We start from the raw sequence: 72,089 nt of genomic DNA, 5'->3' as shown, positions 1-72,089 counted from the left end.
TTTCCAAACTGTCTTCCAAAAAGGCTGTGCCAATTTAAATTACTACCAATAGTGTCCCATTCTAATTTACATTTCCCTATTGGTGCACTGAAGCATCTTTTCACGTTTAATTATTCAGTTTTCATTTCTTATTTGTAAATTGCTCATATCCTTTTTCACTGAGTTACTTATTATTTTATTATTGAGTTACAGCTCTTTAAAATTCTATGTGAAAGAATAACGCAATCCCTACAGTTGTCAGATGGGGCTAGCCTGGAACTAATATCTAGGCCAAGGGGTTCTCTACTTAACAAACGATTTCAGAGAACACCACATCACACAGGGTTATTCTGTGACAGAGCAAGGCAAAAACATGACCCCTCTGTATTCGTGTGTGAGCACAGATTCAAAACAAGAACATTGTGCAAATCACAAAATGACCAAGCATCCCCCTGTCCCAAAGAACAAAAGGGCCTGCTACAGTTTTAATAATTATACCTGTAGCCACCATTCTATTCCTCCAACCCCCTGGATAATAAAGATAGCCTAACATAAAATTGCCCCTCTTTCCAACAATTCTCTCCCCAAAACACCTAAGGCAAACCCAAATCACAAAACAATCCCCTGCAACCTCTTCTTAATAAAATGGCCCACAGAGTTCCCCATGGTGTACAGTCTCCCTGGTTGTATGGTTGTAACAATAGATCCGACTTTACCTAGAGCTATGTTCCTGGTGGTCATTGGCTGGCGAGCACCAACATCTGGATGTTAATCCTTTGCTCTCATGCATGATAGTTATTTTTTTTAATTTCTTTTGCCTCCTCATAACCTTGTTTTGGTGTCAACTGTTATTGATAAATTCCTAATTTTATGTTGTTGATTTTGTCAGTCTTCTTTTCTTAGCTCTTATCATAAAATTCCTTGCTGCAGATAATAAAAAATATTATACTATATTTTCTTCCAACACTTTGGCTAATTTTTCTTTTTTTTTTTTGTTTAGCTCTTTAATCCATCTTGACTTTTTGTTTGTGGATTATGAGAGCTGACGTTTTTTTCCAAATCTAGGACATTTCAGAATTTAAGTCACATTCATCACTTTCTCTGGGCGGGTTTTCCTTCACTCTCTCCACCTCCACCTCAATTTAACCTGGGTTAGGCGTCCTTGCATTTATCACACATCACAACCATCATTCTTAAAAGTACCTTGCCTGAGAGCAAGGGCAGTGTTTTATGTATTAGTGTACCTCTGTGTCTAGCGTGTGGCCTACACAGTAGAGTTTAGTAAATAATTATTGATTGAGTGCCCTCCTTACTACGTTTCCTGCAGCGCAAGGGCCATATCTTATTCGGTGCACCTCTACCAGTGTTTGTTGATTTGAAACTGAAAGAAACCAGGGCTTTAGTCCACGGTCGTTGCCATGGTAATGGGGCGGGCTTTTCAGGCCGATAACATCAATTGTGCGCTACGATTGGCTGAAAAAAAATTGACTGCTAATCTCATGCTCCTTCGAAACCTTCTCCCCGCCTATAAAAAACTAAAATTATGTAAACTGCACGAATAATTTCCGTGCAGTTTCGCCAAAGCGCCTTCCCTGAACTCCGGCCCCTTCTTCCTGCCCTCAGGCTGCGGGGACGCACGCAGCGGACTTCTTTCCGGAAGGGACCACGGACAAGCGGCAGAGGGACGGTGCAGAGCCCCGGAGCCGGCCGCCAGGGTGCTGGAGGAGGGCTGGGCCCCTGGAATGGGTAAAAGTCTGACGTTACCGCCTTGTTGCACACCCGTCTCTCGGGCCCCAAAGGCTGAGTGAGTTTGGCGCGTCCTGTACCCCAGTTCCACGGACCGAGCTTTCCCATCTTGCGCTAACGGTGGAAAGAAGTTCTGGGATCGGAAGCGGCGCGGTAACTTATGGGAAATGTAGTCTCAGGGCCTCCGAGTCCCGCGTCTGAATTGGGGCCTGAGGGGCGACTTCCCAAAAAATGCAATCTCAGTCTTTTACTTCTGAAAGAAAAGGGTGTTGTGCCCATTTTCAATGACACATGGAAGAATGAGAAGTGGGAGGGAGGCGATAGACAATCTGGGGTATAATTCAGTAGCCTCTTTCATTATTTTCACCCTCCTGAAGAACTAACCCGACCTTCCATCTCTCCTTTAGCCTCATGAAACTGCTGCGGATTCCAGAATCTGGTTGAGGCTTTTGTTTTGCTCACCTAAACATTTGGGGAAAGGGAGGACCTTTTTGGGTTTTTTGTTTTCTTTCTTTTTGTTTGTTTCCCTGAAAGTGCTAACTGGAAGGCCCAAATAGGTGATGGCACTCACCACAGTGCTTGGCACAAAGAGACCAGTAGGTTTTTGATGTTTGTTGAATCTAATATGGTAAAGGGATCTTGGAGTAAAAGTGATTATCCACTGTGGGGGAGGGGCTTGTGAGGGAGGAATATTCAATGGGTCAGAGTATCTAAGTATCTAGCCTTGCTGGTTCCTCAACCCTTGCAGGAGATCTTGGCCAGCTCCCTACTTTTACAGAAGAGACACTTGAGATGAAGGATCCTGTCTAAAATCTCATTACTACGCAGCAGCAGCATTGAAACTAACACCCAGGGCTCTCCTGTGGTGTCTTAGTTTCCTAGGGCTGAATTTACCACAAACCGAGTGGTTTAAAACAACAGAAATTTATTGTCTCAGTTGTAGAGGTAAGCAGTGCAAAATCAAGGTGTTCACAGGGCCATGCTCCATGTGAAACCTGTGAATCCTTCCGTGTTCCATCTAGCTTCTGGTGTTTGCTGGCAGTCCTTGGTGATTCTTAGCTTGTAGATGAATCACTCCAATTTCTGCTTCCTCCATCTTCACATGGCCCTCTCTCCAGTGTCTGTCTCTGACTATGTATAAATTTCCGCTTCTGACACAGGCACCAGTCATATTAGAACAGGGCTCATACTAATCCAGTTTGGTCTCATCTGAATCCCATCTTCAAAGACCCTATTTCCAAATAAGGTCACATTCATGAAGCAGGGCTTAGGACCTGAGCATGCCCTTTAGGGGGAAACAGGTCAACCCATAGCATAGTTTACCTCCTGGCAAGCCAGTGAAGTGTACAGATAAACTTTGTACCTCTGAGGGTGAATAAAGGGTAGGGAGGCAGTGTCAGGGAAAGGTGTTGTCAGAATCTGGCCTTTCTGCCTGGATAGCTCCTTGGGAATCTGTCATATAGCTTGCCTATTCAGAGAGAGCTCTTCCTTCCTGCACAGCTCAGGAAGGAAGGGAAAACTGAATGTCCAATAACAATGAAGCCTGGGACCCATGAAATTGGTAAAATGGACATGTTTGGTTGTATCCTACAGTCCAGCCTAAACCATATTACCCGTTCCATTTCTCCTCCTCTGCTCCCACTTCCAACTCCTAATGATTATTATTGTTGGTACTAAACTAGCCCCTGGTATGGTAGAATTAAAGAATTTCATTCTTTCCTTCCTGAATCACTTTAAGGATTGGATTCCTAACTGAACAATGCTGAGCAGCATGGGAAATGGAAAGGGGAGAGGCCTTGGTCTTAGAAAGACCGGGATTCAAGTTCCAGCTCTATCATTGAGACTGACCTAAGCAGGTTACTTCTTTAAACTTTGTAATTACTCAAAATTAAATGTAGGGAACAATAATCCTTACTAATGAGGCTATGGTAGAGTACAAATGAGATACTGCAGTAAACCTCTCAACACATGGTAGAAGTGACATTTGATTCAAGGGTTTTGAACTTGACTTCTCTCAGATCCCCAAATTTCCCTGAATTGTAAGCAAAGAACTAGAAAAGAAAGAAGTATTTTGAGAAATTTCTGGGGGAAATCTTTTTCCCAGAGAATATAGTCAGCAGGAGTATGTAACAGAAATGTGGGATGCTGACATGTGGAGAGGATGATTTTTATTTTCCACAGAACTCCTATATGTACCAGGCTGGACTTCTGAAAGTCTGTATCTATTTTCTTAGAAGCTGGCCTCTCCCTGGCCTGCAGTTGCCGTCTGAACTAATTAATATCTCTGAATCCTACTCTAGAGCTAAATTCTGTTCAATGCCTGTAAAATGAAATTCACACTCCTTGTGGACCTACAGACCCTTCGTGACTACCTATATCTGGTACTACTCTCTACTTTGCTCTCCAGTCTAAAGTAGTGCAGCATTTATTATTTTCTGAATAATATACTGTTTATTTAGTGACTTGTTAATTGACTTCTTCCTCTCGAATCTATACACCATAAGAGAATGGGCTTGTCTGTGCTGTTCACTGCTAAATCCCCTTAATCTTAAAAAAAATACCTGGAACATAATAAATACAATGCTGAATGACAATTGTTTAAAGTTCTAGGAGAATCCAGTTGTCTAGATATCTACTTTTCACCACACCTGATCAATGGATAAAGGAGGTAGCCCACAAATATGACAGTGTGTGAGGACTCAGTCATGTCTTTCTTTCAGCAAGAGTGGAGGAGCAAAATATCTCTCTAAAGTAGAATTAAAAGGGCCTCCTGCAAGAGACCTGTGGAATTATTGTTTCACTGAATAATGATTTGGGTTGGATTTGTTCCTGAAGCAAGAGTTGACCATAATATGAAATTAATCAGAGTTAATAACCCATGAGTAGAAAAAGAATTACAGGAATTACTAGAAAAAACTGAAGAGTGATGCATTAATTAGGGGGAAGTCTGTGCCATTAGGAAGTTTCTGCTTCTGCCCACTCCTATCTTTCCTTGAGCATATTTGTTACCTTCCACTTGACTTCCAACTCTTTTGTTTGTTGCCTACTCTTTTCCTTTTAACTCAGTTCCCATCACTTCCATAAAACTCTTGGGTTATGAAGAAAGGTCAGTTTCTCTGTCAAACAGCATATGACTCAGGAAATACCACATTCCTGAAGTATTAAATCCCAAGTTTACTTACCTCTGTGTATTTTTAGATCTCTGTAGCTATTTGTCTTTTTATTATTTGAGAAAAATGAGGAATTTGTGAACAGGATATTACTAAGATTAGTGACTATCTCTTGTGGGAGAATCAGTGGTAAATTTTCCAGGATAGTTCCAATATTGGGACTTGTTTAATACTGATCTTTCTTCTGAAATTCCACTGGCCTATTCCTCACTGGCCTCATCCCAGCCCTAAAAGGGAGGAGAAGTGGCAGAATGAGGATTGTTAATAGTTGAGTCAGCATCTGAAAACTCCTAGGATATGGCTTTCTGGCAATTTCTGAGTTAGCAAATCTTTCTTAGGTTCAAGGCTTAAGTGAGGGTTCTCACTCCCCTCTGCTCCTTAATTCTAAGTTTTGGAACTTGCATTCACAGGGGTTCAGAAGGAAGGAGTTAGCTTGGCCCCAAGAGGACCCATGAGTCCACTTATCCAATCAGCAGATATATATACAAGAGGAAAATTCCCGATTGTTTCAATCAGGAAGAAAAGAAAAGTCCAAACTAGCAACAGCAATATTATTTTTTTCCTATAGCATTTTTGTATCAATAGCTATATGACAATGAAAGCTAAGCACCATTGAGCAAACAATATTTGATTATATCTTGTCTTCACTCAAGTGATGCCTTGCTTTCCCTTTAATATGTTTTATAAACATATCATGTTCTTATCATTTAAACAAATTATATGTGTCCCAAGACACAGCTTTATTTAAAGAATGTTCATTCCTTTTTATCATAACATTATAATTTTATTATGAAAACGCATCTATAAAATAAATGACGAGATTTCAATAACAGATGGAGGGGGTAGAATCCTACCTTATCCTTTGTGAAGTGCCATATACCAGCTGCATGATAATATGAATGACTCTATACCTTTCTCCAGAAAGGTATCCATAGAAATCCAAATATCATAGATTCCTTATTGTCTTGTGGGTTTCGTGAATATATTCTAATCGATGGTCAACTTTCATATCTGCCATTATCATCTTCTGATGCTGTCATTCTTTAATACTTCCTTAGTAGTCATTTTCAGTGCAGCTTTTAATTTCTTCAAGGTCTAAAAATTATATAATTTTATTCTAATTCTATTTCTGTATTCTAGTAGAGATCATGATATACATCTCCAGGTTTCGGATTTCTCAATTTAAAATGCCATACTGTCAAAATGAGACATTTAGCCTAATTCTCAGGGATGACCAAGATCTCAAACATTTCTCAATGACTTGCTATTGGAGTTAATGTTAGAAATATTTTAGTAATCAAAGAGACCATATAAAAGTCCACATTCTATAGATTTTGAAATAAGATTTTCCCATTCCTTCTAGTTATTAATTCTCCTTTTTTTTTTTTTTTTCTTTCAGAAAATAGCATCAGAATTAAAAGAAAAGTGATCTTCAGAAAAATTTTCAAGGGAAAGTGTTTTGGGCAAACTCAAGAGAACCTCCGCACCTTGTTTCAGAAGAGGTACCTCATTCAGAATTCTGCAGTGAGAATTAGGACTATGAGCCAAGAAGCTCTAAGAGGAAAAAAAGGTCCCTTTTGGTGTCCCTAGACCCCATCAAGGAGAATCAAGCAGGGGGAAATAAAGTTCTCTCAAAAGGAGATTCAGGGAATTCTTGCACCAACATTTACCTTACTCAGTTTTTTTTCATGAATCCCACCTGAGAGCTTTTCTGAGAACATCTTAAGTAACAATGATAAAAGCTTTTGAATGAAAATCAGAATTGAATCACTGACAGAAATCTCACATAGAAGAGATGAAAATCCCAGAACCACGTTAAATATCATTCACCAGTAGAGAGCCCAATCAGGAGAGAAAGCTTTTAATGTGATGCATGTGGAATAGGCACTAAGTATTAAAAGTGAAGAATATTTCAAGAGCTTCAAGCATCACTCAACATTAAGAAACTGTAGAATTTTAGCAAGGAGAGTGACCTCATAGGTATGTTGTGTATGAAATAGCATTCAATTGTTGCTTACCTTTTTTTATATACTGAAGAGCTCACACAGAAGAGAAACTTTGTACCTGTGATTTTTTTAGGAAAGGCCTTAGTAACCATTCATTATTATTGTACCACCAGGTAACACCTACTGGAAAAAAATACTACAAAAATGTGTTCTATATGAGAATGATAACTGCAATAAGTCAAAACTTAATTTGTATTGGGAGGAGATGCCTACAGCTCTGGTACTACTCGATGCCAGGTCCATGTGAGTAAATAGCTTCTTCTCATGCCTGAGACTAAGGAGGGAACTTTGTTGGGGCTTTTCCAAGACGCTTTTTCTTTAAAAGTGAGCAAAGACCTTCATTTTCTACACTGTTCCCATGTGGTTTATGCTTTACTTTCTCAGTTTTGGACCTGATGATGGGAACAAACGGTGACTGCTGACAACTCTATATATGAGAAAGACAAGTGGAGGCACTTGCTTGAACCCTTTGAATTTTCTGTCTTCCTCTCCATCTCCAAGGGTTGTGGCTTTGCTCAGCTACTGTTTTTCTGTTTGTGATGGAAACCCAGAGGAAGATAGTTGTCATCTGAGCTATTGACAATGCAGCTACTGGAGTTAGTGAATTTGAGATATGTAATTTTAGACTTCAACCAGGAAGAATGGACCCTGCTGGACATATCACAAAGAAAGCTATTTAGAGATGTGATGCTGGAGATTTCCAGTCATCCACTCTCAGTGGGATATCCAGTCTGAAAGTCAGTTGTATGTTCCCTATTGGAGCAAGGAGAGGAACTTTGGAGAGAAGGAATAACATTTCTCCAAAACTAGAGTTCAGGCAGGGAAAATGACCTTAAAAAATAAGAAAGAATAACCATATCATACATCTGCAGGACAAATACATCTATCATTATATCATTGGGAAGACAAAAGAAAGGTGACATTTCACCAGAGAAGAAGAAGCTGAACAGTACAGGACTTTGGGAGAAGAGCAAAGTGCTGCTTTCCTGTGGAACCTGCCTCAGAATCTAGTTGGCCACACTGTCTCCTACTTTGGTTCTGATTATATGTCTCCAGAAATTATCAATGGCACGAAAAGAGTTCACTTTCAAAGCAGTACTTTTGCTAGAGAAAGAAAGAGGCTCTGAGCTCTGAAGTACAGTGACAGCATCCTCAATAGAGACTTGGCATCATTTTCTTTCCCAATCTATATGGGTTCTGCATAGATTGCTTAGTGTTTGGACTGTTCAATAGTAAAACACCTGAAAAAGACTCTTGGCAGCAGAATATTAACAATGAAGCCACTGGAATCAGTGACCTTCAATGATGTGGCTATAGACTTCACCCAGGAAGAGTGGGCTTTACTGGACACAACCCAGAGAAAGCTGTTCAGAGATGTCATGTTGGAAAGTATCAATCATCTGGTGTCCGTAGAGTATCAGTTCTGCAAAGCAGATGTGATTTCCCAGTTGGAACAAGGAGAGGAACTGTGGAAAGAAGGATTAGGATATATCCAAGGCCAAAGTCCAGGCTGGGAAAATGACCATAAAAAACAGGAAATGATAACCATGCAACATATCTGCAAGAAGGACATATCCACCATACAGTCAAAGCAGATTTCTTACACTGGAGAGGATCCCTTTGAAAGTAATGATTTGGGAGATTTCACTCACAGCTCCACATTGACTCAGTATGTGCAAACTGACATGGGAAAGAAACTCTATATGAACAAACAATTTCAAAAAGCCCTCAATGACCAGTCATCCTTTAGTCAATATCAGCAAAGTCATATTAGAAGTAAATCATATGACTGTCACTTATGTGGAAAAGCCTTCAGAAGTAGTTCTGTCCTTAGACAACATGAGAAAACTCACACTGGAGAGAAACCATATGGCTGCCATCTATGTGGGAAAGACTTCACTAATTGTGCTAATTTTAGACGACATGAGAGAATTCACACTGGAGAGAAACCATATGTCTGCCATCTATGTGGGAAAGCCTTCAGTCAATCTTCCAACCTTAGGCAACATGAGAGAACTCACACAGGAGAGAAGCCATATGGTTGCCATTTATGTGGGAAAGACTTCAGTAACAGTGCTAACTTTAGGCGACATGAAAGAATTCACACTGGAGAGAAACCCTATGAATGTCATCTGTGTGGGAAAGCTTTTATTCAATGTTCTACCCTTAGGAAACATAAGAGAACTCACACTGGAGAGAAAACACATGAGTGTCATCTATGTGGGAAAGCCTTCAGTCAATATTATACACTTAGACAACATGAAAGAATTCATACTAGAGAGAAAATTTATGAATGCCATCTATGTGGGAAAGACTTCACTGATAGTTCTACCCTTAGACGACATGAGAGAATTCACACTGGAGAGAAACCATATGTCTGCCATCAATGTGGGAAATCCTTCAGTCAGTGTTGTACCCTTAGACGACATGAGAGAACTCACACTGGAGAGAAACCGTATGTTTGCCATCTATGTGGAAAAGCTTTTAGTCAATGTTTTCCCCTTAGGCAACATGAGAGGACTCACACTGGGGAGAAACCATATGAATGTCATCTCTGCGGGAAAGCCTTTAGACATTGTTCTGCTATTAGACGACATGAGAGAACTCACACTAAATATATTGTAAATATGGAAGAGGCTTCAGCCACTGCCCTAATCTTTAAAAAAATTAAAGAGCCCACACAGCAGTGCAATCCTATGTCAATGTAATCAATGCAAATGCCTTTATTTAAAATCTATCCTTAAACAACATGATTGTACTACCCTGGGAGAAACCCTGTGTCTCTAGTTACATATAGTTGATTTCATCTGAGCTCTGGCCCTGGTGTGCACAAAAATAGGTCAGGAGGAATAGCTCCTAAACCAGGAAACCAGAAAAAAAGTATTTATCAGAAGGAGGAAACTCTGGGAAACAACAGATAATTTTTGCTGGAGTTCTTAATGAAACAAATGTGGAAAATCTGTTACTTATAGAGAAAAGTTTGTAAAATATGTGAGGTTTCATATTGTATAAACCACTCTCTTTGTAAAGAATGAAGCAAAGTCTTCAGTGGTTTTGAATTCCTTCCTCATTGTTAAAGTTCTCATACTGAAGAAATGTTAACCATAAAATCAAAGTGAAAAAGCCTTCAACTGGAGCTCCCATCAGGAATATCAGATTGAGAAAAATATCTAATGAGACTGCTTTACCACACAATTCAACCATGAATTCAGAATTTTGCCCGATAACCCATTAATGAAAAAAATAAAAATGTATGATTGTGAAGTGAGCTGGAACTGTTGAATGCAAGTTTTTGTAATGGGTAGTTGGCAAGGATATTAAAGTTCTCTTCACTAGATTAGTACTTGCAAATATTTATGAAGTAAAAGCTGGTCTGAAAATTCTATTATGTTAGTCAACTTCTATTTTTTATACAACTCTAATAATTATGATGACTAGGTTGAATCAGAAAATAATTTTGAATATTAACTGAAAAATATACAACCCAAGACGAAGTGTCATAATTGTTAAGTAATGTTAACATGTATGTAAATAGCAATGACTAGAACATAGATAAATAAACAGATAACCTAAGAGTAGAAAAATAACACTATGTATCAAATATTTTGTAAATCTTATAAATTCCTCTATGAGAAAGGATATATTTGGGGTTTCAGTCTTAAATGCTCATATGAGTCCACTTTATAGTAGATAAAATTTTCATGAATGATTCATAGACTTCCCACAAAAATGTCTTCTTCCACACTACTCAAAACTCCATGGTGATTTTTCTCTTGGATCCCAGATGATCTAATCTGTTCTTTAAATGATTTCCCTGTAAGTATGTTCTTCTTTGCTAAATGTCCAAAGCAATATACCAGAAATTAGTTGGCTTTCACAAAGGCGATTTATTAACCTATGAGCTTACAGTTTTGAGACCATAAAAATATCCAAATCAAGGCATCATCAGAGATGATTTCTCCTCAAGCCACAGCTGCAGGCAGGCATATGGCAGCATCTGCTTGTCTCTCCCCTCTCCTCCAGATCTTGCTGCTTTCAGCTTCTGGCTAAAGTAACTTCCTCTTGGCTTCTGTGTTCCATTGGTTTTAGCTTCTGTCTTCCAGACCTTTTCTTTCAGATTCTGGGTTCCTCTCTCTTCACCTTTTTATGTGTCTGCAGCTTTCTATTCCTCCATTTATAAAGGACTCAACTAAGAGAATTAAGACCTACCCTGGGTCATGCAATCTAATCAGAGTCCCTTAACTGAAGTAATTTAACAAAAGGTCCCACCTCTAATAGATTTACATGCATAGGAAAGGGTTGGCCCTAAGGACATGAATTTATTGGGTTTACAAAAGCTCCAAATTAAAAGATCCAAGTTCAAACTTAAAAGAATTTAAGGCTATATTTGGGTAATGGGCCTTTCAAGAAAATATTTCATAATCATTTTGAGAGAGTTGAAATTTTCCTTCACTTTTCTGCCTTTGGTTTTATTATTTGACCCACTATTATTTACTTATAAGAATTTACCTTATCATTATTCTTGCACACATGTACCAAATGATATATGGACAAGGATATTCATTGCAGCATTGTAACAGTAAAATTTTGGGAAAAGCTCCAATATCTGTCAATAGAAGACTGGTTAAATATATTACAGCCATAGAAAGGAATACTCTTCAGCCATTAAGATAAATGGGCTAATATTTATGTAATCTAAAACTTTAAAAAATAAAATAGATACTTTTCTTAATTTATCTAATTTTATCTAATGAGGAAAGAGAATGGCACTATCATTGTTGATACTCTGTGATGGGTAAAAGTATATTAATTTTGTAGTCATTTTTACTTTTGTATATATTTAAAATTTTCCAAATAAAAAGTTAAAGACAAGATATTTGTAAAAGAGATACTGACAACTTGTATCCTTAATACATAAAGAATTCCTACAGATAAAAAAGATAAAGGCAGACAAGAAAAAAAGAGCAAAAGACTTGAATAGGGAAGTGAATGTGGCTCAAGCAATTGAGCTCCTACCTATCACACGGGAGGTCCCAGGCTCAGTTCCTGGTGCCTCCTGGAGAAGACAAGCAATAAAACGAGCTAGTGTGATGGACTGGTGCAGTGAGCTGACACAACAAGATGACACAACAAGGAAACACGGTAAGATATACAACAAAGCAGGGAGCAGAGGTAACTCAAGTGAATGAGTGTCTCTCCCACATGGGAGGTCCCAGGTTTGGTTCCCAGTGCCTCTGAAGAAGAAAACAAGCAGATACAGAGAGCAGACAGCGAGCTCAAATAATGGGGGGGGGGGGGAGGTGTATAAATAAAATAAATCTTTAAAAAAACAAAGACATTAGGCACTTCACTAAAGAAAATAAAATTTTCCAAAAATTATGATAAAGTGTTTATCTTCATTAGTCATAAAAGAAATGTAATAAATGCAAATTCCTGCACAAACCCACAGAATAGTTAAAATGCAAAAAGCAAAACAAATAATTCTTGGCAAAAAGGTAGAGCAACTGAAGCTGTCATACATAGCTGTTCAAAACTTAAAAGTTGAGCTTACACAGAACCCAGTGATTCCACTCCTAGATATATACCAAACAGAAATGCACACATGTTCAGTCAAAACTAAGAACAATCCAAATGATCATCGACAGTAGAATAAATTAATTACCGTATATTTTCACAATAAGATACTATACAGCAATGAAAATAGTCAAATCATAGCTACAAGCAACAGCATAGACAAATCACAAGGACTTAATTTTGAGTGAAAGAAGCAAGACATAAAAGGGTACATACTGATGATTTGATTCACATAAAGTTTAAAATGAATATATGGTGTTTGAAAGAAAAATTGTGGTTACCTTTTAGGGGTGAATAATTTGAAATGGACAGGAAGGGAATTCTGGAGTGCTGGTTATGTTCTTTTTCTTCTTGACCTTGGTGCTAGTTGTATAGGTGTTTCACTTAGTGAAAATTCTTAGAGCTGTACATTTATGATTTTTGCATTTTTATGTATGTGTTATATTTTAATAAAAGTTTACATTTTAAAAAGTGAAGAACAAATAGAATCCACTTAGTACTTAGATCTTAGTTTCTAATCCTATTCTCCAATTTTAAAAACAACAACAGAACTCTTAGGAGAAATGGCTGAACTAGGACTGGGGCAGGGAATACACAAGATAAGCCTCTAGTATCTTGTAATGCCAGAAAATAAGGTAGTGCTCAAACACACACACGCATACACACAGTGTAGGACATGTCACAGAACACAGAACTAACTGAAAGAGCTCCCAAAGGCCAAAGTTGAAACAATTTGAAGGAAAATGAAATACTGTTGGATTATATCCCAAAGTACAAAATATATATCCATGAGTCCATACTGACATTAATAAATGATTAAACAAATAAATGGGAAAATGATAGTTTATGTAGCTACTACACCCTAAAGGAGGTAAAGCATAACTACCTACTCTGTATGTGAGCCTCACATAGTCACTGCCTTCCAATGTGAACAGTATGGAACATGGGGCAGGGTGGGGGGAGCATCTTTACATGGAGAAACCTACCTCAGCCAGATGACCAAAGTCAATATCAACAGTAATAAGTCATGCTGATAGTTTGTACTCTTGATATATGATATGATAAAAATAGCACTTTATCTCTATGGTCCTCCTCTCAAAACCCATAACCCCAGTCTAGTTATGAGAGGGGAAAAAATCCCATTTGAGGGACATTCGACAAAACAGCTGACCAATATTTCTCAAAACTGATGGTTGTAAAAAAAAAATCAAACAAGCAGGAAAAGTCTGATAATATGCCACAACCAAAAGGAACCTAAGGAGACATGATAATTAAATGTAATGTGGTTTCTACATGGGATCTTGAAATAAGACATTAGGTCTTCCTGGGGAAATCTGAATAACATATGGACTTCAGTTAATAATAATGTATTGGTAATAATATTGGTTTATTAATTGTGACAAATGTACCATAATCATCAAAACTAAAAGTTTGTTCTTCAGAAATCTCAATAAAATCAAACTTTTAGGTAGACTGACACAAAAAAACATAACAGGACTCCAATTACTAAAATTAGAAATAAAAAGAGGTACATGGGTCAAATATATGATAAGCTGGAGGTAAGTATTTGTACAGGGAAGGGATAAAATGGGGGCATAGGGTTACCTTTGGGTGGACCTTTGCGGGCTTGAGGGGGTCTAGGGATGGGAGGATGGGTAATATTGCCCAAGAAATTGGGGGGAGGGGGGAGGAACATATGAACATAGGAGATTGTCAGGTATTTGGTTGAGACTATAATGCTGAAAAAACTTTTTCAAAAATATAACAAGGAAGGTTACCTGTTTAAGAAGCTTAAAGGGAATAATCTGATGCAGGACAGGCTTCTAGGGAGTGTGTGAGTGCTCATTTTGTCATAGTGAGTTATATTATTGGGTAGAGACCCATATAATGAGAGTGAAGGTATACCCACATCCTGGGGAGGACTGATGTTCTCAAATAGAGGGAATTGTATCTCTCAAGAGAAATGGTGGCTCCCAATGCATTAGGGCAGTCGAGCATATCAAGCCCTCAACATTGTTGCAAGTATCTCTGAACATGGCCCTTCAAGCAATGAAGATTGACTGTCACTGTGGGCCTGAGGGGAGGGGGAAAGAAGTACTGAATAGAAGGAATCAATGTAACAGTGTGGGCAATAGAAGTGTTCCATAAGATTATGCAAGGATGGATGTAAGACATGTAAAATTACACCAAAAATGTATAGGGGCCGATAGGCTAAAATGTAAATCATAATGTAAAACATAAGATAACTAAAAATTTAGAAAATTGTATAGTCTAAAATATAAACCACAATGTAAACCCAAATGTTACCTTGTTTGAAAGTTATTGTCTCAATATCTGTACATCAGTTGCAGTAAATATAGTATGAATATGTAAAAAGATTATTGCTGTGGAAGGGAAAAGGGTTTTATGTTGGATATGTGGGAGTACTGTATATTGTATACATGAATTACTGTGATCTAAAACTTTTGTGAAGACAAGCTTGATAATTACGGGAAAAAAAGAAAGGATGTAGACACTGAGGAAAAGATGAAAGAAGTTGCCTTGCCAATTAGCATATAGGGCAACACTCATTGCAGTGATGGAAGGCAAAACATCAAAAACAAAGCTTTTGCATCTTTCAATTTTTGATACCCCAATTCATTTTTACCTTAATTTTTCTAAATTAATATGTATTCTATATCTAACCTTTAAACTCATTACTATATTCCATTTTACTATTAATGGAACCTGGCAATATATTGGGCCTCACTTTTGAAGAAGTTTTGGATCACAGAGAGGTTCAACAATGGCAGTGGAGGAATACTGGTGTGGGATGTTATTGACAGGGGACACATGGTTGGCAGGGAGTTCTACAGGGCGTATATCCAGGGTACATAAAAATGTTTGGATATTTTCATATTGGTTACTATTAAAAACAACTGAGGGAGTGCTGAGTTCCTAGTCAGGGGAGCTTGATCACATTTCCTAAAGGAACAGCAACAATCCCCCAAGTGCAACGGCAAAGACCAAAAAAGAAGGAAGGTCCAATAATGAGCCCTTGATACTAATGACTATGCTTGTGAGCCTGTGCACCTGAAATAAGAACAAGGCCTAGAGCTGCAGGGTGTCTAAGAGTTACCTCCTGAGAGCCTCCGTGTTGCTCAAATGTGGCCAATCTCTAAACCAAACTCAGCATGTAAATGCGTTGCCTTCCCCCCAGCATGGGACACGACTCCCAGGGATGAGCCTCCCTGGTGCCAAGGGATTACTATCAAGTACCAGGTGATGATGTAACTAAAAGATGACCTTGAATAAAAGGGTCAACTCGGACCAGCAGACTCTCTCAGTCTACATATAATACCAGGAGTTAAAAATGCTTTTTGACCTGAATCAAAGGGGAAAATGGAAAGGACAAATGAGTTTATATGGCTATGAATCTCCAAAAAGAGCCAGAGGTTATCAGGGGGTTGCCCTTATGCACACTTGAGCAGAGTCCCAGAGACAGATAAAGTAGATACAATCCCAGGTATTGGTTCTTCTGAGGGCTACAGAGACCCGCAGGTTCTATGGTCATGGCAGATGGAGTTCAGTGCCGTGTCAGTTGGCCCTACTTTGGAGTTTGTGTTTCTATGTGATGGAGCTGGACTCAGATGTGATCTTTGTTCAAAAGCCTCTCCTGTTACTTTTACCAGATCTGTAGTTGGTGCTGGGGTTTAGTGTATACCTAGGGGACCTGAATCTCTGGACTGACCATGTGATAGCCAGGCCCCGAGCCTCAACAGACTTGCAACTCCTACACTCTAGTTTATTGGACTTACTCCACTCAGCTAACATGGAGGTGAAGAAGGTCACCACACCAGGGAGCCAAGAGTGCCTACAACTGTAAGCAGGAGAATTGCATCCAGCATCCATGTGGAATCTAAGCCCCCTCTTGTTACAGATGTGGAGTGGACACAACCATTCCAGGGTCCACAGGATGGAGGAATAGAGTACGGATTAGAGTGGATTTACTGATATTCTATTCATGAAATATTGTGATTAGTAATCAAAGAAAATGTGGCATTGGTGTGGAGAAAGTGGCCATGGTGGCTGCTGAGGGTAGGGAATGGGAGGAAGAGATGTGATGTGGGGGCATTTTCGGGACTTGGAGTTGTCCTCAGTGGTGCTGCATGGACAGTTACCGGACATTGTATGTCCTCCCATGGCCCACTGGGTGGACTGTGGGAGAGTGTGGGCTATGGTGTGGACCATTGACCCTGAGGTGCAGTGGTGCTCAGAGATGTATTCACCAAGTGCAATGAATGTCTCATGATGATGGAGGAGGTTGTTATTACGGGGGGAGGAGTTGGGTGAGGGGGGTGGGGGGGTATATGGGGACATCATATTTTTTTAATGTAACATTAAAAAAATAAAGACAAAAAAAAAAAAGAAATGAAAAGACGAGCCCTACTACCAATCCCACAGAGGACTATAAGAGGATACTATACACAACTGCACACCAACAAATTAGTCTCAATGAAACAGACAAATTCCTAGAAACACACAAGCTACCTACACTGACTCAAGAAAAAAATAGAAAATCTCAATAAGCCAACAACTAGTTAAAGAGATTAAATCAGTAATCGAAATCCTCCTAACAAAGAAAAGCTCAGTACCAGATGGCTTCACAGGGGAATTTTACCAAACGTTCCAAGAAGAGTTAACAGCAATCCAGATCAAACTCTTCCAAAAAATTGACGGTAGATCACTCCCTAACTCTTTCTATTAGGTTGACATCACCTTAATACCAAATCCATATAAAGATACACAAGAAAAGAAAATGATAAACCAATTTCTCTTATGAATATAGATGCAAAAATCCTCAAAAAACATTAGCAAACCCAACCCAACAGCACATTATAATTATACACAATGATCAAGTGGAATTTATCCCAGGTATGTAAGTGTGGCTCAACATAAGAAAATTAATAAGTGTAATACACCACAACAGAACAAATGAAAAAAAAACCACATGATCATCTCAATTGATGCAGAAAAAGCATTTAACAGAACACAATACCGCTTCTTAATATAAACACTAAGAAAACTGGGACTAAAAGGAAATGCCCTCAAAAAAATTAAGGGCATGGGAAACGGACTTTGGCCCAGTGGTTAGGGCGTCTGTCTACCACATGGGAGGCCCGAGCTTCAAGCCCCGGGCCTCCTTGACCCGCATGGAGCTGGCCCATGCGCAGTGCTGATGCGCGCAAGGAGTGCTGTGCCACACAGGGGTGTCCCCCGCGTACTGGAGCCCCACGCGCAAGGAGTGCACCCATAAGGAGAGCCGCCCAGCGCGAAGGAGGAAGCAGCCTGCCGAGGAATGGCGCCGCCCACACTTCCCGTGCCGCTGACGACAACAGAAGCGGACAAAGAAACAAGACGCAGCAAAAAGACACAGAAAAAAGACAACCGGGGGAGGGGAGGGGAATTAAATAAATAAAATAAATCTTAAAAAAAAAAAAAAAATTAAGGGCATATTTGAAAAACCCAGAGCTAACATCATACTTAGGTACTTCATGAAAGATGAAATGAAGATAGCAAGAATCTTGAGGTTACCTAAGTAGTGTAATTCTGCCTCAATTTCTGTGTCTATAAAATGAAGATATACTAGTCTCTATGTTCTAGGATCACTATGTGTCTTTGAATAAATTACTACATCTACTTGAATTCTTGTTTTTTCACCAGTAAAATGAAAATAGTAATGCCTACCTTCCTGAAAAAAGTAATAACTGTGTAACTTGCCTAGTTTATTGTCTGATATTAGCTAATAATAATAGTATCATACATTTATTGCATCCTTGCAATGTGCCAGGAATTGCTCACTTTGAACTCACTGATCTAATCCTTATGAGTTATATGACATAGGTACTATTAGTACTGCCATTTCACAGGTGAGAAAAGTGAGATAAAGAGAGATTAAATACTTGCCCAAGACCAGAGACTCTAATAAGCGTTAGGTACTCTACATATGGTAGCTAATATTTAAGATATCAGGAACACTACTATCTGTTAGAATTCTCTCAGTTGCATGTAATATAAATCCAACTTGAAGTGACAGAACAATGACGGCATTTGTTAAATCTTCTAACAAAGTCTGCAGAGTAGGGTTGATCTGAGAATTGGTTAATTCAGTAACTAAATAACCTCATCAAAACCCAGTTGTTTTTTAAACCTTTCTTCTCTGTGATTCTCACTTGGTATTGATTTGCCTTCTTAGTCGAGCTGCCTTCCTTCTTCCAAGATGACTGGCACAGTTTCAGGCCTCAAATGCAGAAAACAGCATCCAAAGAAGCAGGAAGTGTCCCTACTTTTGTATACTCTGGGAAGGATAACCTTCCCAGAAGTTTTCCAGATTAGCCTCACATATTTTTCACTGGAATTTTATAATACTCTTATGCTTTAAGTAACCCTTGGCAAGGGAACAGAATCACCATGATCGGTTTAGGCTGTTCAAGATTGACATCCTGGGGCTGGAGAGGGAACGAGCCACCCCTGATATATGTGGTCATTAGAAGGGGTGGAGGGGTTTAGAAATCTGTTAGAATGCATCTAGGCAGTGTTGTTCTCACTCTTGTGTAGTTCCCTCTCCTTGAGCATGGACTGGACCTACTGACTTGCTTTTAATCAATAGAATACAGCAAAAATGATAGCCTATTATTTCCATGATTAAGTCATCACACTGTGACTTCCATCTTGCTGGCATTCTCTCTCTCTCCTCTTCTTCTCCTTCTCCTTCACTTGCTCTGATGAAGCAAACTGAAGGAGCCCATCCAGCAAGGAGCTAAGGAAAGCCTCCAGCCCCACCAGCAAGAAACTGAGGCCTCAGTCCAAACATACACATATACGTGACACTGAATAAACATTCTATGTGCTGGATGGCTTCCTTTTGCCCTTGCACATCCATTCTCCACCCTTCTCCACTATCCTTAGTGCTCTCAGAGGCTGATCTGTATGTTCTACCTCAGTGGGCTCCTTTGCCCTCTGGCTTCCTTTTGGGTTCTAAAAGGGAGGCACTGGCTGGAGATCAAAGGGAGATAAGAGACTGAGGTCTGGGTATTTATTCCCCCAGCAACCACTCTGCCTAGTTGCTGTGGGTTGTCTGTTTATTATTTAATAAATATATCACACCTGCACTGACACATCCCAAGAATAATGTTGGGTTTTTGTTTTTGTTTTCAATTCAAGCTTATGAACACTTTGTTAAGAACCCTTCCTCTAAAAAGACACAATGCCAGTCTGGTAGCCCTCTCCCTAATGCTGCTCCTTCTCTCCCACTTTCTAACCTGGGAGTTTTCCCCAATGTTGCTTGCCCCATACTACTATTCCCAGGTTACACCATCCTTTGTTGCTTTTCCTAAACCTTGCTTTAATCTTTGTAAAAAGCCTTCAAAAAAAAACTCTGCTCAGTCACCCAAGTTTTGTGTGCCATCAGTTACTTTCAATGACCCAGGCTGACATTGAAAATAATTTAATTCAATTTATTTATTAAACATATTCTGTACCAGGAGCTGTGCCATGAAGATGACACAGACCCTGCTCTGGTATGCCCTCAGGACCCCTTAGTCTATTTGGGAAGACAGAAACAATACCCACCAAATCAGACATTTTTCTCAGATGTTAAGGCAGAAAATGATATACATCTCTTTGGTGAATGGCTCTATTATAATTTTTAAATGTTTTTTTTCTGGTGAAAATAGTAATACATGCAATTGGAACTACAGAAAAGTAAAAGAAGAATAACAAATTGGAAAACATGATCCATAAAATTGCCATGGTTATCATTTTTGTCTATTTCCATTCATTTTTTGCCTAAATGTGTTTTTATGTAAGCTTTTTCATATGATAAATAGAATTTTATATCTTGCTTTTACACTTAAAATTATAGGTAAATATGTGCTCATGGTATAACCAACTCATCATAAATATTTTGCAGACTGTGCAGAATGCCATTATATAGGTGTTCCATATTTTATTTAATAGTTTATCTATTGTTGACTAATTGGACTGTTTTCAGTTTCTCATTATTAGAAACAGTCTGTGATATAGGGTACAATGAGATGAAAGCCTAGCTTCCAGAAGGGATTTAACCTGACTATTGGTGTTGGGATAGATAAGAGAAGTGCATGCTAACAGGGGCATCCCAAAGTCAAGGACCAGCCTCTCCTGGCTAAGCCAGAAGTGACTGCCAAGGGAAGATATAGGGGGCCTCTCAAGAAGAGTCTTTAAGTTATACAGCAGGTAGAGTTGGTCTAGAGTTGCCAGGTTTCTCAAGATGCTCAGAACAAGATCTGCAGAGCCAGCCCTTGGACACTTGCCCTTTGCTTGCTTTCTTAATAAACCCCAGCTGCTCCTGATCCTCTGTGGACTGCCACTTGGGGAGTTACTTAGGCAGGCATCTTCCTAAGCAACTTCCTGATACTGAATAAGTAAAGGGAAAACTTGAGCTGGGCTTAATTAATCTGAACTAAAGCTGCCTATGGAGACTTCCACACTTGGAACCTCTGAGGATCTCTAAGTAGCAAATACTAATGAGGCCCTGAGGATCTCCACTTTACTGTACCTTCACTCCCCTTGGGCCTATTCCCACCGGCCCCACAGAAGGAGGCAGGACGAAAGCTCAACCTGGACAGAGACTGGCTGGGGCCCAGGTGCTTCCTTACAGTGTGCTCAACACTATTATTGGGCTTCCCTAGGGAGAAAAGTTTGGAAAGTCAAAGTCATTCTCTTGGCCTAACTGGGACGTGCTGAGCAATGCTCTGAATTACAACTCACTGTGGGGAATGGCAGGCTCTTACTTGAGATCATTAAATCTGGAAGAAGTTCAATCCATTTTTGAATCTTTCTCTGATCAATTCTAAAAGGTAAAGTATGGCAAGCTCCTGCCCTTTGCAATGGGGTTAGAATATGTCTTTCAAACGGGTTGGGCCCCTCCCCAAGAGCCAGGGTCCCAGGAAAGTTACCCAGGAACCTATTCTACAGAGATTCCTTCCTCTCATCCTAGATCTGGAATGTGTTCAAATCATTCCTTCATTCTTTCACTCAAAAAATATATATTCAGTCACTATGGCCCAAGCCGGGTGCTTAGTACTGTGGGAGACAGGTGAATAAAATGCCATCTTTGCCTTAAGATAGGTAAAAGTCATTCACAACAATCACCGTAAGAAGCAGAACATGTTAAGTACCCCAATTAAGACACAAACAGAAATGAGAAAATGTTCAATGGTGAGAGTATAGACTCGATTTCTGACTTGTAAGATAAGAAGAGGTCTCAGAGAGGACTGGACATGTACACTGGGTCTTAAAATTTTCTGTCCCCATGGTCACTTCTCTGGATCAGGCACTAGTTATCCCATTTTTTCATTTACTCATTCAACAAAGATTTTTGAGAACCTTCTAAAGTACCAAAGCCAGGGCCAGATGTGGTGATACAACTGTGAAAACCACAGGTGTGGCCCTTGCCCTCCTTAGCTTGTAATCTAGTTGGAGGAGATAAGCAACAGACAAGAGTTAGGAAAGAATGAAAGCAGTATAGAATAGCAGGCAGACTAACTTTAGAGAGGAGGGCCAAGATAGGCATTTCTGAGAAAATGACATTAACTGAGGCTTAAGGGATGAGCATGAGCATGAGCATGAGCTAGGGGAGAAGGAGTCTAGACAGAAGGAACTGCATATATAAAGACAATGAAAAAGGAGTTTTGATAAGTGCAAGCATCTGAAATAAGACTCTTAAGGCTGGAATATAGTCAGTAAAGGGGAAAACAGAAAAAGATGAGGCTGATGAGATAGAGAGGATAATGGATGGTCTTCAGTGCTCTTATTGGGGGTTTAAATTTTATTCTAAGTACAATAGAAAGTCATTATTTTAAATAAACAAACAATGCAAACTGATTTGCTTTATAAGATCACTCTTGCTACAGTGAAGTAAACTGATAGGAGGAGGGCAAAAGTAGAAATTAAAAGAACAATTACAAGGCTTTTGGAGTGGTCCATGCAAGAGGTAATGGTGGGAAGAGTGGATGTGACTCAAGCAATTGGGCATTCACCTCCCATATGGGAGGTGCTGGGTTTGGTTCCTGGTGTTCCCTAGGGAAGATGAGCAGGCACAATGAGCAGATGCAATGAGCAGGGGCAATAAGCTGACACAATGAGCAGGGAGCAGATATGGCTCAAGCTGTTGAGCACCTGCTTCCCACATGGGAGGTCTTTTTTTTTTTTTTTCTTTATTTTTTTAATATTACATTCAAAAAATATGAGGTCCCCATATACCCTCCACCTCCCTCTCCCCACTCCTCTCCCCAGAGCAACAATCTCTTCCATCATCATGAGACATTCATTGCATTTGGTGAATACATCTCTGAGCACTAATGCACATCATGGTCAATGGTCCACATCATAGCCCACATTCTCCCATGTTCCACCCAATGGGTCATGGGAGGACATACAATGTCTGGTAACTGTCCCTGCAGCACCACCCAGGACAACTCCAAGTTCCAAAAACACCTCCACATCTCATTTCTTCTTCCCATTCCCCACCCCCAGCAACAACCATGGCCACTTTCTCCACACCAATGCCACATTTTCTTCAATTACTAATCACAATAGTTCATGAATAGAATATCAGTAAGTTCACTCTAATCCATATTCTATTCCTCCATCCCACATGGGAGGTCTTGGGTTCAGTTCCCAGTGCCTCCAAAAGAAGATGAGCAAATGAGTGGATACAACGAGCAGACACAACAAGCAGAGACAACGAGTAGACCAGTAGATCGATGGGGGAGCCATCTGGGGGAGATCAAATTTGCTATTTAAAAAAAAGAGGTAATGGGACAACCAGCAAGATGGTGGCAGGGTAAGGAGATCCTAGAGTCAGTTCCTGCTACAGAGCAGTTAGCAAACACCCAGAGCTATCTGAGCTAGCTGAAGCACCTGTTTGGGGACTCCAAGAGGCCAGGAGAGCATCCTGCCACATCCTTGAAGGAATGGAAGGAGGAGACTGCCTATCTGCAGAGAAGACTCGTAAGTAGAGGCTCCACGTCCTAGAGGCCAGTGCCCATCCTCCTCGCCACCTTGGGAGCTGTTCCAAGGCTGGAACAGAAATCTCCACTTCCCAAAAAGAGGGGAGGAAGAGAGGTTGGGCACCAACTTCAGCTACTGATAAGTAAATTCAGCAGGCTAAAGTATAATCCTGAGAACAGCTAAAGTTTGAGCGTATCCAAGTCAGAAAGAGGCCAGTAGCTGCCATCTTAACTCTACGCCTGGCATGAGGGGAAGCTGGGTGGACTGAAAATCCCAGTGCTGGGTCGGGACTGGCTTCTTTCTGTCCAGATCAGATTGCAGCTCTAGCCTAGGCCCCAGTGCCACCTCCAGCAGGGAGGAAGCTGCAGGGACCTGTGCCAGCCTCTCCAGGAAATTACCAGCCAAGCCATGGAGGCCAATGATTGTCCTACTCTGGTGGCATGAACCGCCCCAGAAGCTATTCTGTGGCTGGAACTGGAAGCTCCATTTACCAAAAACAGGGAAGGAAGAGATTGGCCGATTTCAGCTACTGATTGGCAGACTTGGCTGGCTAAGAGATAACCCTGGAAACAGCTGGGGTGTGAATCTGTCCAAGTCCAAAAGAGGCCCACCGCCACCATTTTGACTCCGCCCCCAGCCTGAGGTGAAGCCAGGACTGAAAATCACAGTGATGGTAGGAACCAGTTTCTTTCACCCAGATCGGCCTGCAACACTAGCCTAGGCTTCAGCCCCACCTCTGGCAGGAAGGAAGCTGAGGAGTCCTGCACCAGCCTATCCAGGTAATGACCGAAAATCGGAAGTCTACTGGGGCAACTACGGTCATCTTGGACCTGTACCAGACCTACAGGTTCATTCCCACCCCAAGCAGGGAAGAAAGGGGCATAAAGCTTCATCAGTCTCTCTGGGCAACTACAGTCTAGGTCTGCATGACTTGGATGATTCCACACAGCTGTGACTCTGTCCTGACTCCTGCCAAAGGTGAAAGTTGGAAGAAGCTTCATTGGTCCATGGGACAATGAGGGCAGCTTGAGCCTCTACATCTTATAGCACCAATTGCAACCTTGGCTCCTACTGCACAACCAGCAAGGGAGAAAGTGCAGGAAGCCCTAAACTAAAGAGAAAAACTCCACCCAGAATAAATACTCTAGTAATCCAGATGCCAAGACACCAACAAAAAATTACAATCCACACCAAGAAACAGGAAGCTATGGCCCAGTTAAAGGAACAAGATAACCCTGCAGATGACATAGAGGAATTGAGACAACTAATCACAGATGTTCACACAAATGTCCTTAATAAATTCAATGAGATGGCAAAAGAGATTAAGGATATTAAGACACAGGATGGGCACGAAGAAGAATTTGAAAGCACACATAGAAAAATAGCAAATCTTATGGGAATGAAAGGTGCAATCAATGAAATTAAAAAGACATCGGGATCATAGAATAGCAGATTTGAAGAGGCAGAAGAAAGGATTGGTGAGCTTGAAGAAATGGCCTCTGAAAGTGAACATACAAACGAACAGATAAAGAAAAGAATGGAAAAAATTGAACAAGGTCTCAGGGAACTAAATGACAGCAAAAGGCATGCAAACATATGTGTCATGGATGTCCCAGAAGGAGAAGAGAATGGGAAAGGGGCAGAAGGAATATTTAAAAAAATAATGATAAAAAATTTCCCAACCCTATTAAAGGACATAGATATCCCTTCCAAGAAACACAACGTACTCCCATCCGAAAAAATCCAAATAGACCAACTCTAAGACACATACTCATCACAATGTCAAAGGCCAAAGACAAAGAGAGAATTCTGAGAGCAGCAAGAGAAAAGCTATGCATAACATATAAGGGATACCCAATAAGATTAAGTGCTGATTTCTCACCAGAAACCATGGAGGCAAGAAGACAGTGGTCTGATATTTTTAAGATGCTTCAAGTGAAAACTCCAGCCAAGAATCTTATATCCAGCAAGACTGTCTTTCAAAAATGACAGCGAGATTAGAATATTCACAGATAAACAGAAATAAACAGATAAACAGATAAAAGAGAGAATTTCTAAGCAAGAGTCCAGATTTTCAGGAACTACTAAAGGGTGTGTTAGAGCCTGAAAAGAAAAGACAAAAGAGAAAGCCCTGGAAGAGAGTATAAAAATGAAGATTATAGCAATAAAAGTAACTAAAAAATATCAAAAGAGTGGTAAAAATAAAATATGACAGATAAAACTCAAATAGTCAGGAATAAACTTAACCAACGATGTAAAGAACTTCTTTCAGGAAACTGCAACTTAATGTTAAAAGAAATTTAAAAAGTCCTAAATAACTGGAAGAACATTCCATGCTCATGGATTGGAAAACTAAATATCAGGAAGATGTCAATTCTATTCAAATTGATATATAGATTCAATACAATCCCGATAAAAATTCCACCAAAATTAAAAAAAAAACTTGAAAACACGATCATCAAATTTATTTAGAAGGGGTTCTGAATAGCCAGAAACATCATAAAAAAGAAAAGCAAACCCTCATCTCCAGGCTTTAAATCATATTACCTTGCTATAGTGGTAAAAACAGCATGGTACTGACATAAAGACAGACACATAGACCAATGGAACCAAATTGATAGTTCTGAAAGACACTCACATGTATGGTCAAGTGATTTTTGACCAGCTTGTCAAACCCACACAGCTCAGGCAGAACAGTCCCTTCAACAAATGGTGCTGAAAGAATTGGATATCCATAGCTGAAAGAAGGAATGAGGATCCCTATCTCACACCTTCCCCCAAAATTAACTCAAAATGGATCAAAAACCTAAAAATAAAAAGCAAGAACCATAAAACTTCTAGGAGAAATTGGAGGAAAATATCTTCAAGACCTGGTGGTAGGTGGTGGATTCTTAAAGGAAATAAGAGAACTGAGATGGACTACTGATGTTCAGTGTATGTAGAAGTTTTAATTAGCTTTACGGTAAAAGTGTGGAAATGCATAGAGTGGATGGTAACACATAGTGAGCAACAGCTAGTTTATAAATGGGGATGTGGCTGAAAATGGTAGTCTAGGGATGTAAATGCCAATTGGCAGAATGAGAGAGAATCTAGGAACTGGACAGCACAGTAAACCAAGAGGTAGATGTGGTTGAATGTACAGATGCAAGAGTGTCATTTGTGAGCTAGAGCAAATGTACATTACTATTGCAGGGTGTTGGGAATGTGGAGAAGCATGGGAAAATACAGTTGGAATGACCTATGGACTGTGGTTAACAGTAAAGATATAATATTCTTGCATCTATAATAAAGATGACTGTGTTGATAATGGGCAGTAGGGAAAATGTGAGCCAAATGTACACTATGGACATGGTAACAATCAGATAATATTATCTTATGTGCAGCAAATGTTCCACCATAGACCAGTGTGTTGATGGAGGAGTTGTTTGGGAATTCTGCACATGTGCATGTTTGTTTTATAAGTTTACAATTTCTGTCATAAAAAATATATTTAAAAAATAATAATAGGGTGGGTTGGAGGAAAAACACACCAAATGTAAGATAAGATCTATGATTAGTAGTAAGATACTGACAATATTCTTTCATAATTTGTAACAAATGTCTCATCACAATGCAAGGTGTTGGTGGAGCATTGATGTATGGGACCCTTATATGATGTTATGCATGTTTGCTTTGTAAGTTCACAACTTTTACTATACACTTATTGTTTATGTATGTTCATATATAAATGATATAAATAAAATAATAATAGCGTTGGTTGGGGGAAAATACTTTAGTAGTAATATTTTGACAATGCTCTTTAATTATTAGTTAAACTAAAGGTTTAACAACTGTATTAGTCAGCCAAAGGGGTGCTGATGCAAAATACCAGAAATTGCTTGGTTCTTAGAAAGGGCATTTATTTGGGGTAGGAGCTTACAGATACCAGGCCATAAAGCATAAGTTACTTCCCTCACCAAAGTCTATTTGGAGCAAGATGGCTGCCGACGTCTGCGAGGGTTCAGGCTTCCTGGGTTCCTAGGTTCCTGGGGCTTGCTTTTCTCTGGGTTCTAGGTTCCTTCCTTCCTGGTGCTGGCTTCTCTTTCCTCTGGGTGCTGACTTTGCGGGTCTTCAGCATCAAGCTCTAACATCAGAAATCCCCGCATCAAAAACTCCAACTCTGTCCTTCGCCAAGCCTTTTATCTGTGAGTCTCCATCCACCAAGGGGTGGGAACGGGGTGGGAACTCCAGGCCCTAATGATAACTCAGTCATGCCCAGGTACAGATCAGATTAAAAACATAATCCAGTATTTCTCTTTGGAATTCATCAATTATATCAAACTGCTACAAACAACAATGCAAATTATTGGTGGTATGGTGAGTTTTGGGAGTCCTGTATGATGTTATATGTTTGTTTTGTAAGTTCACGACTATTGTTATACACTTACTGTTTATGTATGAGTGATATACGTCAATAATTTTTTTTTTTAAAAAGAGGTAATTGTGGCTTGGTGGATGGGAGGGAGAAAAATAGATGGATTCTATATATACTTTGACAAATGATTCAGTGGGACTTCCTAATGGATTAGATGTGGAGAGTTAGGAAAATGGAATAAAAAAAATGGTACCTAGGTTTCTGGAATGGGAAACTGCATAGGTTACTGCATTAGACTAGTACCTCTCTCCTTGTGAGAGGATAATACATCCCTATCCATTATCAAGAGACTATATTCCTGCCATTGACTTTGGGCTTGGCTACATGATTTCACTTAACCAATGGAATTGACAGAAGTGATAGTATGCTAGTATCCTCAAGGGCATCTCCTAGTTGCAAAAGAGCTACACGATACCAACAATAGCATCTTCATTCCAGGCAGAAAAAAGGGGTAAAGGTAAGGGGCAAAATCCAGTGGAGTCAGGTCTCCTCATTTAAAAGTTCTCACGAAAGCCCCCAGCAGCAACTTCTGCTTACACCTATCTCACTGACCAGGGCTTAGTCAAATACCCATCCCTACCTGCAAGGAAGGATGAAAACAAAATGTTTGTTTAGCTGGGCTCACTGCTAAACTCTATAAGACTAGGATTTTATTGTTAAAAGAATCGGGGTGAGAATGAATATTGGGTAAGTTTTGGTCTGTCATAAAAAGTTGTTTTAATTAGGAAGGAAGGAATACCTGAGAGGCTGAATAAAATTCGTATGGCTAAGCGGTCATCCATACTGTTGAAGACTTAAAAGAACAGTTTCAGAGGATCCAGAACAGAAGCCCGATTGCAATGGGCTAAATAAAAAATGAAACATGGGAAGTGGAGACAACTTGTGCAGACAACTCCTTTGACTCCCAGCTCTCCTCCCCCAGCCTCCCTCCCTTCCTCCTTCGCCTCCCCCCCCCCCCATACACACACACACACACACGCATTCCGCTTGGACCTCCCCGGGCTTCCTTTCCCCCTCCGCCTGAGGCTGCGGTCTCTGGTGGGGAGCGCAGCCAGTTGCGGGTGGGGGAGAGACTAGCGGAGACGCGGAGACTGGAGTTGGGGAAGCAGGAGACGAGAGGGGGTGGGAACGGAGGGCGCAGCAGGCCCTGCGAGTTTGGGGGGTGGCGGTGGGAGGGGCGGAGCAGGAAGGTGGCCCCCGGCACTCCCCAGCCCGGACGGGCGGCTGCTGGGGCGCCCCCTCCAGGCGGAGGCCCGGGCGCCCGGGGACTGGCGGGTGGGGAGCCTGGGCGCGGAGACCGCAGTGCGGGAAGCGGTTTTACGCGCGATGCGGGACGGAGGAGGGTCGGGAAAGTCCCCCGAGGCCGAGGGAAGCCAGACGTCTGAGACATCCCCGACGGATCTGGGGACTTTCCCTCCGACACCTCCACTTCATCTCGCCCCTCTGCGCCACAGGGGCGGGGCTACCCCCGGACCCGCGAGAAGCGCGAGACCGAGAAGGGTAAACGGGGTATCTCCTCCCTAAACGGACTCTCAGTGCTGGGCCTAACACGTGTGCGTCAGGGAGAATGGCGGCCCCTGAGGGAAGAGGGGGTTTGTCTCCTTTTAACTTCCTTTTGGCGTCTTTCCCCGTTTCTCTTTACACAGAAACACACACACAAACCTGTGTTTCTGACCTCTCTTTTCCTCTCCGTTTCTTTCTCTTGCTCACACGCGCACAAACTATTCTGTTTTTGGTTTTTGGTTTATTTGCTTCTCTCTCTCTGTCTGGGCTTCCCCCACTTTCTCCTCCACAACCCGTGATTATCTGCTCTGGAATCTGTGGAGCGGCCAGCCCAGCTGGACCAGAGATGCCAAAAATAGAGACACACTTCTGGACGCAGAGCAGGGACCGCGCCGCGTGCCCTCCTCTCCCGCCTACCCCGATAGCTTTATTAGCTGGTAGGAAGCTCGTCTTTAACCAGTGCATTTGCTAGGGCACGAGAGCGTCTGACGCAGACATCTACCTCAGAGGGAGTTTCTGCTACTTTCCCGAATGGACTCGGCTTTGGGGCTAAAATCCTTCTTTTTTTTTTTTTTTTTTTTTTTAAGGAAAGGAAAAGAAATCCTGAGCTCCATCACTGGTGAAGAGGCCCACGCGGTTCCGGTTTGTCCAATCGGAAGTGAATTTTGCAGGACTCCCAGCCTGAAAAACCACTGAAGCGTTCTCCCTTAGTATTCAGGCAGCTTCCTGCTACTTTTGGTGTCGAGGCAGTAAGGGCCTTGCCCTAGGGGCCTCCTACCTCTTCTCTCCCCACAGCACTTTGACAAGACTGGACTTAGTGCTAGAAATTTTGAGGAAATGGAAGATGCCTCCTTCCGCTGTGTGGATCCTTTTTTTTTTTAAACTACCATTTGCACTTTGGAGGGGGAAGAATGGTGAGGGGGTTGTTTTTGTTTGCTGAAAGCTGCTGGGAGCAATATATAGGGTGGGTTTTACAATTCGGATTTCTTAGGTTAAAAGCTTACGGATCTGAGGCCATTAAGGTGTCCAAATCAAAGCATCACTGAGAGATGCCCTCTTCCCAAGCTGCAGCTGTGGGCAATCAGGCACATGGTGGTCTCTGCTCATTTCTCCCCTCTCCTCCCTTCCACATTATTTTCAGCTTCTGGCTAAATTGGCTTCCTTTCTACTTCAATGTTTCGTTGATTTCAGCTTTGGGGCTCCTCTCTGTCTCTGCTTTTTTCCCCTCATTTATAAAGGACTCCAGTAAGAGAATTAAGACCCCACCTTGAGAGGGGAGGGTGGGTTAGACTGTTCATGGAGCCAGGGGGAGGGATGGGGGAGGGAAACAGGTGAACACCGGGATTTGCCAGTATGTGATTGAAACCACAATGTTGGGAACGTTCTTTTGGCAATATGGCAAGGAGGTTTACTGGTAGGGTGTTGGATGTGAGGGGCATTCAGGACAGGGCACACCTGGGCAGCCTTCTAGGGAGTGTGTGAGTGTTCATCTTGTCATACTGTGCTGTATCTGTGGGTGGAGACCCACATAATGAACCCTCATCCTGGGGAGTCCCACTACCTTCTCATATAAAGGTGTGGGAATCTCTTGAGAGCACAGACAGTGTCTAAAAGGGGAGGACAGGCCAGTATGTCAAGCCCTCAATGTTGTTGCAAGTAAATATGAATCCTGTTCTTCAAGGAGTGAAACCTCATGGTTGCCGTGGCCCCCGAAGGGACAGGTAGGGAGGAATAGAATAGGTCATGGAGCATTTGAGGGGCAATGGAAGTGTTCTACATGATCTTGCAATGATGGATCCAGACCATGTTAAATTTCATCAAAATTTATAAAAGTGTTTGGTCCAAACTGTAAACCATAATGTAAACTATTGACTATGATTGGTAGCTATGTTTCAATATTTGTACATCAATTGTAACAAATGTACCAATCCACAAATAGAATGTTATTAATAGGGGAAAGGGGGAAAGGGGGGATGTTGGGTATATGGGAATCCCCTATACTCTGTATGTGAGTCTTCTATAACCTAAAACTTCCTCGAAGACAAAATGAAAAATGTAAGACACTGGGGGAATAAATGGAAGAAAATATCACTGTACATACAAGACAAGAGATCTTACAATATGGAAGACATAATGTCAAAAAGTTTTAAAAATATTTTTGCCATTGTTTATTATTCCAAATTTTCATTTGTTTATTTTTAAACTTTGTATTTTATTTCTTATTTTTAAAACGATCGTTATTATTTCATTTTCTTATTATTTGTACTTGGTTATTTTGTTGACTTCATTTTTGAGGAAGTTTTTGATCACAGAAGGGTTACAACTATGATGGGAAGATCATTTGTGTGGGGTGTCAGTGATGGGAATACATGGGAGGAGGTTCACCTGGGGCACACCTATAAGGCATATAAATGTGTTCAAGTGTTCATCGGGCACTGCCACAATGGGTGGAGTGTCACATAATAACTGAAAGAATATCAAATTCCCATCCTTGGGAGCTCTGCCACATTCTCTAATGGAACAGCAAGAATCCCCTGAGGGGAAACAGACTTGGCCCAGTGGTTAGGGCGTCCGTCTACCACATGGGAGGTCCAAGGTTCAAACCCCGGGCCGCCTTGACCCATGTGGAGCTTGGCCCATGCGCAGTGCTGATATGCACAAGGAGTGTCCTGCCACGCAGGGGTGTCCTCCGCATAGGGGAGCCCCACGCGAAGGAGTGCGCCCCGTAAGGAGAGCCGCCCAGCGCGAAAGAAAGTGCAGCCTGCCCAGGAATGGCGCCGCCCACACTTCCTGTGCTGCTGACAACAGAAGCGGACAAAGAAACAAGACGCAGCAAATAGACACAGAGAACAGACAACCAGGGGAGGGGGGGATTTAAATAAATAAATCTTTAAAAAAAAAGAATCCCCTGAGTACAGGGGCAATGACTAGTGAAGGAAGGTGGTCTATTGATGGGTCTTTGATATTGATGACTGTACTTATGAACCTTTACTTTTAAAATGAAAATTAGCCTAGTATTATGGGGTGCCTACGGGTTACCTCCTGAGAGCCTCCTGGCTGCTCAAATGTGGCCTCTCTGTAAGGCAAACTCAGCATATAAATGCATTGCCTTCCCCTGCAGCATGAGACATGACTCCCAGGGATGAGCCTCCCTAGCACCCAGGGATCATTACAAGAAACAACTAGCAATGCAACTAGAGAAAGAACTTGACTGAAAGGGGAAAAAGGTAAAGACAAATGAGTATATATGGCTAAGAGACTTCAAAATGAGTCAGGAGGTCACTCCAGAGGTTACCCATATGCATGTCTCAGCAGGATCTCATTGACTGTCAAAGTAAATACTACCTCAAATAGCGGGGCTCCTGAGGGCTCTGGAAGCACCCAGATACTATAGTCAGGGCAGATAGTTCAGGTTTGGTGCCTTGCCATTGGGCCCTACTTTGGAATTTATGCTCCCCAGTGTGACAGAGCAGGACTCAGTTGTGGTTTCCCTACACATGGCTCTTCTGACCTTTCTAATTGAATCTATAATCAGTACTAGAGTTGATAGGTGTATGTCCAAGAGACTTAAAATTTGAGATGTCCTTCTGCCAGCATGGCCCTGAATCTCAACAGAGTTGCAGCACCTACTCTCCAGTTCACTGAACTCAACCAGGACAACTAAAACGGAGATGATGAAGGAGAACGATCATCCAAAGGAATGGAGAGAGTCTACAACTGCAAGCAAGAGAGTCCTATCCATCTGCCTCTGGGATCAAAGTCCCCTCTCAATTAGAGGTGGAGTGTGCATCACCATTCCAGAATCCTCAGGATCAAGGAATGAGCTATGGACTAAAGTAGACTTTACTGGTATTCTACTATAGATTTATTGCGATTATAGCAATGGAAGAACTTTTTTCATTGATGTGGAGGCAGTGGCCACTGGAGGTTTTGAGGGCAGGGAGAGGGAAAAAGAGGTGTAATACAGGGGCATTTTCAGGAGTTGGGAACTGTCCTGAATGACATTGCAATGACAGATACAGGCCATTATGTATCTTACCATAACCTACAAATCTGTGAAGAGAGCATAAACTACGGTGTAAACTATAATCCATACTTAGGGGCGATGCTCCAAAATGTGTTCATTGTTTGTAATGAATGTACCGCACTAATGAAGGATGTTGTTAATGTGGGGAAATGTGGAAGGTATAGGGAGCAGGGCATATGGGAATCCCCTATAATTTTTATGTAACATTTATGTAATCTAAGTATCTTAAAAAATAAAATAAAATAAAAAAGACCCACCCTGAGTCACACAATCAAATCAAAGCCCCTTAATTGAAATAATTGAATCAAAGGTCCCGCCTGTAATAGGTTAACATGGACAGGAATGGACTATCCCTAAGGACATGATTTTATGGGGTCCACAAAAGCTTCAAACTGCAACACTCCACCCTCTGGACTCCAAATTTTATATGTTCTTTCCAAACACAAAATACATTCATTCCATCACAATATTTCAAAAAGGCTTAAATAATTTCAGTAATAGTATTAAGTATAAAATCTCACCAGAATCAGTTATAGGCATTGTATTAGTCAGCCAAAGGGGTGCTGATGCAAAATACCAGAAATTGGTTGGTTTTTGTAAAGGGTATTTACATGGGGTAGGAGCTTACAGATACAAGGCCATAAAGCATAAGTTACTTCCCTCACCAAAGTCTATTTGGAGCAAGATGGCTGATGACGTCTATGAGGGTTCAGGCTTCCTGGGTTCCTACATTCCTGGGCTTGCTTTTCTCTGTGTTTAAGGTTCCTTCTTTCCTGGTGCTGACTTCTCTTTCCTCTGCTGTGCTGACTTCCCGGGGCTCCAAATTAAGTCTTCAGCATCAAACTCAAACATCAAAACTTCAACATTAAAAGCCCTCAACTCGGTTCTTTGCCATGCCTTTTATCTGTGAGTTCCCAAGCACCAAGGGGTGGGGACTCAACACCCTAATCATAACTCCATCAGTTTACAAGCATAATCCAATATTTCTTTTTGGAATTCATGGATTATATCAAACTGCTACAGGCATTAATTTATCCTGGAACAAAAGTTCACCTCTGGCTGAGGACCTAAGAAACTTAGAAAATAAGTTATCTATTTCTAATATACAATGGAAGGACAGTCATAGAATAAATAGTCCCACTGCCATAGGGAGAAATTGGAAGGAAAATAGGCGTCAGGGGTCCCAAACAGTTCCGAAAATCAGCAAGATTTTCTCCATTAGTTTTCAAAGTCTGAGAGTCATCTATAGAACAATAGTTTCCTCTTGTTCTCAGGGCCTGATGGAGCAGCAATCCCAGCCTTTCCAAGAGCTTGCCCAACGTCCTTGTTCTCTGCTCTGCCCTCATCAAGCATCAGGATGGCCTCTTGTAACTCTAGGCCTAAGAACACTAGGGTGATGGAGAGACTTTCCCCAATCTCCAGAGCACAGGCTCAACCCCCTTAGAAGAGTAGACTGTGGGCCAAACTCTCCCCAGTCCCCAGGGAATGTGCTCCACCCTTTCTGAAGCCTGGGCAGCAACACTCTTCCTGAACAATGAGGCAGAAGGCCCACTCTCTCCAAGCTCTGGGGCATATTCACCCTTTCTGCACATGTGGGTGGGTTAGCAATCTGGGCCCGAAAAGACATCTTCAGTCCGGACCTCAGGTTCCAAGATACTGCCTTTGAAGTCATTTTTGCTTAAAACTGTCCCTTTTGTCTATGCTGGCAGTTGTTCTATTCACACATACCTTTAAAAAAAAAAACAAACAACAAACTTGTAGGTTTGGCATGCAGGAAATGGGTCCAGCTCATCAGATAGTAAGACTTTTCACCAGACCTTTCTGGATAACTGCATTTCCAATCTTTATTTACACTGAAATAGCTGGCTGGTTCCAAGTTCAATTAAATCCCCACATAGGGCACTATTCTCCAGGGTTTTGTTTTCTGGAAGCTCAGAATTTCCCAAATCAACAGTTTCTAGTTTCTTTGTGCCCAGGAGTTCAATTCTTAGCTTGTTCCTTTCCTCTTGCATTTTACTATAAGCTGCAAGGAGAGGCCAGGCCACACTTTCCACATTTAGTTTGGAAATCTCCTCAGTTAAATATCCAAGCTCCTCACTTTCAGTTCTGCCTTCCACCCAATATCAGACTGCAATTTTGCCAAGTTCTCTGTCACTTTAAAACAAGAGTAGCCTTTATTCTAGTTTGCAATGACATATTCACCATCTCTGTCTAAGATCTTCTTCCAACCCAGCTTCTGGAGGGCACAAGTCAGGGTGGCTGCAGGACCAAAGAACACACTTGGCACAGAGTCAGACATGAGTTTTCTTGGGACTTATGGACAAGAGAGGATCTCTGGAAGGAGAAGGCTAAAGAAGAAGGTAGTGCTCCTCAGAAGTGAGGGACAATATAAAGGGTCTCAGAACAAAGACATTTCATAACAGAATTTTGCTAGGGTCACATAAAGCACATAAATAGGGTCTGTGATGTTATTGTAAGAAGGAAGTGTACATCCTGGAGAAAATTACAGTCTTCAATACCAACTGTACACTGTTTCCCTGTGGGGAGGTATGTTACATTTTAACTTGTATCCTGGAGCATGCAAGCACCTACATACTGTGGACTGATTTTCCCTTAGAAAAGGAGAACCAGGACCCGGGACCCACTGGACCCCCAAAATCCACCCCCACGTAGCAGATCGCATTGTCCATAGGACACACATTGTATCCACTTTCCACAACAGTATAGCTGGCAGCAGAATAATAACAGTCCTCCACCAAAAACTAGTACACCTACAAAGACATGTCACCAGGGTCAAGAAAGGGAATTAAATGAGTCTTACTATAAGACAAAAAATGTCTTGTTCCAAACTTGTTGATGGGTTGTACTCTGCCATGCCAGCAAGGTGTTCCACACTGTCCAATTTGCAGGAGTGACAGTCCAAGGTAGGCCAGTAGCACCCAAGGATTGTAGGTCTGTGCAAACTTAACACTGGGTCTGACTGTGGGCATGGGTTACTGCTGCAGCCCATTGTAAAGGTATTGGCTAGGGCAGGACTTTCAAAGTGGACCTTGTGGCCAGCATCTTTGGTGGGGCTTATTCTGACTAGTCACCTTCCCTATTTCTTATACTACCTCCCTCAACTTCACCCTCAGAGAGTTTATACCCTTACTCTTAAGGGGAAGCCAAAGGGCAGTGGTCATTCTTCTGCAGCTGCTTCCTGCTGGTCAGGGACAGTAGCTCCTGCCTGACTGGGTGTGAAACTCTCTGGCTATTCTATAGAGGTTGAGGGAAGACAGGTCTGGCACCATGACGAGAAGTGGATGAAATCTCCGCATGACCGATATCTTGTTCTGGAAGGTGTTGATGCTGGAAGAAATAAACTTAGAAAATGAATAAAGTTTACCAAGACTTTTAACATGTTTAATATTTTTCTGAATACGATCTATAATAGAAGAGATATCATATTCATCAGGCATATAGGTACAGTACTTAATGTAATTAATGCACAAATTCCTCTTTGAGTTGCAGGTTTGTAATACCTTACATGTTGTCAGTCCACAGGAGGAGGCCATAATGCCAATTGTGTTTAAGTTCTACTCACATAACTCTGGCAAGTATTGCTCCACTTGTTATGTCCTTCACACAGCCAGCATGCTGCAGCACTGTTGGCCGTTGGCGTGAAGCCTTAGTATTCTACCTGCCTGGTGCATAACACCCTTTGGTGCTGTGAAACAGAGCCAGTCTGGAGGCAATGTCCATTGCAAATCTGACCATACTGAGCCATTGCCAGCTGCCACAGGAGTCTAAAACAGTAACATACTTTTTATTCACTTCAGGAGCATGTCCAGAGATGTGGTAGATACTTTTATTGTTTTAGGGGTCATAGTGACCAACTTAGCCAATAATTCCAATGGAGAAGCACTATGCAGGGTACTGGAGGCCTAGTTTGAAAGCACAAAAGAGTTTGACAATACTGAAGTCTGTTTCTTTTAATTTTTATAGACTTTTAAAATACTTTTAATGCAGTTTACAGCATATTAAGTGAACTTAACCATTTTTAGTACTTTACTTTTTACTTTATACCTTTACCATGATTACTTTATTTAACAGGTATTTTACTTTAGCAGGATAGGGGGAAAAAACTACTTTCTCTATTATTTTATGAAAACTTAAGATACCCAATGGAATTAAGATTATCTTTCCCTTACTACCACTTTAATATGGAGACTAAGGTGGCCTCTGACATGTTTTCTTATTATGAAGTTATTTTTGTTATCAATATCAATTTAGTTTCTAATTAGTAGTGGCCTCTTGGAATTATCCATTTGCATATTTCAGCTTAGAAATGCTTTTGCAAACCTCTTAGAACCATTAGTTACTTTTAAAGAAGCATATTAAATTACAATGAGCAAACAATGAAATTTACTGTTAATCATTTATGTTTTCTCTTAAATTCATTATTCTGTTCTGTGAAAACTAGTCATTTTATTTTAGGATATATCTATATTTTATTAAACATGAACTCACAATTTTTTTTTAAAGATTTAATTTAATCAAGATATCCACCTACAATACCTTCAAACTTCCATAAGGGTTATTGCTAAAAATGTTAAATATGGATTGGGATATTTACATATGCATCTCCCTCAATTTCCTCAGAAATCAGATATCCTTTTTTCTCATGCTTAAATCAAGGAGGTGGTGGAAGAAAGAATGAGGGAGATTGCAAAAAGATCAGCAGTGTCCCATACTTGGCCCTGAACCCTACCACCTGAATCCCTCAGACATCCTCAGGATATAACAAGACTGTCAGTCAGAGTGGAAAACACTTCCCAGGAAAGATCCAAGATTGGGGGACAGGTTGGGAGTGTGATGGTGGGGGACAGGATGTATAGACCAAGGGTAGTTCTCTCCTCACTTATAAACTTATAGGAAAACTGCAGTTTTAAATAAAGAATTCCTTTTAAAAAATTTCTTGAAGAAGAGCAGATAATTGGGGTAAGAGCTAGGAGGAAAATGAGATCAATTGAGGATGTCTCCAAAATTATAGCTACTAGAGCATAGCCATTTTCAGGCATAAAACTATGGCCCTCAGTCTCTTCTGTCCTACACATTATGTTCAGCTTTCAACCAAAATTAGCAGACACATTAAAAAAACAAGGAAACAATAATCCATTGTTAAGAGACAAGACAATCAACAGAACCAGATTCAGAGTTAAACCAGATGTTAGGATTATCAGACAGGGAATTTAAAAGAGCTATGATTAATATGTTAAAGACTCTAGTGGAAAAGTTGGGCAATATATATGAACAGATAGGAAATTGCAGATAGAGATGGAAACTATAGGAAAGAGGCAAATGAAAAGGCTAGAAATAAAAAACATAGTAGTAGAGGTCATTTTCACTGGTGGTGGTGGCCCCAACAGGCACTCGGGGAGCAGGGACAGGCAGTCAGAGGGCCTGCAGCCACCCATAATCACATCTTTTCCTGGTGTCTCATCAGCAGAAGGAGTGCTATGTCCATGGAACTCCCCAAAGCAGCCTCCACGGAGGAGAAGGAGGACATGGAAGATAAAGTGACTGGTCCAGGGAAAGCTGAAGAGGCCAAATTAAAAGCAAGGTACTCTTACCTAGGACAAAAACCTGGAGGTCAGATTTCTTAAGAAAATAATTACAGAAAGGGCAAAAATATCTTGATCTTGGGATTACAACATGGCTAAAGCAAAAATGAAGAACAAACAACTTCCTACTGCAGCCCCAGATAAGATTGAGGTCACTGGGGACGACATTTCCACTTTATAGGACCTTCCTCAATGGAAACCATCCCTTGTCACTGGGAAGGTGGCTGGCTGATTAAAAGTGCTGAACTACATGAATTTTCTGACTTTCAATATTTCTCCTTAATATGTTACTTCTCAGCTTTTTGTTTCCTTTCATTCACTGAATCATTTGAGACTGAGAGCTTTGTAGGTAATGGTAGTGTGTGCTGCTATTGTAAGGGAATACACATGTATAGAATTTTGATTAGTTTAACAGTGTACTGTTGAAAAGGACATGTTAGTGCAGAATAACGTAATTTATTTTAAAATAATTATATATATTACCTAACTCCTAATATAGGGCTGGTTCCAACAAGTAACAAGTTTTACAATTTTAATGTTTTGGATTTTCCTTATTTCGTCTTAATTTTAGCTTTGTATGTTACTCTTATTTAATATAACCTCTATTGTATTGATTTCTTTGGGATTTCGTAAAGCAGAAGTTTAAGACCACAAGTTGGGACAACGGTCACGTATTTCAAACATAAACAAATAGATGGGGCTCTGAAAGATTTTTATCTCTGTGCTTAAACTTGAATGTGCTTAAATGCTATAGTTTCAGCTTTAACAACAGAATTTTACTTGGGCAATATTTACCCTTTTTGGTGTAACTTATATGACTCTAGTGCTTAATAGCTTCCATTGAAGCTAGTATTCTTATTCAGTTCTGTAGCATTAGAATACTTTTTGTTGTTGAAGATGTGAATGAAGTATGCATGTGCATTGACTGTTGGGATTCACTTTAATGCATTTTTATAAATACAATAGTTTTACGCAATCTCTCCAAAAAAGTGGTAGAGATAAATAATGCTCATATGGGCATTACTTGACTCAACACAGCTAAGAGGGGGAAAAAATCAATGAACTGGAAGATAAATCAGTGGAAATTATCAAAACTGAAACACAGCACAAAACAAAAGTAGTAAAAAAAACAGAACAGAATATCCAAGAGTTCGGTGGCAACATCAAACAGCCTACCATATACATAATTAGAATTCCAGAGAAGATGGAAGAAGAAATATTGAAAGAGGCAATGGCTAAGAATATTCCAAAAATAATGAAAGCCATCAAACTAAAGATGTAAGAAATCAAGAGAACCACCAGAAGGATTAATATCAATACACACACCCATAATTTGACATATCATATTCAAACAACTGAAAAGTCAAAGATGAAGAGAAAATCTTGAAGGCAGTTAAAGAAAAAAGGCACATTACCTACAAAGGAGCAAAAGATTAAAATTACAGCATAATTTTCATCAGAAACTAAGATAATAGAGTGATATCATTAAAGTGCTAAAAGAAAAAAATTGCCAGCCCAGAATTCTCTCCCAAGTGAAAATATCTTTCAAAATCAAGTTGAAAATATATATTTATACACAAACAAAAACTGAGAATTCATTACCTAAAACTACAAGAAATGTTAAAGGAAGTTCTTTAGGAAGAAGGAATATAATACAAGCAGATACTTGGATCTACAAAAAGAAATGAAAATCTCTAGAAACAGTTAAAATAAAGGTAAATACAAAGATTTTTTTCTTGTTTTAACCACTCAAAAGGATAATTTATTGCCTAATACACAAAAAATATATAGCAATGTACTGTGGATTAAAGCATTACATAAAAAGTAAAAAGTATGATAACAATAGCACAAAAGATGGGAGAGAGGAATTGGGAGTACACAGTTATAAAATTATTACTATAGGGAAGCAGCTTTGGCTCACCGGATAGAGCATCTGCCTACCACATGGGAGGTCCAGGGTTCAAACCCAGGAACTCCTGTCCCATGTGATGAGCTGGCCCATGTGCAGTGCTGATATATGCAAGGAGTGGGCATGCCATGCAGGGGTGTCCTTGTGTAGGGGAGCCCCATGCACAAGGAGTACACCCCGCAAGGAGTGTGCCCTATAAGGAGAGCCACCCAGCATGAAAAATGTGCAGCCTGCCCAGGAGTGGCACCGCACATATGGAAAGCTGATTCAGCAAGATGACACAGCAAAAAGAGACACAGATTCCTGGGCCACTGACAAGAATATAAGTAGACACAGAAGAACACACAGTGAATGGACACAGAGAGCAGACAACTTGGTGGGGGGGGCAGGGAATGGGAGAGAAATAAAAAACAAATCTTTAAAAAAAAGTTATTATTCTATACATGAAGTGGTATAGTATAATACTATTTGAATGTAGACTATTGTTAAATAAAGATGTCTATTGCAAATCCTAGAGTAACCATTAATGTTTTTTAAAAGCATGTGTAATTTTTAATCCAATAGTGAAGGTGAAATGGACTCATTTTTTAAAAACTCAACTATTTGACAAGTCAGCAGAAAAAAAGGGGAAAAAAATAAAGAGATGGAAAAAATATAAAACAACTATAACATGGTAGATTTTAACACAACCATATCATTAATTACATTAAAGGCAAATGGCCTAATCATGCCAGTAAAAGACAGAGATTAAAAGATTATAAAAAGATACACTATGAAAACATTGATCAAAAGAAAGCTGGAGTTTATATTGATATCAGATGAAGGTCATTAAAAGGGTCAATTCACCAAGAAGACATAACAATTCTAATGTGTGTGCATCTAAGAATACAATTTCAAAATATATGAGCAATAATGAATAGAACAAATTAAGGCATAGACAAGTGCACAATAACAGTTGGAGACACCATCACTCCTCTAAATAATCAATACAAGTAGATAGAAGATCACAAAATATAGACTATTAAAAAACCACCATATATACTTGGAGTTGCCCTGGATGGTGCTTCAGGGGCAATCACCGGACATTGTAAATCCTCCCAGGGCCCACTGGATGGAACGTGGTAGAGTATGGGCTATGATGTGTGGACCATTGACCATGAGGTGCAGAGATGCCCAGAGATGTACTTACCAAATGCAATGGATGTGTCATGATGAAGGGAGTGAGTGCTGCTGGTGGGGGAGTGGTGGGGTGGGGGTGGTGGGGTTGAATGGGACTCATATTTTTTGAATGTAATATTTTTACAAAATGAATAAAATTTAAAAAAAAACCCACCATATAACTATACTAACCACAAATTGACATTTATACAACACTAAACTCAACAATAGAAAAATACACATTCTTTTCAAGTACACATAGGAATATTCACCAAGGTAGACTTTATTCTGGGCCATAAAACCACACTTACATGACTTTAAAGAACTTAAATAATTCAGATTATGTTATTTAAACAAACAAAAAATATATTTGAAATTGATAACGAAATGCCTATAAAATCTTAAAATACCAGAAAATTTTAAAACATTCTTCTAATAGTTCATGAGTCAAAGAAGAAGTCGCAAGGAAAATTAGAAACTATTTTGAATTGAACAAAAATGAAAAATCAAAAAATAAAAATTTGTCAGATGTAGTTAAACAGTGCTTAAAGGGAAAGTTATATCAGCAAAATTTATGTTAGAAAAGAAAAAATTCTCAAATCTATAGTATAAGTTTCCACCTTAAGAAACTAGAAAAAAAAGCAATTAAATCCAAAGCCAGAAAGACCAAGAAATAGCAAAGAAGATATAAATTACCAATAACAAGAATAAAGAAGACACATCTCTATCCAAGACTCTGCAAGTATTAAAAGGACAATAGGGGGAAATTACAATTTTATGCCCATTTTTTCAACAAATTAGATGGAATGACACATTTCTTGTAAAGAACAAACTACAAGATATTACTGAAGAAGAAAAAAATAACTTCAAGAATATACTATAGGCGGTGGACTTGGCCCAGTGATTAGGGCGTCCATCTACCACATGGGAGGTCCGCAGTTCAAACCCCGGGCCTCCTTGCCCCATGTGGAGCTGGCCCATGTGCAGTGCTGATGCACGCAAGGAGTGCCCTGCCATGCAGGGGTGTCCCCCGCGTAGGGGAGCCCCATTCACAAGGAGTGCACCCTGTAAGGAGAGCCCGCCCAGCACGAAAGAAAGTGCAGCCTGCCCAGGAATGGCGCTGCACACACGGAGAGCTGACACAACAAGATGACCCAACGAAAAGAAACACAGATTCCCGTGCCACTGAGAACAGAAGCGGACAAAGAAGACGCAGCAAATAGACACAGAGAACAGACAACCGGGGCGGGGGTAGGGGGAAGGGGAGAGAAATAAATAAATAAATAAATAAATAAATAAATAAATAAATAAATAAATCTTTAAAAAAAAGAATATATTATATATTGCATAAACGTTTCAGCATCAAAGTCCAACATCAAAACACCAACATCAAAAACCCTCCAACTCTGCCCTTTGCCATGCCTTTTACCTGTGAATCCCAGAGAGTAAGATCACAGAGGAAACAGAAGCAAACCCAAGGAAGAGAGAAGCCCTGAGCCCAGGAAAAAGAAGCTTGAGGAAGGGAGGAACCCAGGAAGCCTGAACCCTCACAGATGTCGGCAGTCATCTTGCTCAAACATGTGGAAATAGACTTTAGTGAGGGAAGTAACTTATGCTTTATGACCTGGTATCTGTAAGCTCCTACCCCAAATAAATACCCTTTATAAAAACCAACCAATTTCTGGTATTTTGCATCAGCACCCCTTTGGCTGACTAATACAGAATTTGGTACCAAGGAGTGGGGAAGTGCTTTTGCAATTACCAAAATGCTGGAATGGTTTTATAAATGGGTAAGGGGTATTTTTTTGGAGGAATTGTGAGATGCTTGGAAGAAAAGACCTATAGTGCTTTGAAGAGACTATTGATAGCAATATGGATGCTAGAGACTTTTTATGATGCCTTATAAATAAATGATGAAACTATTATTGGAAACTGGAGGAAAGACGATCCTTCTTTTTAAGTTACAGAGAATTTAGCAAGATAACTCCTGGTGTTTTATGGAAGGCAGAATTTGAAAATAGTGAGCCTGGGCATTTATCTGAAGAAATTTCCAAAGTAAACCTGGACAATGCAGTTTGGCTTCTGCTTGCTGCTTATAGCAAAATGCTAGACAAGAGAGATATGCTGAGGACTGAACTGTTGGGCACAAAGAAAACAGAAACTGATTCTGGAAATTCCAAGCCTCTGAAAATCAAGCTCCCAGATGAAAGTGCCCCATTGGAGGACTTAACTAAATTTGGAACTGATTAATAAAGATTGAAGATGCAGTTATGTTGGGAAGACTTGTGGAAAATATTACTGTCTGATGGCTTGGACCCCTGCTTCCTGCATGCTAAACCAACAAGGTTTTTGAGAGAGCTGTATAAACAAAACCACCTGGAATAAAAAGAACATGGAAAGGAGAAGTTGAAGGAGAAACAGCTTTAAGAGGAAAACCATGGAAGCTGAGATTTGGAATTAGGACATCACCTTGGGTCAGGAGAGGAACCCCACCCATGTGTACAGAGAGGGTGCGAGTTTGCCCCAGCAGTCGAAGAGAGTAGATGTTCCTGTTGATGTTCTGGGAGAGTTTTGCCACCCCAGGGTAGAGAGAGGGTGGAGCACATTCCCCAAGGATTAGGGCGGGTTAAGGTCAGCACCCCACAGGTCTGAGTAGTGTGTACCTGTCCCCCAAAGGTTAGGGAAGGCCAGATGGTCAACTCGTTGCTCTGAGAAGGTTGAGCCTGTAAGCCAAAGTTCAAGGGGAATATTGTCTTCACATCACTGTCCTAGGGGGGTTAAGACTCTAACCTAAAGATTGAGTAAGGTGTGGCAATCACCACAACACTCTTGGAGAGAGAGGTCTGGAGCTTGGTCAACACCCAGATGCTTGATGAGGGTGGAACCAAGAAAACAGCCCTTAGGAAGCATGTGGAAATGGTGGGTTCCCATAAGGCACCAAGGAAAAGAAACCATCATCTTAAGAATGACTCTCAGACTGAAATTGAATGAAAGATGCCCTGCAGGTTTACTGAACTGTAGAAGACCATGACTCATGTTTCCCTCCCAATTTCTTATTGTAATGAAAATGTTTATCCTTTGTCCATTTGTGTTTTGGAAGTAGATGAATTGTTTTGTAAGTTTCAGAGGTCTATAGCAGACGGAACTTTGCCCCAAGACAAACCGTATTCTTTAGATTGATTGTGATATGATTTAGTACTTGCATTGTAACTGATTTAAGGTTTTGTGTTTTTTTAATATTGTAGTATATTTTTGGAATTCAGAGGGTGGAGTGTAGAGTTTGATATTATTGATGAATTCCAAAAAGAAATATTGGATTATGTTTGCAAACTGATCTTTTCCTCTGGGCATATTAGATTATATTGGGTTCATAGGTTTACTTGATTAAGTAATTAGGTAAACCACTTGTGCCAGTAGGGAATTGAGTCCCCACCCTTTGGTGGGTGGGAACTTACAGATAAAAGGCATGGCAAAGGACAGAGTTAAGGGTTCTTAATGTTGGAGTTTTGATGTTGGAGTTTGATGCTGCAGCCTTAAGCTGGAGCCCCAGGAAGAGAGCAACCCTGAGCCCAGGAAGAAGCAAGCCCTGGGAAGAAAGGAGTCTTGAACCCAAAGAGAAGCAAGACCCTGGAAGGGAGGAACCCAGGAAGACTGAACTCTCACAGACATCGGCAGCCCCTCTTGCTCCAACATGTGGAAATAGACTTTGGTGAGGGAAGTAACTTATGCTTTATGGCCTGGTATCTGTAAGCTCCTACCCCAAATAAATACCCTTTATAAAAACCAACCAATTTCTGGTATTTTGCATCAGCACTCCTTTGGCTGACTAATAACACCTACTTCTCTACCATTTGTTAAATATTAATATCATCAACAGTACTGAGCCACCAGATCTGAACTCTAGCTAGTCCCTTCACAAGAACTTTATGAAATTTGATCATGAAATGTACTAAAGACAAAGTTTTGCCATCCTTCTTGTACAACAACACTATTTCTTTAAAAAAAAATCCTTTCTGGCTTTAATTACCATAATTCAGGAAGATTCTTTCTATTAAGCTACCCACTATACCCAGCTTTAAATATTGTTACATTGGCGCAAGTAGTTTATTGAAGAATTTGATCAGCCTAAGAGTGGGTAGAGATGGGTTTTCTTTTTAACATAAAAACCTCCAGATGGCGCAACATGTTTGATATTGCTCTTCTAGGCTCATATAATATAAATATTAACAGTGAGCCAAAGACACGAGGGCTTGATCTTTGGTTAAAGAACTAAGGTTAGAGACCCAGAACTAATCCTACAGAGAGGTGTTTGTGTATAGTTACAGAAACTCTCTCTGTCTTGATTCAAAGATAGAAGCAGATAGATTCAAAGCTATCTTCACACTACCTGGTTTGGAAGCTGTTCAGTATCTTCATTTCACGGACCAGTTACAAAATATCAGCCTTCCCTTCTCCAAAAGATGTTCTTGGAGGCTGACCCTATTTCCCACCCTTCTTCAGCAGGTGATAGTCCCACGACCTTCTGATAGGGAAGCCTGCAGCTGCCTAACCCTCTCTCTGGGTTCTGCTTGAGTTGCATTGGTGTTGTAGGCACCAGCAGTTACTAAAAGCAACTAAGTAAACTGTCTTTTGGCACACAGTATCAAAGATTGTGTGAGGAGAAAATGAAGGTAGAAATAGAGAATTACATGTGGTATACTATCTCATTATCGGTTCTGCAGTCCCTGGCCAGCCTCACTGCAGAGACCAACAGGCTGCTCCTACAGCTTCAGCCCTGTGCAGTTCTAAGCCCACCCAGAAAGAGAAAACTAGAAACCACCCCTGCCTCCCTCTGTCAGCAGGGGTGTTTAGAATTAATTTTGTTGACATGGGCCTAACCTTCCCTTTGCTGCTTATAAATGTGGGACCTTATTTGGATCCTAATTCTAACGAACCAACTGTAATAAAAAGAAAAAAAATGAGTTTATGAGACAAGACAGGAAATTTTGACCTTGATGGGATAATTGATTCAATTTTAAGAGGTTAATATTTTAGGTATGTTAATGATTCCATGGTTATATTTTAAGAACTATTATCTTTTAGAGATACATACTGAAGTACCTATGGATGAAATTATATGATGTGTGGAATTTGTTTCAAAATAATGCAGAGAGAATAAGAGAGTGGGATAATGCATTGAAATGACAGGAACATGGAGTTCATCATACTATACTTTCTAATTTTTACAAAATGTTTGAAAATTTAAATTAAAAACATTTAAAAAAATAAAATAAAAATGCAAAGAAGAAAATGTTCTTTTGGAAAGCCTGGGAATAAATTAGTAAGTGCATAGAAAACTAACCAAATTTTTAAAATAAGGCAATCATTAACTCTAGGGAAAACAAACAGCTTTTCAGGAAAGAGAATGTAATATTCTAATCTGTGTGACTCTACTAGGAAATCCATTAGCATGAAAACTAGATATTATTTAATGAAAAAATATATAAAATTTATATTTTATCATGTTATTTTCTATAAAGAGAGAAGATATATAAGTCAGTTTTCCTCTATCCAGTTAGTTGAGATTTATTTTTCATTAGCAATAGTTTAGAAAATTTTTTCAGCTTAATAACTCAAGTTATTGATAATGTCATGGCAAGTTTTAAATTCATTGTCAAATCTGAAGAAATTTCTCTTAAGTTACTTCTGCATATTAAGCTGCAAAATTTCAGGGTTTTTCAAGTTTTCTTGTGCAATGACTAATCTTTAATACTGACCATGCTGATTAATCAGTATATCATTGTCTTCGTTTTAGTAGTGTATTGATTTGATATTACCTTCATTGATGTCAAAATTTCTTGTCAAATCAGCAATATATTTGAATTTTTCAAGTTTGTTCATATGACTTATACTTTTTTATTACTGACCTATCAAACAATCTGAAATTCTATCCAATACTTATATTTGAAATTTATCTCTTTCAGTTAATGAATTAATGCTCTTGTACAGTCTGAAATTTTTTGTTACCACTAGCCTCTTTTTTTTTTTTTTTTTTTTTTAAAGATTTATTTATTTAATTCCCACCCCGTCCCCCGCCCGGTTGTCTGCTCTCTGTGTCTATTTGCTGCGTCTTGTTTCTTTGTCCACTTCTGTTATCGTCAGCGGCACGGGAAGTGTGGGTGGCGCCATTCCTGGGCAGGCTGCTCTTTCTTTTCACGCTGGGCAGCTTTCCTCACGGGCGCACTCCTTGCGCGTGCGGCTCCCCCACGCGGGGGACACCCTTTGCGTGGCACAGCACTCCTTGCGCGCATCAGCGCTGTGCATGGCCAGCTCCACACGGGTCAAGGAGGCCCGGGGTTTGAACCGCGGACCTCCCATATGGTAGACGGACGCCCTAACCACTGGGCCAAAGTCCGTTTCCCACCACTAGCCTCTTGATAACTAGATAAATTTCTGTTGAATTCCCCATCATCTTTATCACCTTTGTTTCACAATCTGTTAATTTCCAGCTGAATTTTGCCTGTTATTTAATAATTTCAAGTAGCAGAAGAAGAAATCCTCTGTAATTTTCAAATCAGGAGTCCATAATATTCACCTTTTTATTGAAATATTGCAAATTGCAGTTAAAAAGACATAGTCAAACTTCATAAACTTTTTGAATGAACTTTTCAATTTTCTTTCATATTCAGATTTCTCTTCTGAATCTTTAAAATGTTACTTAACCTGTATCATAAGGTTTGAGTAACTTTAAATGGGTAAGCCCTCACTTCCCACAAGCTTATGGTGCCAAACTCCATAGGATACATTCACATCAAGATGTAGGTTCGGGGAAACGGACTTTGGCCCAGTGGTTAGGGCGTCCGTCTACCATATGGGAGGTCCGCGGTTCAAACCCCGGGCCTCCTTGACCCGTGTGGAGCTGGCCATGCGCAGTGCTGATGCGCGCAAGGAGTGCCGTGCCACGCAAAGGGTGTCCCCCCCATGGGGGAGCCCCACCCGCAAGGAGTGCGCCCGTGAGGAAAGCCGCCCAGCGTGAAAAGAAAGTGCAGCCTGCCCAGGAATGGCGCCGCCCACACTTCCCGAGCCGCTGACGACAACAGAAGCGGACAAAGAAACAAGACGCAGCAAATAGACACCAAGAACAGACAACCAGGGGAGGGGGGGAAATTAAATAAATAAATAAATCTTTAAAAAAAAAAAGATGTAGGTTCGATGCTGGGACATTTGGCATAAGAGATAGTAGGAAGCCACTCCTATGTCAGGATAGCTGGTAATAAATTTACTATATGAAAAGTAACTACAAACCACATACAAATCTTCCACTAAACCCTTAACTAAATTTATCCCAGATCTATTTCCTCTTAAGGAGATCCCAAAAAGAGCCATGGCCACTCCAACACTACCTTCTGATGCAAAGGAAAGGAGGAATGGAAAAAGCAAGCCATCGTAGCCAATTGTGTTAAAATGAATTTCTTTTGCAAATTTTACAAAAATATATGCCCATGTTAACACCTTGCCAGATCTCCTCCCAAAGCTTTACAAGGGCTCAATGTTAATGACAGAGGCTTGAAACTTCATTAGCATCACCGTAAATCCACCCAAGTGGAACTAGGGATGTTTTGACGTTCTTCCTTTCTGCTTATCTTTATTTTCCTACTTAACTGTAATGAACAGATCAATAATGGCCTTACAATTAGAAAAGCGTGGTAAGATAAATATTATTTAAGAAGCCAAGAAAAGAAAATGAGGCAATTCAACTAGGTTAAAAAAAAAAAAGGCAATAAATTGCAGGTGCCATGATGGAACGCTTTGCAAGGGGTCACAGGGGCACAAAGAGGGAATGTTCAAGTGATGCAGTCGTAGAGGAGGAGAGAGGAAGATGGCCATTAAAGGTACCAAAATGGAGTGACCCTTAAAGCTGCTGAATCTTGAAGTAGGTGCGTGCCAGAATAACAGACTAATACAGGTTACAGAGGGATCTATTCACTGGCTGTGCTATAGACAACCCAGTAGAGGGAGCAGTGTGAGTACAGCTAGAAGTAAAACTCCCAATATGTGAACGGTAGAGGGGTAGGAAACAAGACAGTAAGAGGGGTGTGTGCGGAGAGTAAACCTCCAGAAGGAGGTGATAATAATTATAATAATAATAATAGTGATGATGATGATGATCCTATTAAATACTTAATATCCGCTATATACCATGTTAAACATTTTATGCAATTAAGTCTAATTTAATTTAATCCTCACAATATTATGAGTTTAGTGCTATTGTCATTCTAATATTTATCTTTATTCAGGTAAAGGAACAGAGAGGCTGGGTCGCTTGTTCAGACTCACTTAGCAGGTGGCACTGCTCAGATTTGAACCCAGACAGTCAGACTCCAGTGTCCATGCCCTTAACCATAATGTTAGATATGCAATATTGGAAAATGAAGACCCTTGGATGCCATGCTGACAATTTGGACTTCATCCTTTTCTTGACCAAGGACGTTCATGGAAGGGGTTTATGAAGGAATATAATCTGGATGGCAAAATTTACTATATTGTAACTCTCCTCACAATCTGCAGGTATCTCAGGGGAAGGAACTGTCGCTACATGTTTGTATTCCCAGCACTATGCACAGTGCTGGGTATTTGGCAACAACTATTGGATAAATGAGTGCCCAGGTGTTGATCAGGCCATCTAAAGACACAGCAGCCTTGGGGGAGAAGTCAGCCTTGGTTTCCATGGCTGCCATCCACCCCAGCTTGGGGAGTGGTATTCCAGGTCCACTTACATTTCTTCCCTGTAACCTGAAGGGGCTGCCTCCCTCCTCCATGAGGGGATATGTGTAACATAGTCAGAAAAATCTCTCTGGAGACCCCCTTTCTCTGAAGACCCTCTAGTGGTGCTGCTGCCACTTACAATCCAGCTCGCCAGCAGTTGTCACCATTGTGGCTCACTTCTGGGAGCTCCCACTACCATTGCAGGGCAGTGCCTCTATACGGAACACTTGCTCCACAGGTTAGGTGCAACAAAAAGAGGAGCTATGATGTCATGTCAAAGAGTCATGAACTAAGACTTGGGTTTTTAGCCCTGACTACTGGACCTTGAGAAAGTCACTTGGACTTCCTGGGATTTAGACTCCTAATCTCTAAAATGAAGCAAGTGAACTCTACCTCTAAAATCCTGGAATAGTGTTTCCCAAACTGTGTTCTGGTGCTGTGTATGCCTGAGATGGACACCTGATATTTTTGCCTGCTTAGCTTATCTTATTCCTTCTTTTGGAAAGAGTACCCCCACTGTTCTTTATGTCCCAACCTGGCATCAGGAGGCTGAGCTGGGAGCCAGAGCTCTAGTCCCACAGTTGCCATCCTCAAGCCTGGGGATAATGTGGCAGTTCAATATTACCTAAGAATTCCAAAGAGAGATATAGATTATGTTTGTAAACTGGTCAGTTCCTCTGGGCATGATAAACCTTTGATTGTATTAGATTCAGCTGAGATATCTGATTAAATTATGTTAAGATTAGGGCTTTGATTCAACCACATCATTAGAGTATGACTCAGAGTGGAGTCCCAATCCACTTGGTGGGTAGATAAAACAGACTCTCACCCAAAGTAGATACACAGAGAAGAAGAACACAGAGGAAGAGAGCCAGCTCATTAGACACAGCAGAAGCCCCAGGAAGAGAGATGAGCCTGATTGTCTACAGCTGACCTTGTGAAGAGACCAGAGCAGCTGAGGCCAGTAGGAAAAGAACCTTGGGAAGAGAGACGAGCCTTTTGCCAGCCTAAGCTGAGATCAGAAGAAGCTGGGACCAAGGAGCCTGAAGAGGAAGAAGGACGGCTGAACCTTCGCAGGTGCTGCCCACCATCTTGTGTCAACACGTGGCAACAGACTCTCGGTGAGAAAGTACCTCTTAAGGTTCCTTGACTTGGACTCTTGAGGGCCTTATGTAAGCATCTACGACAAATAAATACCCTTTGTAAAAGACAACAGAGTTCTGGTATTTTGCATCAGTCTCCTTTTGGCTGACTAGTACAGCTGGTAACCCTGCAGAGGGGGAGGAACTCGCCATCTGTATTGCAAAGAACCAATCTCTTCCTCCCTCTCCTCCCTGGATGCTGCACAAAGTTCGCCTACACCCTAGAGTTTCAAAGTGGTGGATTCAAATAGTTCCTGCCAGTTAAGTAGCTGTTTTGGTGGAGGGACTGATTCCAGGAACTTCATACTCCACCATTTTCCTACAATCCTCTTGATTTCTTTCTATTTCTGATCTGCTAAGAGCTTTTTATCACAAATGCTTATTGAACTTTACCAACTTCTTGGCGTCTGTTGATAAGTTATATTGTTATTCTCCTTAACATATTTTTAATATTTAATTATACACACACACATTCCTGGAGTTAAATTCTACTTAATAGTCATAATGTTTTTTTGCATCTACATTCATAAGTGAGATTTTCTATAGATTTCTTTTCTTGCATAGTCATTCTTCCATATTAGCATTATGTGAGCCTCGTTTTCTAAGATACTTTTTCATCTTGTTATATGCTCTGGCACAGTTTATTTAACATGTAAATGATCTGTATTAGTCAGCCAAGGGGTGCTGATGCAAAATACCGATTTTTATAAAGGGTATTTATTTGGGGTAGGAGCTTACAGATACCAGGCCATAAAGCATAAGTTACTTCCCACATCAAAGTCCATTTTCACATGTTGGAGCAAGATTGTAGCTTATATCTGTGAGGGTTCAGGTTTCCTGGGTTCCTCCCTTTCCAGGGCTTGCTTCTTTCCAGGCTCGGCGTTCCTCTCTTCCCAGGGTTCCAGCTTCAGCATCAAACTCCAACATCAAAAGTCCAACATTAAGAACCCTCAACTCTGTCCTTTGCCATGCCTTTTACCCACCCCTTGGTGGGTGGGGACTCAATGCTCTATTGACTTGTCCCGATCAAAGCCCTAATCATAACTTAATCATGCCCAGGTACAGACCAGATTACAAACATAATCCAATATCTATTTTTAGAATTCATAACCATATCAAACTGCTACATGATCTACTTCTTAAAGTTTTCCTAGAACTTGCCTCTAAAGACATGTGGCCCCAGTACTCTTTTTAGGAATAACTTTAACTTCTGCTGTAATTAATGGACTATCCAAGTTTTCAAATGTTACTTGAGTTCATTTTGATAAATTATATTCTCTTAGGAAATTTTTAATTTAATTTAGACATTTAAAACTTTCATGTCAATACTGGATCTGCATCCAAAGGTTTTTAAAATAATATATTTCTTATTTATTTTTAAAATATACATAGATTACACAAAATATTGCATTAAAAGTATAGAGGGTTCCCATATGCCCCACTCCCTACACCCTCATTTCTCCTGCATCAACAACTTCTTTCATTAGTGTGGTACATTCATTGCATTTGATGAATACATTTTGGAGCACTGCTACAAGTTTTGATATGTAGCGCTGCTGTTGTCATTAATTTCAGAATAATTTGAAAACTCTGTTTTGATTTCCTCCTTGAAGCAAAAATTAGTTCCAAAGGGTATTTGTAAATGTTCAAGGTTTTTGTTATTTCTTTTCACCTCTCCCTTTTTGTTTTGTTTTGTTTCTTGATTAAATTGCCATTCTCAATGTGGTCAGTAATGTGAGCTGTTTGGTTCCTGCTTTGGAAATTTCCTAAAAATTTCCTGACTGGCACATTCTCTAAGATTCCAATTCAATAGGATCTGAAGTGGGACCAGAACATCTGCCTTTTCAACAGGGTCACCACTAGAGTCTGACACAGGTAATTCAAAGACCACTTAGGAAAATACTGTACAATGGAAGATCGTAAAGGAAGTTGTACAATCTTCTTTCCTGAGGTCTTCTGAACACAGAAAAATTCCTTTGGCCAAGGATAACTGGGAAATTCAGTCTTGCATGGGGCAAAGGGAAGATAGTCAGGTCTGGCCTGAAGATCATGAACCGTGGCCCAACCAGGGGTCAAGTCTCGCTGTACCTGTTATTTAGTTGTATGATCTTAGACAAATTACTTAATATTTCTGAATCTTGGTGCAAAGATTAAAAGAGATAATGTAAGGCAATTAATTAAATTAATCAGTAATTCTTCAAAGGCCTCTGGTCATTCCATCCAGCTAGGAAAGTCTGTCTGGCACACCCTGTTGGGAAGGTGAAGAGAGTTGATATGTATTGTTCAGACAACAGAGAATTCTCAGTTGCTCTACACCTACTGCTTATTTTTACAAAAGAGACAGAATCCCCACACATGGCAATGAATTAACAAACTTACTATCATTTGCATTTGCTGGGATCCCATGTTGGGCTGTATCTCCCTAAATCTCGTAGGCTGGGGATCAGAATAATCTGTTCTAGGCAGGTTCTACCCCTGGGGATGGAGCTTCTTGGGTATAAGGGGCAGGAAACATAGACATACTTGACCCTTGATTCTTCTAAACAGCTATTATGGATGGGGAACAGACTCTACCTGGGAAATCTGAGACTAACTCAGATATCTCAGGGCCCTGTGCCAATGGACAAGTCTCCCTGAGGATCCTAGGAATGGTCTGAAATCTGCTTAAACTCTAGAAACCTGGTCAGACTAAGGCAGACTTCGAGAACGAGCTCTTCATCTGTTAGTCCTTCCCTGTCAGTGACCAGTGAGAGGCAGCCTCTACCTCCCTGACGCTGAGAGCCCATCTGATGTGCTGCTGCATCAGTGTGTGTGTGTCACCAGAGGAATGGCATGGAGAGTATGGTAGAGTGAGAGGGAGTAGAGAGTCAGGAGCTCACAACCCTATCCTGGAGCAGCTTGTCTACAGGAGAACTCGCTGCACCTTCCCTCGGAGCCCAAGGTCAGAACTGCCAATGTCCTTGCCAAGGAGTGCCAAAGCTCACGGAGAAGGTCAGTGAAGTGCTCTTTTCTCCTGTGGTGGAAGCTGATGCTGCCTTCTGTTTGCGTCCCTCAAGGTTGAATACTCCTTGGCTCTCTCAGCGACAACCTGTTCAGATTACACCCAGCCTCTGCACATGGCCATGGAGGAAATGTCACAGATCCTCACCCCATTACCTCTCCCTTGCTCTGTTTCTCCCTCTCTAGACATCTTGCTGTGTCTCTCTTGTCCCAACTCTCCTGTGACTTGCTTCCTCCTCTGTATTGCCCCTTGTGCTTCCATCAGGCTCTCTCAGTCCGCCCTCCTGCCCTCCTGGCTCTGGCTGAGAGGCAGGGGGCTTGGAGATGACTGAGAGGGACAGTCTGGTTTTGAGAAGCCCAGAAAACCAAACCAATTGTTCTCAAGGCTGCCTGAATGGGTGAGAGGATTCCAAACTCCTGGATTAGGGATCAATTCCACATCAGCCAAGGAGGTGTGCCACTGCTTACAGCAGCCGCTTGGTCTGTTTCCTGTTGGTTTTCTTCTTTCTGCTTTTTTGCTGTCTTATTCTAGCTATCTTCCCCATGTCCCTCATCCCCTCTCTCTGGACCCCCTTTCATTATTTTTCCATCCTCTTTGAGTACAAATTGCAGAAAGAACACTGTCCCTGAAGCTAGTTTTAACAATTGATTGCTATGTGACCTTGTCTCGCAGAGGTTTTGAGGATACTAAAAGACCATAGTTTGAGTCTTGCATTTATCCCTCTCTAGCTACCTGACGAGTCAGGTCACTGACTCTTTCATGGGGCTTTATTTCCCCATCTACGGAGTAGCATTAGAGGCACCTTTTTAAATTCACTTAGTTCCTCATAGGAGCTTATGAGAGAATGTAAACTGTGAAGAGTCTCAGAAATGGAAGGGACTGTTGTAATTACTATGTTTTTTCACAATCTATTCTAGTCTCCTCTTATTTCTAACTTTTTTTGCTTTATTTTCTTATTTTGATTCATCCTCTGTTTTCAGGTCTCTTTCCCTCATGTGATTTTTTTTTTCATTTATCTGCTCCACGATTTATTCCTCTTTATCCTTTCCCATTTGTGTCCTTTCCTTCATCCATTTGTCTGCATGGATATTTTTTCTATTTATCTGTGCATTTTTCTTTTCTGCTCCTTTGAAAAAAGATGGCTGAGGGATCTTAATGAGGTTTGCGAATATATTACTAAATAAGATAAAGAACATGAAGTTTCCATTTTACCCATTTTTCCTAAGATCCAGAGAATAAATAGAATTTAAAGAAAGTAATGTGAGGAGAGGGGGATGAAACGGGAGTTTAATCCACTATATAAAAGAATTCCTTGATCTGGAAAAATAACCTTTTTAAAGCCATAGTTTCTACTGAGGGATTTTCAATTGTAGTGGAATATTGGTCAATAAAAAGATTTTTTCCAATATGAGGTGCAAAGGAGAAAAGAAGTGAGAAAAGAAGAAAAGTAAGGAAGGTAATTAAACATGTTCTAAGCAATTATTGTTTGTCAGTTGCAATCATTAAGCATTAATATTATTAAGTGTTATTTCCTTTATCAGTTAATCCGTACAACAATGGGCAAATCACAGAAGTTACTCCAATGTATAAAGTAAGTGGTGAAAATGAGATGTGAGCCCTAGTTTATCTACTTCCAAACCCTGAAGTCTTTTCACATCTGCCAGAGATATGTGGGTTTCACATGTGGATGTTGGGTCTCAAAAAATCATCTATTTCACGTCTTGCTATCGTCTATTTCATTAGCCAAATAACTCTAGTTCTTTCCAAAATTTTCAGATGCAATTTACTTATCTTCCTATATTTGTCTTTGTTTTTTTGTTGCTGTCATTTACCAGCAACACAATTTTTTTTCAGAGAGCATAAATGACACTGTAGTTCACATTAACCACGGCCACTAAAACTGCCAAAAAGAGCCAATCTAATGCTCAGTCCTGCATCTTTTGTCACAAAGTCCTCCATCTTGCACACATAGCAAATCCTTTATATCAGGGACTAATCGTTCTGTGTTATAACCTTTTCATCTTTTTTTTTTCCCTCTACCTAGTAGAGTGATTGGGGGAGGTATATTTTTTTTTACCTAAGCCTCCTTCTTATGGTGGCTATTGCCAGGACAGGAGGAATACGTATTTTCAGATTTGTTTGATTTTTGCTTTATATATAGTTTAGATTGGAACTCTGGAGGGGAGACAAGGCACAACAATCAAGATTTTTAGTGGAAAGAGTAACTCAAAATGAGATCCAGGGAAGCAGACTTGGCCCAATGGAGAGGGCATCTGCCTACTACATTGGAGGTTCGTGGTTCAAACCCTAGGCCTCCTTGACCCGTGTGGAGCTGGCCCATGCGCAGCGCTGATGCACGCAAGGAATGCCGTGCCACGCAGGGGTGTCCCCCACGTAGGGGAGCCCCACGTGCAAGGAGTGCACCCCATAAGGAGAGCCGCCCAGCGTGAAAGAAAGTGCAGCCTGCCCAGGAATGGTGCCACACACATGGAGAGCTAGCACAGCAAGATGATGCAACAAAAAGAAACACAGATTCCCAGTACCGCTGATAAGGATAGAAGCGGTCACAGAAGAACACACAGCGAATGGACACAGTGAGCAGACAACTGGGGGGGAGGGGGAGAGAAATAAATAAAATAAAATAAGATTTTAAAAAGATGAGATCCACCTAGAATGAGGAAAATAGATTGAAACCAAGATCTAAAATATGGCTATCTGGGCTAAGGCCCACCACTCATGAGGATGCCAGAGAAGTTTCCTTGTGGATGGAGCTTGTGCTTCTCTCTTGTCCATAGTGGCAAAGAGCTGACATACCAAGTAAAGGCACTCACTCTGTCAGTCAGATCGTCATTCAATGTGAAGTACAGTTCAGGGCGTCTGAATTTCAGAGAGAGGAAGAATTTGCTGTCAATCCAACCATAAAGGAGCAGATTGTGGAAGAGATGGAGAAAAGGAAAAGAAACTATTTACCCTGGAAAAGACCTAGGTCATATAATATAAAATGTTATTATAATTTAATGAATTTGTCAAATTTTTGTACCACATAGTAAGGAGAAAGTTGTACATAAATCTCAGTCTTTGCTGAGATTAGGACAACATAAATAACACCAGAAGTAAGTTAGACCTAGTACTTGATAGCAGTACCTTTTTAACTCCCATAACTGTTCCCAAAGATGTTTAGATATTAATTCCACCATGGCCTAAAGGAAGTAAATTAATATCCTAAAACCAGTAATCCTGTGATCCTACTGATTAATTTTCACAATTTTTAAAATTTATAACACCTTGTATGTAATTAGATTTTTTAAATTTTATAACACCTTGTATGTAATTAGATCATTTCAGCTCTTTTAGAATTTGTTTTTTGCATGTTTTTATTTCTCTTCATTTTAATATTTGAGGAAATCATCTCAGAATTTGACTGTCATAAATTCATATATCTAAGAATTATTAAATTTAATGCATTTGGGTACGTCATACCATGAGCTTAACCCTTCAAAATTCTTTCTTAATCCTTTGAGATGTATATTTTTAGATATCTCAACCATCTTTTAACCAAGGCCATTCCCACTTTGTTTTCTTATTTCCAATGGAATGGAAGCATCATGATAGGAATTTTGATCACTGCTCTTTCCTGAGTGTCTAGGCTCTTAATAAATATTTATTGAGTGAATGAATAAATTATTTATGAAGCTGAATTTCCCCTTTTAGTATTTTCACTATATTTAGTTGCCTACATAGATAACTATATGTATTTATTAAACAAACTAGAAATATACAGTATTGTTAAGCATAAGAGGAATATCTTAAGCACTAAGTGTTAGAAGATGTGAAGGATAAAGGTGAAGTATGTTTGGCTCTGGTACACTTTATAACAGCTTAATTCTCATAATACTTCATTGACATATATGTACTATTATTGACATTCTCATATTAGACATGAGGAAACTGAGGTATGTAAATCACCTCAGTTTACACAGCTGGTAAGTAGAGGAGCCAGATTTTCAGTCCAGGTAACTGGACTCCAGGATCTGTGTAGTTAAAGGGACCCAACATTAAAGGGAATGAACATTGCCAAAGCTAGTGGTATATGTTGCTTTCTGGCCAACAATGGAATACTGTTTAAACAGCACTGATATTATACTTTCCAAAATACTAATTGAATGCTAATTTAACAGATCAGAAATTATATGTCACCTAATAGACTTTAAACTATTGTTTGATTACTTATGATTTTGAGTGCTTTGGGGAAGTTTTTCTTCTTTTATGAAATTCAAGGTTTTGTCCTTTTAAAACTTTTAAGATCTTGGCGTTTCAATCAGCTCTCTACAAAGTAAATTTAATATAATTTGCCTCTTGTATTTGCATATTTTTCTAGTCTATTATTTGTTAGAAACAACTGGGGTTGTTTTTTTTTAATGTACCAAAATTTTTCCATTTGATATAGTCAAATCTGTCATCCTTCCCTTCGCCATTTCTTCTATGGCTTAGGCAAAGCCCACAAGCTCAGTGGGCAGATAGATGAGGCAGTTGAGTGAGTTAGTCCTGATATAAGACAAATGGATGTGCTGGGGACTGGAAAGTACTAGAGGCTTGTCCACACAGGGAACCCACCACTAAACTCCAGGTAGTTGTTGATAAAAACGGACCCAGTACAGATCTTCTGATTTTTTTCCCTGAGAAGCCAGAATCCAGATTTTTCTGGGAGATGTCCTTCTCAGGAAGCACTGAAGGCATAGCAAAACACATCTGTATAAGCCAGAGAGATACTGATTTATCATTCAAAATTTTAAAGCAATATTCAATTCTATTTTCTTCCAGTTTTTCTGTGAATTTTTAAATATATTTAAATTTATATACATCTATAATTAGGACTGTGGTGTGAAGTGAGCATCTTGTTCCTTCCTTAAAATTAACTAGAAGAAAGAGATTAACTTACATTTCTCAGTTCTCTCCCCAGCCCTTAAGTTTCCCTCTTTCCTTCTTGGAAAGTAGAAGGATCAATGAAGTAATGGCAAAGTATGGGATTTTTTAAAAAGATTGATTGATTGATTGATTGATTGATTGATTGATTTCTCCCCCCTCCCTACATTGTCTGCTCTCTGTGTTCATTTGCTGTGTGCTCATCTGTGTCTGCTTGTATTCTCATTAGGTGGCTCTGGGAACCAATCCTGGGACCTTCCAGAATGATAGAGAGGTGGTCATTCTCTTGCGCCACCTCAGCTCCCTGGTTTTTGCTAAGTCTCTTACCGTCTCTCCTCTCTGTCTCTTTTTGTTGCATCGTCTTTCTGCATCAGCTCTCCACATTGGCCAGCACTCTTATGCAGGGTGGCACCCCACATGGGCTGGCACTGCGTGTGGGCCAGCGTACCACATGGGCCAGCTTGCCCTCACCAGGAGGCCCTGGGTATCAAACCCTGGACCTCCTATATGGTAGACAGGAGCCCAATTGCTTGAGCTGCATCTGCTTCCCATGTGTGGGATTTTATGATAGTGGTTTCTCTAATTTTAAGGGAACGCTTGTCCCTTTTTCAATATATAGCTGTCTTATACCGAATGCCTTCATGTCCTTATTAATAATATATTAATTTCCTTATTTGTTTGAAATTAAGCAGAAGAGTCCATAGAAAAGTGGGTTTAAAAAGTCCTTGAAATACTGAAAAAAAAAACTAAATAGAAAGGGAAATGTACACGAAGTAATGCAAATTTCAATCAATCTAGTCATGTATTAAATATTGCAAATTTTATCAATATGAATTTCAGACAGATTTCATTTAGTGAATTGCATAGTTATATAGTTAGAAAGTGACTGAACAAAAATCACTCTGAACAAAATGAACAAAAATATTCATTTACTTGTTCAAAAACATTAGTCAAAAAATTTACTCTGAGTTAGAGAAACAATAGATGATTTTGTCGTACCACATCACATCTCTGCTTCCCTGTCCCTGTCCTCAGCAACTACCATGGCAATTTTCTCCAGATCAATGCCACAGTTTCTTCCATTACTAGTCACAATAGTTCTATAGTAGAATACTGATAAGTCCACTCTAATCCATATTTTATTCCTCCATCCTATGGACCCTGGCATGGTGATGTCCACTCTACCTCTAAATTGAGAAAGGGTCTATAATTATTTTGACCTCACTGTTTTGATTCTTGGAGCACTTTGATTCTGTTTAATGAATACAAAGATTTTAAATCAGAATTATTCTAGCACCAATAAATTCTTAATGAGAAAATACTTTCAATAGAGAATTATTAAGTTAAATTAATTATGTGATTGGTTTTTATATAACACAAGTACTTCCAATTTTGTCATGTGAATAAAAATACAAAAATTATTTTTATCTAGTCCAATTCATTTGAGTAAATTATCAACAGTTTTGTTTTATCAAACAGTTTTTTGTCTAAGTCAAAGCTTACTATAAGAGCTTCATCTATTATATGAATTTTCTTTTGTGGGGCTTATTTCCATGGAGTTCCATTTTCACATGTCAAAATTTTTAGATATAAATCTTACAACATACATTTTATCTATTTTCAGTTCGTTTTATTTTGATTACTTCTATTAGTGTATTTAGTGTTTATTTCTTAGCTAATCCATGTTAATATTGCTAAATATCTCAGTATTACTTTATTGCCAAGAATTGTGTATTACAAAGCCATTTTAATTCTTCTGATTATTTTTTGGACTGTGAATAACTATCCATATGCATTTGTGGCTCAAAGATCAAATAATGGGGTCAAAATGGTGGGGTCAAAAGGGCTTGCTTCTAAAAAATAAAACTATTTTCACTAAAAGAAAGGGGGGAAATGTCAGGCTGTTGGGGAAGGTTTTCTTTAGGAGGTGGCATATGATCTGCTTCATAAAAGACAAGTCAGAATTCACCAAGTACCAAGAGGGGAGAAGGACATTGCACAGAGAAGGACCAGCATGTGTAAAAGCACGGAAGCGAGAAGGAGTGGAGTGTGCACTGTAGGCATGAAATAGAAGCTGAATGAACGAATGAATGAATTTGTGTATGGTAAGTGGCAACTGGAGCAGAGGGTGCAAAAGGGGTGGAGGAGTAATGAGAGGTATTTAGGAGGTTGGAATGAGGGAATGAAAGGTTAATTGGATGAGCGAGGAAGAAGGGGAAGAGGACATCCAGTCTCCTGCTTAAATGAATAGATGTATTTGATGCTATTAAACAAGAAAGGAAACATAGAAGAAAGTAAAGGTTCCAGTCCCTTTTGGACGATTTTGAGCTAAAATCAGACCTGACACAGTGGAATATTTTCTATTCCCAAAGACAGCAGAAAAGGTTTTTCATCACTCCTTGACCAGTCATGCTGATGCTTTCAAACCATTTATTAAAATTAGTAAAGTACTCCTTTTGTCTAACCTAATATTCTTGTTGCACTTACCTCCATTTCCTATTGCTCTGTCCTTGCAAGAGAGATATACCAAAGATGAATAAGGGTATTTCCCAGGATGTTTTTTCTTAACCCCTTAAATCTCTCTTTAAAAATGTTCTTCTGATTCAATCCCTTTCATAAGACACAATTCCTTATTTCAGGGATGATTCAATCAGCCTGTTGGCCAGTCGTATTACATGCATTAAATTTTTGAAATGCAAAATGTACATGCTTATTTAGTTGTTCTTATTATACTCTCCTCCACTTCTCCAATCAATTGCTTTTTAGTTGTTTCTTTTCTTATTTCTAGAAACTTAAAAGTTAGTAAGGTTATAAGGGCAGCAAGGCATAGTAAAAGGGCCCAAAAATGTTTAGCCTGAGGCTAGAATGGTTAATAAGTGATTTCAAATCTCAAAGGGGCTTCCCCCTCAGAATAAACCATCATTATTTACCATAGATTAGATTCAAAGAATGAGGGATATAACTATAAGGAAATGTGGATTATAGCATATGTAAATATATTCCTGACTAAATAGGACATTAATTAATGATATAACCTTCCTTAGGAGGTGGTGGCATTTCTGCCCTAAACACCTTAGTTGGAATGGAAACAAAGGCCTGCTGAGTCTCATTACTTTCATTTACTATCTGTATAACCTTGGTCAAGTCTAGCTCTCTGATCCTGTTTCTTCATCTGTAAAATGGAAATGCTATCTATTTCCATTGTTGTAAGAGTTAAATGGGATAATATATATGAATATGCTTTGTAAATCACTATAAATGTGTAAAGAAATTTTATCTGAGTAGACCTTCATCTGAAATGGTTTGAGAGATGTCAAGGAAGGATTTTATAAGCTAGAAAGTGCACTGTGATAGATAAGTGGCCAGGTGATGGCGTCCAGCTGTTTGGTCAAGCAAGCATTGGACTGATTGTTACTGTGAGGATATTTCATGGACTTAAATCATCAGTAAGTTGATTGCATCTATGGCTGCTTAAATCTACAGTCAACTGAGGAGACTGCCTTCAACAATAAGAGACATCTCATCCAGTCAGGAGAGAAGTGACAAGGAGAAGTTTACAAGGAGAAGTTATGATTTGAGCAGTCAGAAGAGAGAATTTCCATCTCTACTTCAGATGGTCATCTTCTTCTGGAGAATTCGTCAAGGACTTCATAGGAGTTGCCAACTTGCGACTTGCCCTATGGGATTTGGATTTGTGCATCCCCATAGTCACATGAGAGAATTCTTATAAAACTCCTGTAATATTTACATAATATATATACATTTATATATCTCCTGTCATTTTTGTTTCCCTAGAGAGCCCTGACTGATATAGCACCTTTTCTTCATAGTGGACCGCAATGTCAGACTGTCTTTCCTGGGCTAGCACTTCCTTTGGCTCCATGAGATTGTCTCTCTTACCTGTTGTAGTAATTCAGTGACAGACAGACCATTTCCAACCATAGTAACAGAATGAGGTAAGACATTATTTCCATGATATTGTCCCATTATATGTACATACTGTGACATATGTAACCAGTGCTTGATTGAGGGATATTTAGATTATTTCTAGGTGGGGTGCTCAGTATTTTCTGCAACATTCCTTCCTCTTAATGGGAGACATTTAGGTTGAAATTCTGGTCTCCCTGTGGACTGAGGAAGAAACACAGAGAGGGAGAAATGCTTCCTACTCCCAAAAATGTCATCTGCAAATAGTGATAATTCTGCCAATTCATTCTCATTCCAGTGGTGTGCTGGAGCCTGCTGGTACCAGCTCATTAGAGCCAATTGTAAAATGTTCAGGGATTTTGAGAACTGATTGTAAAAACAATGATTATTCACAAATTATTCTATGCAGCTGTAAAATAAGAATGAAAGACTGCCTACCCCAAAGGACTTCTTTAAACTTAAAAGAGTTACTACATATAAAGCAGGTAGAACAGTGCCTTACACATAATGTGTACTTAAATGTTAGCTATTAATATTATTTTAATTTAGATAAATGTTTTAATTATGACATGGAAGCATCTTTCTACTGTCACACTAGTAGGGATTTTTTAAAATCTCCCTCCTGCATGGAAAGCCAGTTATCTCAAAGGTTCTCAGATTCTCCCTGACTCCTGCCTTCAAAGTTTCCTTAAAAGATCTGTCACATGATTCTAAGCCCTTCAAACTCCTGTTTGTCTCTGAATAAAACCTCTTTGGTGGATACAACAGTTCACATGCCGCCTGATGGACACAAAATACAATAAAGCTTCCCTGGGTTCACAGTGTCCTTGCAGCCTGCATCTAGCACTGTCATTTTCGTGCCCATGAAATTGCTGACTCTCATGGAGTTTACTGAAGTTCATGTTTCTCCCAATCATTCGCCCCTAATCTGTTTTTATCCAAGGGTCCGCCTCTACGGCTCTCTCACCTGTGCTTTTCCTGCCCTTCCTTCTCCAGCAGGCCCCATGGGGTGGGTCCTTGGAATGGCAGCACAGTGACAGAGTTCATCCTGGTGGGCTTTGGGCAGAGCTCTCCTGCCACTCAGGCACTGCTCTTCGCCCTCTTCCTAGTCCTCTACAGCCTTGCCATGGCCATGAATGGCCTCATCATCTTCATCACCTGGACAGACCCCAGGCTCAACAGCCCCATGTACTTCTTCCTTGGACACCTGTCCTTCCTGGACATCTGCTTCATCACCACCACCATCCCGCAGATGCTGATCCACCTGATAGTCAAAGACCACGCCGTCTCCTTTGCCTCCTGCTTGGCCCAGATGTATCTGGTTTTTGGTGTGGGTGTGGCCGAGTGCATCCTCTTGGCTTTTATGGCTTATGACCGTTACGTTGCGATCTGCCACCCACTTGGCTATGCCCAGATCATGAGCCGGCAGGTCTGCGTGAAGCTGGTGGGTACAGCCTGGCTCTTTGGGCTGCTCAATGGCATCCTTCTTGACTATATGACATTTCGAGGTCCATTCTGTAGAAACAACCGCATAGAAAACTTCTTCTGCGAAGCCCCTATAGTGATCACCCTCTCCTGTGGGGACGCCCAGTTTAGCCTGAGGGTGATCTTTGCCGATGCCATCGTGGTGCTGCTCAGCCCCATGGTGCTCATCATCATCTCCTACGCCCGCATCCTGGCCTCCATCCTCGGCAGAGCCTCCTCCTCGGGCCGGGGGAAGACCTTCTCGACTTGTGCCTCCCACCTGACCGTGGTCACCTTTTTCTACACCTCAGCCATGTTCTCGTACATGAACCCCCGCAGCACACACGGGCCAGACAAGGACAAGCCTTTCTCCCTGCTCTACACCATCATCACCCCCATGTGCAACCCCATCATCTACAGTTTCCGCAACAAGGAAATGCAGGGGGCCATGGGGAGGGCCCTTGGCAAGACGGGCCTGGCCCAGGCAGAGTCTGTCTAGCAGGAAAGCTCCTGTAGGGGCAGTTCCCTCCCGGGAGGAAGGGGATGGCCCTTCCCCTGGCCCTGACATGCAGGTAACTCTCCAGTGCAGAAAGAAAGGGTCCAGGAAGGCTCATTCCAGGCTTCCTCTGGGTCAGCATCAGATCTGGAAGTTCCTTCTGATGTCTCCTGCTTATCTATCTGACTTCATGTCAACATAGATTGATCCCTCCACCCTTCTCTCATCACTTCATTTTCATGACTGGAACAACAGGGACAATAAAATGGAGAATTTGGGGAAAGGGAGGCTGCCCCTCAAGAGAACACCACCGAAGAGGATGTCCAGACCATTCTTTCCACAACAAAGCTTTCCAGGAGCAAAGTCATTCATGGACACTCTGGCTTTGGGAACGGGAATAAATAAAAGTATGTGTGTGTTTTCCCATGGCCCACTGGTTGGACTGTGGGAGAGTGTGGGCTATGATGTGGACCATTGACCATGAGGTGCAGCGGTGCTCAGAGATGTATTCACCAAGTGCTGTGAATGTCCCGTGATGATGGAGGAGGTTGTTGTGGGGGGAGTGGGTTGAGGGGGGTGGGGGGTGTATGGGAACCTCAAATTTTTTTAATGTAACATTTAAAAAAAATAAAGACAAAAGAAAAAAAGAAAAAGTATGTGTAGAAGTTGAGAAAGGAGTAGTGGTCTGGGGAAAGATGCTGTCAGGCAGGTGATCTAATCCTTATACAGTGGCCTCAAAATCCTTCAAGAAATCTCCCAGAAAAAAATGAATAATTTATGCAGGAAATTGTATTACCTGTCAAAGCCAGCAAGTGCAGGACTTGTAAGCCAAATAGTTTGGATTAATGGGAAGCAAGAGGAGAGGAGTCTGAGGAGAGCACCGACTTCCACAGATTTTAAACTGGAAGTGAGAGCTACACATCTCCCAGGGCCGGGGGAACTTTGAGTGACATCTGCCTTGCACAAGAATATGACAAGAGCATTTTATCTTATTTGCACATTTACTTGTTTCCACTTTATGTTTTGTCACTAGCCCGGATACATGTTGTGCAATGTAAATGTCTCATTGTTTAATGAAATCACCTTTCTTTCTCTTGTTTTACTCACAATACAAGCAAATTCCCTCAGATTCACTACCCAACTGTCTGATTTCTTACCCCACTATCTCTATTATTTTACCTACAGTTTGGAGCATCGGTTCTCAAAACGTGAGTGGTATTGCCCTCGGGGTATATTTGGCAATGTCTGAAGACATTGTTGGTTGTCACATGGGGGAGAGAGAATGTTACTGGCATCTAGTAGACAGAGGCCAGGGATGCTAATAAACTTCCTACAACACAGAGGGCAGCCTCCCACAACAAATAATTATGCCACCCAAAACGTCAATAGTGCTGAAGTTCAGAAATCCTGCTTTAGAGAAAAAGGAGTATTAGAATGGCAAAAACAGGAAGATGATGAGAGGTATTGATGTGGGAAGAAAAGAGACAAAAGGAAAAGAGAGTCTAGAAATCTATCTGCAAAGCCATTTGGTGCCACCTGTGGAAACCCTGTGCCCTCTTGTAGGAATACTCCTGTGGAGATCTGGAACAGTATGTGCCCCAGAAAAACAGGTTCTTAAATCTAGTCTGTTCCAGTGGGTGTGAACCTACTGTGGGTAAGACCTTTTGATGAGGCTACGTCAGTTAAGGGGCGACCCACCTCAGTCAGGGTGGGGCATAAACCTATTGCTGGAGTCCTCTTAAAGGGAATAAATTCAGACAAAGAAAGTAGTCACAGAAATAAGAAGCTGGAATCAATGAAACCAGGAAGAGAAGGGAGAGACCAGCAGATGCCGCCATTTGCTTTGCCCTGAGACAGAGGAGCCAAAGATCTTCAGGAAGAAAACCTTGCCTTGATGGTGCCTTGATTTGGACATTTTCTCAGCCTCAAAAGTGTAAGCTAATACAATCCCCTTGTTCAAGCAAACCCATTTCATGGCATTTGCTGGAGCAGCCTAGGAAACTGAAACGCTCTAGAATTGCAACAATTTTTTCGCATTCACCTCACCATGTCCTTCCTTTCACCTATGCCTGACTTCCCCCAGAGGGCACTTAAGTAACCCTCGGGAGTAGCCTCACGTCTTCCACCCCAAAGCTAGGATGGCAGTTGTTTCTTTTGCCAATCATATTCTCCTCTTCCTAATACCCCCTGCTTAGGGAACATGTTCACCCATCCAGAAGAGTCTGTTCTATCTTTCATGTGGACTGGATACTTTCTTTTGCCCCTCCAGAGCCAAATATCCATCCCTCCCCCTGATCCGTGGCCTGTGGCAGACCAGCGTTGACTGCCTCAGTGAGCTCTGTTGCCTTTCTAGGTTCTGACTGAGTTCAACTGAGGAGAATTACTGGCAGGCCAGAATGAGGGGAGGAGAGTGAGTGAGAGTGCTGTTCTGCTGGCTCCTTCCTTGACATGCCAGAGCCTCTGTCACATGGCCTCCTGTCACCACAGCTTATCTCTGCTCCTTTCCCTGTCCCCTAAGGTGGCGCTTGATCCTGACAGCATTAGGACGTTCCACCATCCCTTGTTAATTCCTGATCCCCCCGACCTCTTTTTCATTCCCTTCATTGATTCTGTTTAAATGTGCCATATACGTTTTCCCTAACTGTTACTATGCACATATTTCCAAACACACATGGAAAATTTCTTAAAATACAAATAAATAAATGAATACTTCTTTTCTTTTCTTAAACTTCAAGAATCTTTCATTACCAAACTCACGGCATGGTTAACTCTTTAGCCCAATTAACAGTCAAATAGCCTTACTAACAAGATCAAGGATGGAGGTGCCAACATAATAAAGATTGTCTCTTAAACAATGGGAAACATAGATTGAGAGGTGAAGAATTTTGTTTATTTGTTTGTTTTTGTTCTTTATTATTATTATTGAAATAACTAAAATGATCTAATAATGATTTCAAGTGATGAATGTACAACTATATAATTATACCAAATACTATTGCTTGTACACTTTGGATGAATTGTATGTTTTATTAATATGTACCAATAAAATAGATTTGTTTAAAAAATAAAAAGGTATGTTTTTAAGAAGTAATATTCTCCAATTGCAGAAAAACATGCCACAAATGGACTACAATTCATAAAAAACTGCATTTGGCAGTCTTATGCTGCCTTCAAAACCCTTACTTGGTGTAAATGTAGGAATAGATCACATAAAGAAAATCTCAAAATATATCTTAAAACATTTCAAAGAATTAAAATCATACAGATCATATTCTCTGACTGTAATGCAATTAAGTTAGAAATCCATGTCAAAAAGCTAACTAGAACCCTGCCATACCCAGTGGCCTTGAAATCCAAGGCTTTGTCTAGCACCAACAAAATGACACAATCTTTCATCTCAAGTTTCCAGCAGGATTCCTCCTCAAAAGTATCTCTGGTGGTAATTAAAATTGTTAATTTTGAGGCTCTCAGAATGTTATCCTTTAATGTGAAAGAAGATGGGTTTTGTGGGAAAAAAGCATTCCAGCATTATTGTGCAGAATTCATTAAACTTTCACAACAGATAGGCAGTGGTTGGGAATGGGAAACTTCAAAGGACTGTACTGATGGGCCAATGTTCAAAACACATTTTCAAATTGAAAATAGGACCATGGTGTCACATCAAGGAACATCTACATGTGTACAGACATGCCTTCCCAGTGAGGAGGCTTTCGAGTCACCCCTTGATTTAAAAGTGATCGAAGGGGAGCAGATGTAGCTCAGTGGTTGAGCACCTGCTTCCCATGTATGAAGTCCCAGGTTCAATCCCTGGAATCTCCTTAAAAAAAAAAAAAAGTGATTGAGCTAGCAGTGGTGTTTAAAAGTCATTAAATATGAGTTTCATGTCTTATATTCCTATAGTTACCAAGTGCCTATGCTTGACCTCAGAGCAAACCTTTTAGGAACATCCAAATCTTGGGCAATTCTTTTTTGTACTTCATCCCTGCAAGACAAATGAATTCATGTGTCTTCTGTATTAAAGAATTCTCAAAAAAAGCCATAGAGGAGTTAAGTCTGCCTGGTGTGCATGTATTTGGGAAGACCTTAAGATAGACGTGCCTTTCAAACTGGACATAGAAGGATAAGCAGGAGTTTCACTGAAATATTCTCAGGAATCAACATGTATAGGGTCTCAAGCATCAGACAAAGGAGCGTGGACATGTGGATTGTGCTCGGGTGTTTAGACTGATTTTATTGCGCTAGTATCCCCTTGGTAATTATTAAAATTATAGATTCTAGTTGCTAGGCTCTCTGAACCTGAATTTCCAGAATCAACATTCTCAGAGAGATCCCTAGATGAGCCTTACATATGCTGAAGCCTGAGACCCACTACAGGGAGCCAGAGAAGGTTTTCCAGCAGAGAAACAACCAGGTTCAACCAGGATTTTAAAACCTAAGCCTTAGTTTCCTCATCTCTAATATAGAGGGTGTGATAAAGTGCCCATTTCATAAGGTTGTTGTGGGGTTCACTGAGAAAATGAAAGTGTTAAGGACTCCTTATAGATCACACATTTCATCACATCCTTGGTTGTATAACCTAAGAATGCCATAGATCTTCAGGCCTAAAGAATGGGCTTTGCTATCAAGCAGTTATTTATGGTTTTTGTCTTTTCCTAATGCCTTCCTCCAAAATTAGGTAAACTTACATCCTAGAAGCCCTTAAGCTGAAAGGTATTCCCCCAATTATTTACTAAAAAATTTTTGTGTAAAATTTTCCAAAATGTATGCTTTCTATCCAGCAAGCAACAACTGCCCATCCCCCATCCTCTAATCTATTTTCTATCTCTATTTACAAATAAGTGATTTCTAGATATTTCATATAAGTGAAATCATACAGTATTTGTCCTTGTATGCCTTGCTTCACTCAGATGTTTCATAAACAACAAACCACAGATAATTTTTGTCAAATCACAGACAACCTCTCTCTACTGTTATCAGCTGCAATTACAATGAAAAATTATTTAATAAGTCACTAAATCTGCCCATTATTGCACAGATTTAAATATTAAGTATCAGATTTCTTTTTTTAAGGAAAGTTTTTTAAAATATGAAAAAGATATAGAACTCATTTCCAGAAAAATAATATGTATGCGTGTGAATATGTATGTGTGTGTATATATATAATCAGAAAAATCAGAAAAAAGATAACTAGAAACAAACCCATATGTTTGAAAATTAACAAGCATAACTCTAAAACCCTACAGATCAAAGAAATTATGATAAAAATAGAAAAGCTTATGAACCCCAACATAACAACAACAAAAAAAAACTGGATACCAATTTATGGGGCATAGCTAGAGAAATATGTAGAGTAGTAGTTTCTTTTATTAGAGAAAAAAAGCTAAAATTAATGAGTTATAGCCAAGAATCTTATATCCAGCAAGGCTGTCTTTCAAAAATTAGAGGAAATTTAGAATATTCACAGATAAATAGAAACTGACAGACTTTGTAACCAAGAGATTGGATTTTCAGGAAATACTAAAGGGAATGCTACAGCCTGGGGGAAAAAAAAGACAGGAGAGAGAGGCTTGGAAGAAAGTCTAAAAATGAAGATTATATCAGCAACAGTAACTAAAAGTGCAAAATAAGTGATGAAAATAAGATATGACAGATAAAAGCTAAAAGCCAATGTGGGTAAAGTAAAAACTACCCTTACAGTAACAACACTGAATGTAAATGGGTTAAACTCTCTTATCAAAAGACACAGACTGGCAGAATGTATAAGGAAATATGAGCCATCTATATGCTGTCTAGAAGGGCTCACCTTAGACCCAAGGATACAAGTAGATTGAAAGAAAAAGGCTGGAAAAATATGTCCCATGCATGCAGGGAAAACAACAAACACAGAAAACTGGAGTGACATTATATATTAATAAAAAGAACAATTCAACAGGAAAAAAATAATAATCATAAATGAATATGTACCTAACCAGGATGCCCCAAACTATATGAGGCAAACACTGGCAAAACTGAAGGGAGAAATAGATCTCTCTACAATAATAGTTGGAGACTTCAATATACCACTCTCATCATTGGATAGAACACCTGGGTAGATGATCAATAAAGAAACAAAAAGCTTGAAAAATATGATGAATAAACTAAACCTAACAGATATATACACAACATTGCACCCCAAAACAGAAGGATATACATTCTTCTCAAAAGCTCATGAATCTTTCTCCAGGATAGACTGTATGTGGGATCACAAAGAAGATCTCAAATTTAAAGA

At 40.2% G+C, this 72,089-nt stretch overlaps 1 protein-coding gene and 1 pseudogene across 1 annotated transcript; both read left to right on the top strand.

Moving 5' to 3' along the window:
- The first annotated feature begins 1,454 nt into the window (after positions 1 to 1,454).
- On the top strand, positions 1,455 to 11,788 carry LOC101428690 (zinc finger protein 596 pseudogene; annotated as a pseudogene).
- Positions 11,789 to 29,249: 17,461 nt separating this feature from the next.
- On the top strand, positions 29,250 to 65,824 carry LOC101413444 (olfactory receptor 10AD1-like). Its single transcript, XM_058309264.1, has 2 exons — positions 29,250 to 29,423; positions 64,805 to 65,824. The coding sequence occupies exons 1-2, from the start codon at positions 29,250 to 29,252 to the stop codon at positions 65,822 to 65,824; spliced, it is 1,194 nt and encodes a 397-aa protein (XP_058165247.1).
- The last annotated feature ends 6,265 nt before the right edge of the window (positions 65,825 to 72,089 follow it).

This window comes from Dasypus novemcinctus, chromosome 12, assembly GCF_030445035.2.
Source record: "Dasypus novemcinctus isolate mDasNov1 chromosome 12, mDasNov1.1.hap2, whole genome shotgun sequence".
NCBI classification, from domain to species: domain Eukaryota; kingdom Metazoa; phylum Chordata; class Mammalia; order Cingulata; family Dasypodidae; genus Dasypus; species Dasypus novemcinctus.
This window is presented reverse-complemented; position numbering and strand designations above follow the sequence as displayed.

Bases quoted from the DNA above. Each gene is read 5' to 3' on its own strand.
- LOC101413444 (XM_058309264.1), top strand. From the start codon at position 29,250: ATGCGGGACGGAGGAGGGTCGGGAAAGTCCCCCGAGGCCGAGGGAAGC. The intron at 29,424-64,804 runs GTAAACGGGGTA...TTTTTATCCAAG, and splicing joins GAAGCGCGAGACCGAGAAGG to GGTCCGCCTCTACGGCTCTC.